We start from the raw sequence: 50781 nt of genomic DNA, 5'->3' as shown, positions 1-50781 counted from the left end.
AGTTCTCTCGGCCAACCATTGTGACCAATGGAACCTTGTTGCTATACATACTAGCGTTCCCTAAGGTTGCGGTTGAGAATTACCGCCTTATGCACCTGTACGCGACAATAGGCGAAGGGAAACAGATTATACTGGAACATCATAAGCTAGCCACAAGCTCGAGCGAAACCTATGCGGTCCTAGGAGATTGCCTTTCTATCGGCAATACCACTGTTTGCCGGGAAGAGGAACTGCAAAAACTGGAGGAGGCTAGCTGTATCCCTCGGCTACTGAAGGGCGGCCAGGCTAAATGCTCATATCAAAGAAGTAACCAACGAGTGGTTAAGCAAGTCGACGATGGAATGCTCCTCCTGACCAACTTCAACGGAACTCTGAGAACGGCCGCAAAAAACTACGACTTGATCGGCTCCTTTATCATCCAATTTGACAATGAGACGATAACGGTCAACGGCCAAAACTATTCCAGTTACTCGGTCAGTCATCTAATGGCGATGCCGGCCGTATTGAGCCACATAACGGCCAGCAACTTTCAACTTTCCCTGGAATACGTCCACGACGTGAGCATGAAGAATTTGGAGAAGATGTCCAACGTGGCGAGTGAGCTACTAGCCTCTTTTCTCACCGAGGCGGCACTCGCTATCTGCATACTCCTAGGCTTTTATTTCCTATGGAAGAAGCTAATGTCCACCAAAGGCATGCCCGATGTCCGCGGGATTGCCGCAAACTTGGAAGCATTGGGCCAATCCGAGCTGGGCAAGGCTCATTAATCTGCGGGACGCAGATCTTGAGGGGGGAGGAGTTATGAACCCTTTTCTTGCGCTCTTCGTCACACCCCCTCCCACCGGCCTGTCTCACACGCGCTTCCTCCGCTTACGCCACTTTACGGTCACTCAACCCCCACTTCACAACGCTGACTTCGTTCCCCGCCCTTACCCATCAATACAACAATGTACCCAACGACCCGCCGGCTGCGATGTGCCGCGTCTGCAGGCGACACTTAGTTGCAGCCTAACTGCTGCGCCCGCAAATAACATTGGGAACGCGATCACGCTGCCGACGAACTGCTGCGTCTGCAACTTACGCCTGTTGCTATGGTACAGCGGAGCCGCCGGACGTTGGATAAGCGACCGCCGACTTAGCACGGGTCATATTTCGGCGACTTGGCCGACTGCTATGCGGGGTCGCCCCTCACCCTGCCCCAGCAGCGAACGCTGTCGGCGATTCTGGAACCGTAGCTCTGATGGGAACCAGGCCCGGTCCCAGTCTTCAGTCTTCGATGGACACACAACTGAGGCGCTAGCTGATAACTAATCCAAATTAATCTTAAAGAATTTATAATAAAATCAATTACAAGCTGAACTCTGTCGACTAATACTCTGGAGAAACACAGCATGCTAGCTGTTACATCAAGGTGAGGTATTCGGCAACGAGAGCCGCAAGTATGACCTGCGTTAACTTATATATAATTCAAAATCGCTTTCTTATGTATTTTTTGCCAGCATTTTCCCAGAATTTCGTCGAGTGTAGTTCCCAATCATTGCCACAATTCATCAAGTATGCAAACACACGCGGCCGAATCAATCAATGGCGAGGAGTAGGAGTGCATGGAGAAGGAGGAGGATGAGGAGGAGTTGGTTGAGAGGTCATCGTTGCGATTCTGCGATTCAGCAGTTCCACAGAAGGTGTCGTAATCCTGGACGCAAGGGTGCACGGCCCAACTGGCAGGGGCAAGTGCGTCCTGTGCCACCAGATGACGCACGATGCGGCCGGAAAAACCCAAACCCAAAATCGAAAACCGAAAACCTGGTCAGAGTTTCCGAAAACCGAATAGCCAATATCGAATGCGGCACAATAACCCGATTGTCTGCGAATACCCACGATGATCTAGAATCGCACGGAGCACTCTCACGCATCCGTGGCCATATGGGTGCGGCCGGATCGGAAATTCCCAGGACAGGTAGAATTCATTGGATGGGATGTGGATTGGAATTGGGATTGGGATTGGGACTAGCACCAGGTCGCAACGCCCGCCAAGAAGCCAATTTAAATAAGCAGCATAAACAAAAGCGACAGCGTTTTATGATCCCCGCTCCTTATCCTTGCACAAGGATATCGCCATGGCCGCGCAGGTAGGAACAGCAGACATGGCGGCAATGATGCGCCAACCGCACTGCTTCGTCCTGGTCCTGGTCGGATGGGCTTTTCCCACGCAACCGCGACCTTATCTGCGCCCCTTTTATGAGGCTGCATCTGTTTTCGCACCTCGCTGCCGTTGGCATTATAGCCACATGTGTATGGTGGGAATTTCCGCTCGACCAGCCTACCTGTTCCGCTGAAACCCGTCGATCTCCCGATCCTGAGCTTCCACACACAGGTCAGTGGGCATCAATTGGCCGCCATAAACGTATAACAATCAATAGTGAATCCTTTATGGTCAACTGATGTCGTAGATACTTCAATACTTCGGTTAAATGATGGCTCAAATGAATAAAATGAGTTGCTAAAATCAAAAGTAGGTGAAAACTGGAAATCTTTTATGATTAGATGTTCTATATTATATATTATATATATTCTATATTAGATATTCTGGCATTTAAATTAAATAGTAATTCAATATACAAATAAGTTACTGAGTGAGTAACTTGTAGTTTTATAAAGGCATTTCTATTGAACCTCTAATAAATAACAATTCAAATATGTAATAATCGTAATTTCATTGGATGTGGTACTAAACTATATAGCTTTACCTGTATCTGATCGTTTGCTTTGACTGATCCCCCAGATCTGCGACATAATGCCAAACACAAGCAACTTGTTCGCCGGATCTTCGCAATCCCAGCCGGTTAACTACCCGATTTAATCGAGCACCGGCAAAACTCTTTGAACTGATTTGCTATATTTCCATGTCCATTTCCCATTTCCATAACCATGTCCGTGTCCATGTCCAAGTCGTTGTCCATTTCGATGTCAGTCATTCATTTTTGTGCTCGACTGCTAATGCCTTAAAGCCAAAATCCATTTGGTCGTTTGGCCATATAATCCAACATTATACATCAAATATGGCACTTGAAAGCACCGCGCGTCTGCATGCCAATTTCAAGGCATTTCATACCATCATATCCCACCGGAATTTTCCGATTTTCCCCCATTTTCCACCAGCACCATCCCACCTTGCTGCGATCGCACTTGTCGCTGGCGCCGGCGCCTTCAGGGTCGTCAATTTTTTGAGCGACATTTCGAACCGGTGGCTAAAATCACAAAAGCCAAAAAGCCAAATGAAAAAAAAAAGCAACTAAGCAACAAATGAAATTCGAAAACAAATAAGCGATTTTGTTTGTGGGGAAAATGATGATGATGATCGGCGCCAGACGGACATAAAAACGCCAAAACGAAACGGAAAGGAAGCCTGGGAAAGGCGCATTTCCACTTTGTTTATTCGGCGCCCTGAGCTCTTTTTTTTAATGGTTTTTTGGCCAAATGGCCAATTAATGCGATTTACTTGATACGCTTTTGCATTTTGTTCGCTGCGTTTACGACGGCGGATATTAATTAATTTGCCCGTCTCCGGGGAGCAATTCCCATTGTGCCCGTCAAGAGTCCACCTAGCATCCCAGTTCGCAGTCCAAACCTGAATCCCAATCCCCATAACCGAGTCAATGTCGTTAATGTGGCCATAAAGCAAATGCTTTAACTTCTATAATTTGTCTGCACTTGGCAACGACCCACGCATACTAAAACATACCATGCTATATACACCAACCCATCAGATCTCATCCAATTCAACTCAATCCCATCCGATCCCACCCACTCCTAGATCATCGCAGCGAATGATTCATTAAAGTGTAAAGTGCTAACTAATAGTCGAAAAATTCATTAAATTAACTCGCGCTATGCTCGTTTTTTATACATGCATACATGCGTATATTGTTGAATGTTTATAAAACAAAGATTTGCTTTCTTTCCGACTTTCGTGGCTGTTTTATCTGTTTTCGCAGGCGAACAAAGGAGCATCGATCGCTATGCACTTGATGGACTCGTTGATACCCTCTGGATTGAATATGGTTTTTATGTCATGCAATATATTTCCATAATATGTATATATGTTTTTGTGAAAGTATTATTTACATTGAGGCAGGCAACAGGAAATCAGTGGGGTATTGGTATGTATGAGTTACTGTGCGTTGGTGTGTGTGTGGCATCCAGCCATGTGAGGTGACTCCATCCAGGAATGTCTAGCTCTTCCAGCGATTGCCGCAATCATCGCACATGACGAAGGTGATGATCGGTTCGTCGCCATCCCGGATGTGCAATTGGGTGCAGTTGCGCTTTTGGCAGCGCTCACACTTGAACTGATTCGTCTTGGTGCCCTCCACGTTGCCCAACTGAGCCGCATTGATCGAGTCCTGGACGTACTGCTGGCGCATCTGCTTCAGATCATCGCTGGCCATCTCCTCGGGCGTCATGCGGGACAGCTCCTGGGGTGTTATTAGGCCAACAAGGAACTTCTCGCGCAGGCCAGGATTCTTCGGATCGCGCAAGTTGGCCAAACGCGAACGAATCCGATTCTTGTATTTGACCTGGCAGCTGGACAGCTCCCCGTAGATGGCATCCTCCAGTTGGGCGGCTTTGTCATGTGGATCGCCACATCCCGGCGGCATAGGGCCCGATTTCAAGGCGGCAGCCAACATTTCGCGGCACTTCATGCGAACTTCGAAGGACATGGCAGCAAAATCGAAAGAAAGTCAAGTGAATTTATTCAACGAAAACAGAAAGCACAATTGTTAGATTGTGATTGTTAGATTGTGATTCTTAGATTGTGATTGTTAGATTGTTGAGAGGAGAATGAGAGATGTCTAAGCTGACAGGAATGGCAAGGATAACGAAGTTTTTACTCGACATATCAGCTCTGAATAAGGATTTATTATGCAATATTTCTACTTAATCATTTCATAGCATTTACTATTAATTGAAATAGATAAATCTACCTATGTATAAATGTTAGATTTGGGAATCCCCGTCGTAATATATCACTATTCCATAACGCCCGAAATGTGCTAAAATTGAACACTGAAAGGAAAACCAAACACAAATGGAAATCGAAATCGAAATGGAAATGATATTTCCCATTTAGTCTATATGTTTGTGTTTGTCGTTCCGCTTTCTTTGTGCGCCGCTGGCTTTTGATTTCGCTAATCGTCTACAACAAACAGCGCGGAGATGATCTAATTATTGACGCACGAATCCCGCAGAAGCGCCAAAAACAAAAGGAAAATGAGTAATAAAAAAAGGAAAATGGGAAATGGAAAATGGTAAATTGAAAATTGAAATATTGAGAAGCCAAACAACAGCCGCAAAAGCGAGCGAATTTGAAAACAAAATCGAATTCATTATCCAAGTCATTAGCTCTTTAGCGAGTCGTTCTTTTTATTGTTGCCGGATATAAATCTGCTAATGTACTTAACCACACAAACACCCGCACCAACCACCCACCCACACCCCCACTCGCCCACTCGTCCCACTTGGCTTCGCTTTCGTCCCACTGTGCGTGCGCGTTTTTCTAGCGTTTTAAAACGCCTCCGCCGACCTTCAACTGTTAAACTTGACGACCTCAGCGAAACATAAACAGCCGCCACCGATTCGAAGCTACCCAAATACAAAGATACAAATGTATCTATCAATGGTCTGGGGAATTGGTTCACGGCCGTTAACTGACCTTGGCGGCCTTTTGTCTTTCGTCTTTCGGCCAACAAGGCATTTGACTTGGTAAACAAGCCCCAGAACAATGGGAAAACCTCCAACCTTTGTGGCCAAAAGAAATCAATTTTTCCTGATTGAAGAAAATGAAAAGAAAGTGTGGCATATATGAGGGGCAAACAAAGAAAATCAATGAAAATATCTCAAATAAGTTCCTGTTTCAAACTACTGTTTACAAAACTAGAGCTATTGCCATTCTTAGTAAATATTAAATAAAATCAAATTGAAGAAAAAATCTTTAAAAATAATAACTAACTAAACAATGTAGTTTAAGTATAATATATTACAAAATATTTGAATGATTACATGAAGATTGATGAAGATTTACCAATGACCAGAGCTGCAACTCCTGCAGAATAATCAATTATGTGTGAATAAAAACTTAAAAACTTAAAATTTCCCACTTAAATAGTTGAATCGCAGTATGCAGCAATTTTCCACTAATTTAGCTCGATCAATTTGCATTTTCCAACTTTTCTAAAGTCCAATTGTTGGCTTGGCTGGCTGACTGGATGGATGAATCGATGGCTGGATGGATGGACGTTTCCCATCGCCGGTGTGCAGTTACATTCGCTGCCTATTTGTCTCCCGTCGCAGCCAGCCCACTGCCACGCCCACCCGCCCGCTACGCCCCCGGCGTGGCCTTCTTTCACCTTGGCTACGTGATGCCATGGCGTGATCGTGTAACAATGCGAGTGATTAGTACGCGCCGGCGTTCAAAATGCGCAATCCGCCGATGGCAGCGAACTTGCCTTGTTTTTTTTTTTTTTTTACCCCTTTAACTTTTTTTTCAACGTCATCGTTTTTTTGTTGTTGTTGTTGTTGGAGTGTAGATGCAGTTTTTGGATGCCGCTTGGCCACAAGCGATTCATAAACGGGCTATATGCGATTTCCGGGTCATTATGGCAGTCGATTGGCATGCAAAAAGTGAAAAAAATGAAACAACAAAGCACAATATTCTATTAGATGATTTATTGTATTAATATTACTGCTTAATAATTTTATACAGCTTACGAAATATATTTCCACTTTTATGTTAAATATTTAATACTAGTACAAGTAGTCTGTTTAAGTTATATGAGAATAATGTTTAGTTTCATAAACATAATGCCTCGACTCCACTGGGTATTCGGAAGTTGTCACGCCCCTTTTTTTCCAAATCCCTCGCTGTTTTGTTTTGTTGTGTTTCGCAGCTTTTGCAGTGGCCTTTGTTACCGCTGACTGTCTGTCTGTCTGTGTGTTTGCAGCTCCTCTGGCCGCCGATCGACAGCCGCATCCACAGCCACATCCACTGGATGGCCGACTGGTCGACTGGATGCATTGCAGCATGCGCGCATGCGCCGTGCACTCCACTATGCGACTGGCGGTCGAGTGAAATGATTTAGTGTGATTTATCTGCGAATTCCTTCTTTCAATCTCTTCTCACGCCACAGATCGCTACGGAAAAGGGCCTCTGGCCCCAGGATTTGTGGATCGGAGCAGTGGAAGGCGGAGGCCAGGCTGGCACAATGCAACAGGGAACATGGAGCATGGAGCATGGAGCATGGATTATGGAGATGGCCATAGTCGGGTTAAGCCCTGCTAAATGGAAGGAACGGGCCACGCCCACACCGCGAAAGGAAGGTGTTATAAAAGCGATAATAAAAAATTATAAGCTATGCCCCATAAATTGGCATTTAATAGTTGAAATTTACACTGAATTGACAGTGGCTCGCAAAAGTCGGCGGCGGCGTGAGTGGGCATACTAAATTATCACAAGCTGTTCGTTCAGGTAGGTCCTCGTGTATAGCCCAGATCCACATCCATACATATGCACATCCACCCGCCGCTGAAATGCTGGCGAGGATCAGACGATCCCCATTTTGGTGGAGCCGCTGCCGAGGGCAATCGTCCGCGATTTATGATGCATCATTATAACAATTTTTATTATGGTTATATTTTGATACGCACGCCAGCGAAATCATGACCATTTATGAAAAAATACGCCAAGTACAGTGCGGGCAATTTTATAAGCTCATTTTCCAACTTCCTGCGCCTTTTCTCAGTTGCAAAGATTTCAACACTTGCCTTTTATGGCCGCCATTTATTGATTGATTTGCTGCAATAAAAGAATCTATAAATAATTTGAATTGGATATAGTAATGAGAACCTTCCCACACTTAATGGCTGCATTTATCTAATCTAATATTTAAAAATAAAATACACACCCTCAATGCAATGACATAATTTCATTATTGAGTAACGATTGTTTTATCGTCGGCGACAAGCTAAAATAAATAACGTACGCAACTGATTAATGAATTAATTAAATCATTACCATAAATCAAATCAATGCCCAGTTTTGTTTTGTTAAACGCTTTGTGGGCTGTTGATTGTTATTGTTTGTTGAAACTAACGCCAAATACGACCTTGAGTTTAATAAAAAAGACGCTGGTATAATTAACCATGTCCAAGCTTACACGCATTTCAACCAAAAATAACTTTCAAAGATTGTAGAATTAAAAAAGTAAAATACCCAGATCATTTCATGCGAAATTCCGCACTTAAAGCCCTACAGTTTCGTCACGCACCTTCCGTTTCGCTGTGGTATCGTCTTCGTTTTTGGGGGGAGATCTTATCAGACTTTTGGCCATTTTATCTGGCACACTCATACCATCCGATCATCGTAATCATCCTCATTACAGCTGATAGTGGCCAGAACAACTTTATCTGATTCGTGTTGCAATTCGCTGACCTCGTCTCGTCTCGCTGCTCCGCTCCACTTTGTCCCGAGATATATAAAAATATGTACCTTAATATATATAAATACATATATAAATACATATATATAGCTAGCTATAGTTACTTCTTTGGGCTGCAATGTGAAATTTCGGAGAAATATTTATCTGCTTTTATGACTGACCATCAAAGTCTTAACACATTTTCGAGTCTGTTTGTTCTTGATTCGTGTGTCTTATTTGCCTTCTTTTTCCTTTTATTATTTCTTATGTACATAATTTATTTATTTGTGTTTTTTTTTTTTTTTTGGTTTGTTATAGCTGCGTTTTTGTTGGAGTTTCGAGTGTCAATTAGCGCGGCATTCGCTAATAGAGTACTTAGGGCCGATTACCGGGGTGAATCGAATCGGTTAAGGCCCAGTTAATCGCAGTGACATGATCGGCGGTTCCTTTCCCTCCTCCCCCTCTGGCAGCATGCCCCCTCCGAATCACCCTTCTGTGCTGTGGCAGACAAGCAGGCACAGAAGCAATGGGGCACTCACACAAAGTGGAAGTGGAGTGCATGTTGTTCGATGTATTAAAATTCCAACAATTAGGGAACATTTCACATGCCTTTCTAATAGCCAACAACGTGCTTGGCAACCCAGAGGGATCCGTGCATCCATGGATCGCTGGCTTGGTGACTTGCTAGATCGCTGCTGGATGGATAGATGGCTGGATGGCTAGATGGCTAGATGGGTGGATGGGTGGTGTGGTGTGGCATGGAGTGCCATGGTGTTTTGTGCACTCAGATGCAACAAGTTGATAGCCGGAGCTAGTCAAACCGCTTTGCTGCTCACTCACTATGCAATTTCACAGCGGCGAAACATGGGCGGTGGTGGAAAAGCGGAGGAAAAGTGGTGGAAAAAGGAGCAACTGCGGCAACAAAGGAACAGCAAACTGGAAGCAGAACATCAGCATGTTGGCATGTCAATAATCTTGTACCAGTCGTGTTGGAGGAGTCCCACGTGCACTGGGAGAAAAGGCTTACTAGGAATATGATTGCTGATATGCTTTTTAGTTTCTGCAGTTTAATCATACACAATTTATCCTATCCTTATCCAAGAAATACTATTAGTTATGTATAAAAATTCCAAGTTTACATGTATTTTTCCAAGTGTAAATGGAGTTGGGGAAAGCAAGAGCAAAAGCAAAAGCAAAAGTGGCAACAAAAGCAAGACAAGTTGCAAGTCAGCCAGGCCGACGACTCACATCGATCGATGAGACTGCATCCAGATCCCTGTCGCAAAGTCCCCGACCGAGATATCGATCTCGTTCTCAGTTCCAATTCCAATTTCAATTCCTATTCCGAATCCGAATCATTCGCCATTGGACGTGACTTGCCACTTCCGTTTCCAGTTTGCCACGCACTGCATTCAATCGAATCGAATTGAGTTCAATTCGATTGAAAACGAAATCCGATTTGTGCCATTCGGTGCGTCGTCGATCCATCAATTATATTCGCACTTTCCCACCAAGATCTGGGAACTGCGGTTCCCTTTCCTCCCGCATCCCAGAACTCACATCCCAGTTCCCACATCTCGAGATTCTCCTTGTTGTGTCACGCTTTGGCCAGAGGAAACACCCTGCAGCGCGATCGCAACCAGGTACGCCCACCCATCGAAACGCAGATACGTGACCGGTACAGTGAGCACGCACCGAGTGACAACGGATGAGCTGGCGATCAATAGAGTCTTCTGCGGAGAAACACAGCCTGCTAAACAGGGTGTCTATTTGGAGTAAATCGTCATCTAACCAAATATTTAACTACAACTAGCATATATCTCATATAACTAACTCAAAAGTAATCTAAGCAAATATCTATAAACTTATTAAACATTTAAATGTTTTTGTACATTTTATTTGCTATTAAATTTTGTAAGAAATTACTCATGGCATTATATGTGGCATATAACATTATAATATATATAAATATCTGTAAATTATCTTTAAATATAAAATCTTATGTGAGTTCGGATGCTATTCTTTTATATTTTTAAGAACAACATGAATTGAAATGCAATTGATTTGCTGGCATTGAATCGCAGACCTTGTCGTGCTGTTATCACCACGATCCCTGGGATTCCGTGTCCCCATGCCTCCATGTTTTCCATTCCGTTTCCATGCTGCCGACGAGACATTTTGGGACGTGGCCAAGCGAAATGACGCGAAGGTGGCCAAAAACCAAAGCCACATTTAACAGCCAAATAGCAAAAATCAAAAGCAATAGCAAAGCCTCAGCACCGTGCCAAGCATCAGCCATCAGCCATCAACCACCAACCACCAAGCAGCGAGCAGCAACCACTGAGCATTCAGCACCACCACGTATATAGCGCATATAGCACATATGTGGCATATAGTATAGTATATGCTGTATGGCATATAGCAACCACCGACATCGACATCGACCCTCGCACGTTCCACGCTCCATTGACAGAAAACAAATTTGCATTTGCCAGCCAGTCATTCCGCAAAAAACAAAAGAACAGGGCACTCTGAAAAGAATCGAATTTGAAATGGGGAAGCACCGGGTTTATGACAATCTGCAGTAACTTTAGCTCAATTGAAACTACAATTAGTAGTTCTCAAAATAAGTGTTTTTATTAGTAATTTATTATATAAAAATATTATTAGTAATATTACAAAACTCTATGCTTTGCCAAAGAATGAAATATCTTAATCTGTTTTCACAACTTATTTCTTGCCTATTTCAGTGAAAAACTACAGGGTAGAATTCCAGTCCAGAGGGAATATTGCGAAAGCATTTCCCTGACTAATCATGGCCGAAGAATCCCATTAGCAAAGGTCCAAAATAATTCGCAAATTATTTGAGTTAAGCTGAAGATTATGTGCTAGAAATTAATAACGCGCTGAGTCAAGCATGAGAATGGCGACATAAATCTTGTGATGATTTTAAAAAGATTTGCATATAATTTCCTCGCTAGCCTGTTGCTCATATAAACATAACCATGTTCATGTTTTTTATTTTTTATTTATTTTTTTTAAATATTGCAATATGTTCTTTGATATTTAATTAGGAGCAGACAAGAATTCAGCACAGTTTAGAAACTATTTTCGTATTTTTTTTTTTGTCTTGCCTAATCATGTGTCAGATTTGGTTAAAAGTTTTTCGGGAAACTACGTAAATCGAATATTTGGCAAAAGCACAGAACTTGTTCCAACCAGAAATCATCTAACCGATGGGGATTTTTGGTAATCCTGAAATAGGGGCTTTCCTTACGGCGGCTTAAGCTAACCTACTGTCCACATTGCGTATACGCCATGTCGCACTCGAATGTTGCGCATACGCCGCGTATGCCCGATTAGCGAACTAGTATTTAAAATACATAAATAATTGGCCAACAATTTGCGCTGTCTGCGCACACTGATTTCACTGATTAGGCCATCCTCCTCCGCCTCCGCCTCCTCCTCAATCTCAACCTCCTCCACCTCGTCCCGTCCCCGTTTTTCTAGTTTTCTAGTTTTGGTTTTTGGTTCTGGTTCGGCATTGTTTTGTTTTTTTGCTTAATTTTTGAATTTTTTTTGTATTTGTTTTTAGCCCTGTTATCTCGACGATGTATCTGCGCTGGCCGGTGGTCGATGCTCGATGTTGTTCGATGTTCGGTTGTTTCTGGCTGAGATGCTCACTGTGCCGTCTGGCCATTGTGGCATTGTCTTAATTATCTGCGGATTTCGTACTCAGGCCGTGACTATCTATTGCCGCCGCCGTGGCTTGACTCATCGCCATCATCACCACCTCGATTCGCATCTAGCATCTAGTATCCTCCTCATCTTCGTCTGCATCCTCGTCCACATACACAACCACATCCACATCGTCGTCATGCCCATTCCTCGTTCGCATTCCCATTCCCAGTCTCATCATCATCGTCACACGGCAAGAATTTAGATGGTTTTGGAAAATGTGTTAATGGGCTTAAATGTAATTAGATGTTAAAACAGGAGAAATATAATACGGTAAATATATAAGATAATTTATAAACATTTTAAACAGCATTTCAATTAACTACAAATTGAAATTAATATTCATCTTTGTTTGCAATTATGAGTTAGGATAACGTTTCGTTTATAAATGTTTTATCATTCATATCATGTGCTGTAACCAGAATTAGCCATTGTTTGTTATTAACTACTATTGTTTTTTATTTTTTGAGCTGATTTTGAAGAAATGTTTGTCGTGCAGTGAAAAGAGCAGCGGCTACACAATCAACGTCACCGTCTTGCTTCTATTTTTCTCTGGCAAGATCACGCGCCTCTATGCGATCGCTGATAAAATTATATTTTTTTTTAGCCCGTCTGTGTTTTTTGTTCTTATTATATTCTTCACTTTTTTGCGGATTTATTGTGTTTATTTTGTTGTTGTTTTTTTTTTATATTATTTTGGACAGCATAGCCGCCGTACTGTGGCCATAAACATTTGCATTCGCTTGGATTGCATTTATTTATTGAATTTGCATCATGTGCTAGGTTCGATTTATAGGTAGCTATATATAGTAGGTAGTAATATATATAGATATATATATAAATATATATATCTGTATATAAGGATAAGCCCCCGCACGTGCCCCTGACTTTATGATCGCGTGCTGTTTGTTAGCCCGTCGCTCTTTGTTTGTTTCCTTCTCCGCCGGCTTGTTTGCTTACCTTGCCTTTGCTTTACCTTACCTTACCTTGTTTGCACCCCTTTTGTATTGCCCCCCTTTTGTATTGCCCCCCCTTTTGTATTTCCCCCGCCCCCTTCTATTGTGCCCCCCCCCCCCCCCCCCTTGGACCAACGCCCATGCCAAAAGGCACTAATTGCCGCCGCATTTGCAGCTGATTTGGCGCTAAGCGAATGCGAGCTGCCAGGCAAATATTTATGGGGTCATTCCCGTCTCGTGTCAGCCGCTGGCCAAAAAGCCAAAACAGCCAAACAGCTTCAATATCAGCTAGCTACTATGGCCCTGAAGATTCCAACCAAGTTGCTAATATAGTAAATAACAAATTTGATAACAGTGGGGAGCAACCTGGTTTATCTACTAATTCTTAATCAAGCTAAGTTGCAAATGTTTATTGCAAAAATTATATTACAACAATAAATGCCAACTTATGATAGTTGCGATAATTGAAAAAGGCTCCAAATCAATTTAATATGCCATTTGCTACTTATATGTGCACATCTTATGCTTATTATGTATGCTATGTATATATTATATGCCTGAAAATATTTGCATATGTAATTATTAAACATATATTTCTGAGCAGAATTATATCTGCAATGTCAAAAATATAATAATAATATTTAAGAAGAGTGTTTCAGAGTGTTTAGCTTCAAGTGCTATTTTGAATATTTTCAGCACAATCAATCAGTAGCTTATGACATATTTAATACACATATTTATACCACTTTCATATTTATGAATATATATTATTTATATTTATATATTTATTTCTATTCAATGCACTTTTGTGCCAGCGGAGCATTGCCCAATTTCCATCGAAATCGCAGCGATTTTCGCGCTTCTCGCCAATTTCCATCACGTCGCAGAATCGATAAGTCGGAAATTCAGAAACTCAGAAAAAACAGAAATTCAAAAAGTCGGGACTGTGACTTCGACGTTCGATCGTGACAGAATATGAATTGAAAGGGAAACCAGATTGCTGGCACTTGGACTATGGGTATGGAGATAGATGGCAGAGGTACTGGGCCTGTCCATAAGGTTGGATCCCATTGCGATGGTGTGTGTGTGTGTGTGTGTATTCATAGTTACACACATTCCCGAGCCGGTGAAAATGTTCTACACAACTTTGCTATGCGAGTGACTATTTTTAGACGTCCAGCACGAGCACTTGGCTGGCAAAAATGCAGTAACAAAAATAAATAACTTGGCCAACAGTTAGTTAGTTGTTGTGTGGCATTTGTTGTTTGCCTCGCCCCGCCGCACATTTTTTTTGATGGATCATCGCCGTCGTGACGTCAGCAAATGTTGTTTGTTCGCTGCAACGAAGGCGCAAAAATATTCGGCATATTTGTGTTGATCCCTAGGCGTCTCGAGTTTCAAAACCCTGAGAGCCCGAACGTCATGAAACGTAATGGATACAGCTCCTTCCGCCTGGCCACATCCACGGCACTGTGGGCTGTCCTAGGTTAGTTTTCACTGTACTCGAGTCGAGTGGGCGAGGCCAAACGCCTCACTAGCCGCCAACCAAAAGCTTCTGGCTTCCACGGGAAGACAGCGAAAGCCTCTGAAATGCCAAGCTGCACTGGAAAAAAAAAACAACTAAGTTAAGTAGTTGGTAACTTTTGTAAATATGTACATGCATTGGAAAGTAAGGAAAGTAAAATAAATTCTTAATATAACTAAATATGCTTACTTATGTAATAAAACCATTTAAGCTTAAAAGTGTTAAATCTTATGTTTGAAAAGAAGTTCTTAATTATTAGAAAACTCAAAAGTATTCATTCATATTCATTGCATTTTTATCCTGAAAAGTGGGAACGGAATTGCAAACTAAATGAATAGAATGAGATAATATGATAAATCACCGTTAGTTTCTAATAAAGCTACTAAGAAAGCGTTCTATAGATATCTCCAGGAACCAAATGTGTTCGAAACTCGTAATATCTTAGATCCTAACGTAATGCTCTTGGAAATGGCTTTCTGTGGCTACACATACACACACACATGGCTACACAGCGCAGATTTGTCGCCGCCGCGGAGAGGAGAGAAGAGGAGAGGAGAATCCACTTGGAGCCCGTCTATGTCTATTTTGCGAAGGGGAGATGGTGAGGTGAGCGATGCGGCGAGAGTGGGTGGCGACACTGGGAGCGGAGAGTGATGACACGAAAGAGAGAGAGAGAGAGCGAGAGATCGAGTGAGAGAGCGAACCGCTAGGTCTAGATCTAGGTCTATATGATTATATGCTGAAAACTTCAGTTTGTCAAAGATCGCGACGACCGAACGAACGACGCTAGAGAAACGCGCACCGAAATCGATGACCAATCCAAACGATAACGATTGCCAGGCCGCAGGAGTCATTTCGAAAATTGCGCGCGCGTTTTTGGCGACGTATTGCATATAAATCATATGTATATGTCCGCATATATGTATAAACGAAACGAACTTTTGGAACTCTTACCCATAATCTCGATATTCTATTTCATTGTTTCTTTTTTTTCCTGTGAAACGTATGTATGTGCGCGCGTCTGTGGAATGGTGCAATTACAGTCGTAGTTATTGGTTTTTAATGAACCTCTTAAATTGCCATTGAAGAACGTGAAAAGTGCCCGAAAGCGAAACGGAAATTATGCTTTACACTCATGATTATTAGTTGTGGAAATTGCAGCTTAAATCGCCATTAATCGACACACACATATGGGCGTGGGTGAATCGTTAAATAGTACTCATAGTGATTGCACTGCTACACTGCGTTTCGGCATGTTAAGGCTATAAGCTATAACCATTTAACAGAATTCTGCTATTGGAACATAAATAACTAAATAACACATAGCGACTTGGCAACGAAGTGCTAGCTCTTGAACAGATGAAGGTAATGATAAGATTGTCTTATGCGATACAATTCTGAAACGCACTGTACCTGCAGTACCTGAAAGCTCTTTCCCCTCTGGATTATAAGTCCGTCACTTTCGGTTTTAATGATCGCATTGAAATGGAATGTCATCGACCAATTTCAATTCCAATTCCAATTCCATTCCGATTCCGATTCCGATCCCGACCCAATATCGTCGAGATCGGGGCGACACACGCCCCAAAAACGAGACAATTACCCAGGAATGGGGCATGATTTCTTTTATTATTACTGTGTTTAGATCGAATCTGACGCCAAAAGGGCGACCAAAAAAAAAAAAACAAAACAAAAAACAAGACAAGAAAAAACGTAATCACAAAGAATGGGTAAAATCAATCGAACATCGATTCGATGCGGACCAGTTGCAGAACGGTAAAGGGGCAGATCGTTGGATAGCTGGGATAGATAGACAGATATATAGATATATAGATAGATAGATAGATAGATAGATCGATCGATCGATCGGGCGGTCGGGCGAATGATGAAATTTCCAGAGCGTTTCAATAGCAACCGGCAACGGAAAGAAAAAGCAACGGCGACCGACAACGAACCATTTACAATTCCAATCGAATGGCAATTGTTGTCGACTTGCAGCATGATTCAAATCGAGGGCGTGGCAGAGGAAATGGGGCGGGGGGTAAATACCTAGATTGCCGCGATACTCGATGACGCAGCCCAGGTACTCTCGATCGCTTGAAAGTCGCCAGATACTCGTAGTATCTAGCGACAGTGATGAAGAGTTTAACTGCGCTCGGGAAATCCATTATTATCATGCCACTGATATGATAACCAAGCATTGAAATGGCTAAACAACAATCTGTTAGTTAGATTGTGTGGTTTTATTTCTACCATTAAGCTAAGACTAAAACTTCCATCACTTAGTTCAAACTTCAGCTTGTCACAAGTCCCATTCCGACCATCAACTGATCAAACAATCGATCGACGGATCGTTTGAGATTGTTTGATCGTTCGATGATCGCGATAAGAGGAAGAAGAAGCAGCGGAAGACGAGCAAAACTTAACGATGTTGGCCAGTTGGCTAACTGCGGTTTTACTGCCACTTTACTTGCTGTTTTGTCTGGCAAACAAAACATTCGCACACACATGACACACACACGGCACACATGACGTATACGCGATATTTTTGGCCTGCTCTCGCACAGAAACAGCAAAACGTAGGGGTGCGAGCGGGACGGGTGGACTGGCGAAGGGAGACAGAGCTACACGAATCTCTGTTGCTAGGGTGGCACTTTGTATGTGGGGGGTTAGTCAGCTTATAAATAATGGAATTTCATCTAGGTGCCTTCTGAGGGCCGCAAACTATGGTGAACTTTCGTACGATGGAACCTCAGGAAAATTACTCAATCGAATCGCACAGCATTTCCCGGAAATCTCCCATTTCATTTGATGCCTTTTACGGGTCTGATCTCTTTAGATTTTTAACTAAGCACTTTGAACTTAGTACTTGGTCTCTTTTCCATCGGTTCGCTCTTAATTCGTCCACTGTTTCTAACTGGTCCACATAGATGTCTCAAATGATTGGACCTTCTGGCTTCGATGACCATCAAATCAATTGCATGTGACTGCAGTGAAATAGTACTCAACCACACACGCATAAGTGCATATTTATGTAGTACACTTGAACAAATTTTGTTGAACAAATAATTAAAAACGAAAAAATACTTTCGGCTGTACGATTTTGTGGAAAATACAAATGTTTGCAGATTGAAATACTTCAGTATATGATTTTGCCATATGTTTATTACCTTGACAAATATAATATAATATAATTTCCTTTAAATAAATTAAATTTCTCATAAATTTTTACAAGCTTTTGGCTGTTTAAACTATTGACACATCAATATTGATTCATCAACATCTCCGTACTGTTTGTTGAAGTCAAGTAAGTGCATTTTCTCTCAGTGTGCGCATACTTTCTGGGCTGTTATGCAGTCAAAAGCCGTCACTTTGCCGCTTCTGTTTCATTTGATGTCTTTCTGTGTGCGTTTGCCGTTCGCCATTTGCCATTTGCCATTTAAATGAATGCAGGCAATTTTGCGCTGGTGGCGATGTTGTTGCTGCTGTTGTGATTCGCTTTTGATTGGCATCCAATTTATGATTGACAGTTACATTAGAAACGTCTCGGAACAGCAAACAATCGGAATCGGGGGCCTACCGCAAGATCTCGCCAAGATCTCGCATCTCGAAAAAGCATCGCCAGCCGAAGCATCGAAGAGCAGAGACCTTATGGTCGGATATCGACTTAGCTCACGCTTGTCAATCAAGCTATTAAATAATTTACAAACAAACACACACGCACACACACACATAGATGAGCACACTGAGAATCGAATTTATGAACTAACGTCTTGATTTACGTAGTCTTCGCTGGCTGAATGCGGTTTGAAGCTTTGACACCTTGACGGGCATTGTCAAAGAGTTTCACACTCAGCGGCACTCGCACACACCGGCTACTGTTCTATCGGATTACGCGGCGTATGCGCAATGCGGCCCGCGCGAGAAGCGATCGAGTATCGAACTGCCAGCTAAGGCGGCAAGTGGAAAATGCAGTTTATCAGTTAAGTCACTAAGTCAGTTAGTCTAGTCAGTTAGCCAGTTTGTCAGTTGGTCAGTTAGTCGCTAAGTCGGCTAGTCAGCTAGTGTGTCTGTCAGTTAGTCAGTTAGTCAGTTAGTCACTTAGTCAGTAAGTCAGTTAGTCACTTAGTCAGTAAGCCAGTTTGTCAGTTAGTCAGTTGGTCAGTTAGTCGCTAAGTCGGCTAGTCAGTCTGTCAGTTAGTCAGTTAGTCAGCCCCCACAGAACAAAGTTGTCTGCCCGATATAGGCCACAATGTGGGGCTGTAAACAAAACTTGAACACTCGACGGAGCACTGACATAACCGCTCTGCAATCGACTGATAAGAAACTGCTATAAAATGTATATAGATACATATTTATATATATATATATATGTATGTATATATGGGCTTGCAATTGCCTGGTAGGTGGGTGCCGTAATATTAATTGCCAATGAACCGCGAATGGAAATGGGAAATGAATCTGGCCATGGAAATATTATTTTGATAAACTAGTAAGCAGTAATTAGTTGTAAATAATATTTATTTACCAATAGTAGTAAGTAAAGTAGTGAACCAATTGGAAGTTAATACTTACTTTCAATATAATTTTGCTGTTTTTATGTGCTTTATAATTCGATTTCCTAGTTCATCGTGACCTTCGGGCTCTCGCTTTTCTTTTGGGCCGTTCAAAGTACAACTTGGCCGGAAAACAAAAAGAACACACACTTTTCCCCAAAGGAAAATGCCCACCGAGCATTTCCACTGGCATACAAAGTGTATTTGCCATCGCTGAGTGCGCACAGATTGTTCAGATATACTGGGCGACTATATGGCAATATGGCTATATCTTTGCATGGACATACATAGATATAGCTATGCTGTGTGTGTCATGTTGCTGCTATGCTGGCGACGTTGACGCCGACGCTGGCGTCGACGTCGGCAGAGCTAGCTAAAACTACATAAATCAAAGGAAAAGCATTTTTCTGTTTTCTGATCGTCTAGCTGAAATTTGCTTTTGTTTTTTTTTTTTCGGTTCATTTATATTTCTCGCAGTCGTTTTTCTCTTTGCTTTTCTTGGCGATTGTTGATTGCTATCGTTGTTGCTATTGCAATGGCATTTTGTACGCATGTTTCAGACATTTAACATTTCGTTTTTTTTTTTTTTTTGTTTCTATATAGACAAGAGACAGATATCGTTCATATACATACATATAGAGGCAGGTTTTTTTTTTATTTGTTTGCGGCGGGGCCGTGAGGCCAAAACATTTATAGGAATATTTCAAATTGCAGACGACGACGCCTCAAATGAGGCTGACAAAAGGAAAAGCGACAAAAAAGCCAAACATAAATAAAGCTGAAGGGAAATATAAAATTGGAGGTAGAGCAGGCGAGATACCCTGTAATTTGGTGGCCATAATATCAGGGAAAATGCCCATTAAAATGGTGCTCAAGTGCAGCAAAGAAATTCATTAATTTATTAATTAATTTATGAAAATTATTGAAAAATGCATTATTTTCAGTCGAGTGCGTCGTTTTGAAGAAAAAGTCCTGCGGCATTACTCGCTTTTCTTTGATGTTCGCCAACGTGAAAACACATCACTATCAAAAATAAATATTCCTATACAATTAAATGGCAAAGCTACCTGAACTTTTTCCATATATTTAAATGTATTAAAAGTCGTGAAGATTATGCCATTACGATCTGGTTAAATATAGCAAGGCAGCCAATTTAGATGGTTTTTATCTTATTTTTATTATTTTTTTTTCTAATTGGAGATCAGCCGAGAGATTTAGGAAACCCTGGACCAGTGATGAGTATATCAAATATGAAATTAATGAAATTTGCGGCTAAAAGCCAAAGCGTGTTGTTTGCTTTTCCTTTGTTGATGCCGTCTATTTTGGTGCATATTATTTCATACGCCTTACATTCTTGGTGGCTTCGATTTGGTTGCTTTTAATAAACCGAAAAAAACTATTTTAATATGTTTTATTTATACTTAAAATGTGACACAAATGATTGTTAACGATATTGCGAGATGTTATGTGTGGCGGCATGATAATAAAAACGCAACTGAAGACCAAAATAAAGTAGAGAAACAAATCAAAATGAAATGGAAAGGAACCAGAAACCGAAAGCAAACCAATTAATTAGCGAAATCCCCTTGCAAAACCGCAGAAATTTTGTCACATACCATATAATACGTATATATATATGTATGTTTTGGATCGGCAGCTCCAATTCGAATATTTCAGCTTGTCATATTCGCGCGCATTATTTATTAGCAATACTTAATATATAGTTGACGATGGCTCATTTTTTTCGCCTCTTCTGCTTTTTAATTGCTCTCACACGTGCCGCCTGCTTTTTGTGTGAAGAACACTTATACCCATGATGATATCTGGTCTGGGCGATGATGATATGTGGAATGTTTCGGCCATAAAGGGACGCGCTGCGCCGTTTTAGCCAACTGATGAAGAAGTGCCTCCTTTCCTGGCGAAGATTCGCAGAATGGCAGGCAAATTCCTTTTCGTTTAATCAATCTTTTTGTTGCAGGCCGGTTTTGTTTCGTTGCGTTTAGTTAACTTTAGTTTTGGTTTTCACGATTCTGGGATTGTCGACTCTCCTGCGAATTTATCGCACTTGACACTTTTTCGTGGAATTTCACTATCTTTTTTTTTTTATTCAGGTACTAAAGTGTACCTTTGTTTGGATGGAAAACGGAGCAACTTTATGGGAATATTGGATTATTGCATTATGCATTGTAATTATTTGGTTTTTTCATTCAAACAAGCAAGCTGGAAAAACTATGTTTAGAATATATGTTGTGAAATTTAATCCATTTTTTTTGCAAGTGAAAATTTTATAGGATATACTTTTATTTTCAAATATTTTAAAAACTCTACTTTTTTGTTTACATGTTCAGATTGACAGCATTGCACGCTGAGCGGAGTTAGAAAAATACAAAAGTATTTGCAGACTTCGAAAATATTTCGAAAATACTTTCTAAGAAGGATTCAGACGCGAGGAGTTTCCATTTCGTGTTTCGGATTTGAAAAAATGGTTGAATGGTGCCCTTTTTGATTGGCCAAAAAGGCCGGTTGCGAAAGAGAGGGAAGAGCGCGAGAGGCAGAGGGAGATAGCTAGAGAGGCATTGCAAAAAAAAAAACTAAAGTAGCGAACCTAATGTAACTAAATAGTTACTTTCAATATAATTTATGTTTTTTTGTATGGGCTTGATAAACCTAATGTAAACATATTCTATAATTTTTATTCTTCTTCTCATTGATTACGTCTTGTTAAATTTTGAATAATAATATATAATATGAATATTAAATGGACATGCATAATTATTATTCATGTAATAATGTGATTTTAATTTTACACGATGTAATAAAATGTAAAAAATTGCAATCACGGCTTAGTGTACATGTTTACATGTATTATTATTATTATTATTATTTAAAGCAGCTGTTGAAATCATTAAAGAAAATTATTTAAGAGAAGAATCATAAAATCTAAATTGTTAAAATATTAAACAGTCTTATTTTTGCCTGCAACATGTTGCTGCCGATCGTTAGATGTTGCTGCTGCATGTTGACGCTGCATGTTGCCGCTGCATGTTGCCGTTGCATGTTGCCGCCGCTTGGCAACTTTATAAACACGGAGCGGATTCAGTCGTTCAGGTTCAGTCGCTCTTGAATTGCGTGGGATTGCACATCGGTTGTTCGGCTTTTTGGGTTCGGCATTTAGAGAGATACGATACGATACGATCCGATACGATCCGATCCGATCCGATACAAAATCAAATTCAAACCGCACACTCCCGATCCGGTCGCCATATACACGGCGGCTCGCACCGCCAGCTATCTAGTAGATAAAAAGTCGCCGAGAACGCAGAACGCATATAGCGAAACGCCAAAAAAGTCGCGTTGTCGTAATCCCTCATCCGAGATCGACTCTATTTTCCAGAGCAAGCAACGCACTAGTGCTAAACCATAACTGTATATCCTAACTAAGGAAAACTAAGTCTCGAAACTGAAAACGAAAAGCGCAAATTTATGCAGCCGCCAAATAAAAACAGTAACCAAAACACAAAATACAAAACAAAAACAGCGAATCAAATAGTATAAAAAAAAGGAAAATAAATGAGGAATACAAACAGGCAAATAGAATAAATCCAATAAATCGGCGCGCGAAACTCGCGTGTGTTATCTAATCTGCAAGAGAAGTACAAGAATCGGGTATAGAATCGGTTCTATACTATATCTATACACCTGATATATCTATATCCATTGTGTGTGCGCCAGTGTGTGCGTGGCGACCTTTGTTTTTATATATTTTTTGTTGTTGTTCATACTGTGAAACGTGCTTTTTACAAGCCGGTCGTTCAAAATACATACTACAAATCCAATCAAATCAAATCAAATCAAATCCAATCAAATCAAATCATATACACATACATATCAGTAATAACAAAAAAACACATAAACATGGCCAACAAGCTGAGGAAATCGAACGCCATCGAATGGGCCACGGCCACCGGCACAGTGCCGCTCCTGGAAAGGAGCTGCTGCCACAGCGCGGACGCGCCACTGGAGCCCCAAGCGAACAGAACCAGCCACAGAGAACAAGCCCCCATCCTGCGCCACCTGAGCCAACTGAGCCACCTGCTCATCATCGCCGGACTGCTGATCGTCTGCTTGGCGGGCGTGACGGAGGGCCGCCGGCATGCGCCGCTCATGTTCGAGGAGTCCGACACGGGCAGGCGGTCCAACCGACCAGCGGGTAAGTCACCTCCAACTATTCCCAACTACCATATCTCTATCGTATCATATGTCACCAGCACCCATTAGCCGGTGGGCAAACAGAAACAGCGCCGGGTCGCTCAAATAGTTTGGGATTCTGTTTATCAAAGGCGGGGCAATCACTAGTTATAATATTCCAAATCAGCAGCAGAGTTTTTAATAAGTTATAAAAGCATATTTTGAGTTAGGAACACTAATTTATTTATCAGTGCTTAATCTACTTTCAATCGCACAACCTTAAAACTAGTTAAAATCTTTAGTTAACTTAGTGATAGCCTGTTGCTTTCGACATTTCTACCTCCGCTGCGATTGCATAAGTTGCCAATGCCATTGCGCATACGCCGTGTCGTCTATATGGCTATATGGCTATATGGCCGTGTATGGTGCGGGGAAATCCCCGTGATCGCAGGTAGAATTCCAGCCGGTGCCGAGGCGGGACCTGCTCGCACCTCTAATCCCGCCAGGGTTTTCGGGACATGGGATATTCCCGACGGCACAGCATAGCCCACACTCCCTTTTCTTTTTTATTGTTGTGCCCAGTTTTAATCCGGAAAGCGGGAATTCCCTTCCGCTCGCTGCCTGCACTGCGCTGCGCAGACGCGTCGGCGTCCGTAAGCCGCTTACCAAAAAGATATGGGTATAACCAAATGGATGCCTATATAGACCATTGGACCACTTATGGACCAGGGACCATAAAGCGGCACCCAATTGCAATTTGTTGCAACTCACACGCTTGATTAGCTGCATTTCCTGTTTGGCCCCCAATACTCCCTACACACACATACCAATATGTTATATATGCATATATAATATGCATGTGTATATTGCATACTATTATGTTCCCAAGTTGCAGTTTTTTTTTTTCCTTTTTTTCCACTATTTCTTTCTTGGTTCGCTGCCGTTGTTGCATTTTCAATTAAAAACAGATTGCGGTTTACGCTGCAGCGACTTTGAAACGTTACTCGGCTTACACACAAAATGCAGCGCGAGTAGTAATGATGATTAACAGGTTGTGTTAGGGCTTAGTTGATTCGCCGTAGATCCCGGGATTTGTGCCGGAACCGGAACGAATATCGAATATGCAACAGGCATACTGCAAATCTTAAAGTTAATCGGGCAGATCTATAGCTAGACAATCACAACCCACTAAGATAACTTGCAAACTAAGCCAGCTAGATGGAAACACTCTTTTGCCAGCCTCATCTTCCAATCTCCGCTGTCGTTCATCAAAGTTTCGCCCAAATCGTTGGTCGTTTTCATAATGCAGAAACGGCGAAATGAGTTGAGCACGGTAATTGGTACGGGCCACGATCGTGGGCAATCGTAGATGGCACACTTTGACGCCCACGCGCAACTTGGCTTGCATCCTACCCAATTCGGCACCCACTTCCCGCGATCTCTGTTTATACAAAGTCTTAGCATAATTTAGTCGTTATATGGCCGCGAGCCCCCAGACCCCAACCACCAGCAGACACACTTATCCGCCGTCGTAGTCGCAGTCGTAGTCGTCTCTCGTTTTTATTTTTAAAGAATGAATGAATGAAAAGCCAACGCACGGGGCAGAGTAGCAACAACTACGCCAAAACAGTTCTTTTTTTGGGCGTTCGCTGTTTTTCTCCCATTCCCCTCCACCACCACTAGCTTTTTTTTTCGTATTATTATTATTTTTTTTTTGCTTTTGGATTCGGAACCCAACTGGTGGCTAATCAAACGTCAAAGACCACGCAGACAGAGCCAGCTAACTACCAGCCAATTCGTTTTGTTCATTTCGCATTTAATTTAACTGATTAACAAGCTGACCGACCCCTTCGCCATCCACCATCCACCGTGCTCCATCCACCGTGCTCCATCCATATCCAACCATACATATACCATTCCCATCAGCTACCCACGGTGCCGCCATTCGTCAGCATAATTCATTTATTCAACTGTCTGCCGCCCAGTTAGGTGTTAAAAAGTTGTTAACTTATTTTTAATGAATGCGTGTAAAAACACAACACTCACACAGCCAGGCAAAAAGCGAAAAAAAACGGAAAAAAACGAAAAAAGCGACCGACAAAAAATCCGAAAAAAGGCAACGAAAAAAAAAAAGATCAAGATGTGGTGGATGTGCCTACAACAAGCCGCCGGCAACGGCAAAAAAATCGTTCCGTTCATTTCGTTTCGTTTCGTTTTGGGATCTCGGCAAACATATCATGATCAGCGGCGGAAAACGAAACGAAACGCGAAGAAGATGGAAGAAGCGGGAGCTGCATGCCCAAAACCGAAGCTTCAGATACACTAACGCTCAGATACATTTCAGAATTCAGTAGGCACAAAACTTCAAAAGCAATACCATTTTCAGTTAGATACTTCGGTACTTAGATACTTCGATATTTCGATTAATTAACAATCGATTATTAATTATAGAGCTTGCTGATTATATTTTGAGAAATCTATAGCCACTTTCATTGGACTTTAAGCCAGGGTAGCCAAATGGTGGGGTCGGCACGAAACACGTTAAGAAAGAGCGATCCAGGGGCGTGTTCCAAGGGGGAGTCAAAGCCAAAGCCATAGCCAAAACCAAAGACTGTCTGACGTTTGTTTGGGGCCGTCTGCGACAGCCACCCGAAATGAGCCACCGTCGTCGTTGTCAGTCGCATGTCAGCTGGCCAAAGAGGGGGACTTGGGACTTGGCCCGGTCCGGAGGTGCCTCCAATGGCTGCGATGGCATCAATCCCTCTTATGCCCGATCCCCCGGATCCCCCAATACCAAGCCGCCACGAGGAGGCAACGGTGCCAGGCGAAATGCAACCAATTTGTTGCATTTGCCACACAGACGCGTCGCCGCAGCGTGTGGGCAGAGGAAGCACTTAATGCCCACAAGGTGTCAAATTGCAGAAAACTCCGCTTCGCCCACCCCGAAAAAAGCCAACTCATAGGAAAAACAAAAAGCAACCAACCAACCAAGAAAACAGAAAAAAAGGCAAATCAGCCTATGTGTCTGGCGTAAATTAATTTGGCCAAGAGCGTAGGCAAAATAGATACGATACGATCTCATTGAATCGAATCCGTAGGCTCCACGCCGTTTCCGTTCCAATGAATGAAGTTGCAATTTGATTGAGCCAGCAAAAAGAAAAAAAAAAGCAACGAAGATATAGAAATAAATGACAGGAAACCTAAAAAAGAGATAGGCATTGCCTTAGCCGAGAAAGAGACGGACGTATGGTGAAAAGTTGACAGCTAATAACAGATTTGCGCTGGGCTCCTTCTTTTTTTATGGGCGCCATCCATCTGCATCTCTCGGTGGCAGTGGCATTTGCCATGCCTTTCATTAGCACATGCCGCATTCTTGCCATGCATTAATTATCAAGGCGCAATCAGCGCCACATGCCCCCTCCATCGCCTAAAACCCCCCCTAAAAAGCCCCATCTCAAAGGAACCACCTTATCTCGGGCCTTTCTCTAAATGAGAGATGCATTCGCACGCATCATCTAAATTGCGGATCGCTGATAGGCGGACTCTGAGAAGCGCACTGAAGGTTCTATCAGTGGCCGAGCATCAATTTGCCATTTTTCTGTGTGTATTTTATGATGGGGAATTGTGGGGGGATTGGGGAATTAAATTCAATGGTTCAACAAGAATGGCGAATCAACTGGTTGATTTATTGAAAAAACCTCCACAAATAAGCAACAGCATTGTTGATTAAAAACAAGAAATCAACAACACTCGAAAATATCGCTTTGAATTCATCAACAACATTGTTGACTGTTTCAACAACTCAACAACACTCAACATTATACATGGGCTACCCAAAAACAGGCCTAAAATGCATTTAATTGAAACACAAAAAGCACTGCAACTCATATATATAGTCAAAATATCTCATAGATGTGCATCGCAACCCCTTTGATGAGCATTTCAATGGCCAAGGCAAAAAAATATAATGAGTAGGCTGCATATTATTCGAATCGAAATTTTTTGGCCAACACTAAATATTTCGTATGAAAATTGCTGGCAATTTTTGCCGCCAAACCGAACCATTGGCAATTGGGCATGCAATTGCATAGCTCGACAATTAAATCTACCCTTTAATAGTCGCACATGGGGCAAATCTTTTGGTTAGCATCTAGTTCTCATTTGATTTTATGTCTTTTTTTTGCCTTTTTTCGATCTTTGCGCTGAAAACGCCCACCAAAACAAGAAGAAAACCCAAAAATCGCCCGCAAATCGCGTGTCGCGTGACGCGTTTTTGCCGGTTGTTGTTGTTGTTGTTCTTGTTGCTTGCTGCCCATTCATTGCAACCCCAAAAAAAGTACGAAATACAGAAATAAAAATAAAGTAAATTTAAAATACAAATAAAATAAAAAAGAATACATCCTCAGCATATTTGTGCAACTTATCAGCGCATTTAAAATTAGCTAGCAACAAGAACAACAATAACGAACACCGCCAACCTATTCGGTTGTTGTTGTACTTGTTGGTGTAGTTGTTGTAGTTGTTGGTGTAGCTGTTGTTGGTTTAGACATCTGTGCGGGGCAAGTCGCAGTCGCGTGATTTGGTTTGTAAATGGGAAGGAAGGCGAACACGAATACGAATGGCAGTGGGGTATACTTGCGTACATACGTATGTGCAATATACGTATACGTTATATGTCCATGGTGGCGGGGTGCGGCGAGGGGTTTGTATGAAAAATGCAAAAACTAAAACCAAAAATAAAAATAGTCATTGAAAATGTTTACGGCCAGGACGGGTCCTCATTGTTGTTGTTGTTGCTTGCCGCCAGTTCCAAAATAGCAAAAAGTTGAGAAAAGAACAAAAAAAGAAGGCAGAAAAGCAAACAAACTCGCACGCAACAAAAGCGAAAAAATAGGAAGATACAAATGTACATACGTATGTACATAAGCTGCAACACAGATACTATGTATGCATGTATGTCGTACATAAACGATCCATAGATCGTTTCGTATTCACCGACGGCAACCGAGTTGCAGTCATATCCCATAGACTTTAAGATCCAGCGATTTATGGCCCAGTCCGAAATTGAGTTTATCGGGGATTATACCAATTTAATTGCCAAGACAGCTTGGCTCACCCATGCTGTTAACTCTGAATTATTGAATGGCTGCGACTTCTTTCGCTTATCCAACGAAATGCCCTTCCTTTACATAAGCCAAAATGCAGCGTAGGGAAAAATGCTTTCTTTCTTTCGCTTTTTTGTGTTAGCAATTCTTGGCTGCAAACCCAGAAGAAACGCAAGTGAAAAGAAAGGCAAGCAAATGAAAAGAAAAGAAAAGAAAAGAAAAGAAAAGAGAGAGGAGAAACCGCAGCAAGCACAAGAACTGAACGAGCCCCCCTTTTTTTTTGATCTTATGGCTTTTTGGGGCGTTTCGCAGCGGCTTTTTCACTTTTGAACTTTGTTTTTTCTCCTTCCCTTGGAGCAATCGGTGGTGTGGGGGGAGGGGTGTGTGGAGGTGGGTGGTTGTCACACCTGGGTGGTTGGGTGGTAGGGGGGGTGTTGTGTGATGGTCATGTTTGCTCATCGGTTTGGTTTTGTTATTGTTTGCTTTGTTGCCACCGCCATACGATGTTTGTTTGCCCTCTCTCTTTCTCTCTCTCTCGGCGGCTGTCATAAATTATCAGCGACCACAAGCAATGACGCCCCCACCCCCCTGCCCCGCCCACTCGGACTACACTTGGGAAAAATGAGCTGCAGTTTGACATATATGTGTGCCCATTAAAAAATAGCTAAGACTACAAACTTTATTCTAGCTTCCAAATATTAAAGTGTCTATAAACATAAGCAAATCTGATAAGCCCACCCTCGTTTCTCTCAGTGCATCGTCTGCGAGCGACGCACTTAATCAACCATTAGAAATCTTCATTAGAACTGGCGTGTCCCCAAAAAAAAGAAAAAAAAAAATTCAAAAAAAGAGAGTACAGCAAAGGCATTTTGACTCTGTTTGCTTAGCACTTAAATAATTTAATTGCTTATAAAACAAACAAGTCGCGCTGGCGAACCATTTGAACAAATATTTCATTTAGTTTTATCGCCCCGTTTTTGTTGTTCGCCGCCTCTAACTCATTCCAATCATGCCGACCGACCGGCTGATTGATTGATTGATTGACCAATGGACTGATTGACAGTTCAACACTCGTAGCTGTCAAATTTGAAGAGCTCGAAAGAAGCAATCATCAGTTTTCCAAAAACCGCATCCTTTTCCCTGCCAAAAGAAAAAGAGAAAATTATATCAACATTTACTTAATGTGCTGGCCGCTTTTCATTGAATTTTATGATGGCCAGCGTTGAGCTTTAACATTTGCGCTAATTATTTTGCCACAATTAATTAAGGCGCAAAATAAAAATAACATTAAACAAGAGCAGAAAATAGCGCGGGGAGGGGGGGTGTGTAGCAGATAAATAAATAAATATACATATGTGTAGCAACAAACATACATATATGCGTGCTATAGATAAATGAAAACAGATTCGGCCTGGTCTATATATCGCGCCAAAAGCTATATGCACCGATCTGTGCTGATCTTTTAACTCAATTAAAAGCGCGTACGAGCGCCAAAATTTTCAAAGGCACTTCGCTCTGTCCCTGTATATACCCAGCTATATGTACATAAGGCATACATATGTATATATATATATATATATATATAAATATTCAGATGTGTGTGTGTCTACAAAAAATAGCCGACAATTCGACGCCGCTGGTTCTGCGTCATGTGAGTCAGCGGCGTCGACTGCAACGCATTTGGCAACAGGCGAAAATCTTCTGGTCCATTTTCCTTTTGGCCACCAAAAAGGCGACTGCACAGCTGCCCCCTCACAGCCACGCCCCCTTGCATTGTTAGGCCTTTTTCGTTGGTCCTGTTTTCTTTCGACTGTAATTAGCACATTGCAGAACCATTAGTTTGTTGTCTTAATGCCGCAAGATGCAATGGCGCACCACACAAATTGGTCAAAAAAGGAAGCTACAATTATAGTATATATTTAATTAATTAATTAAGATAATTAGGGTTGCAACAGCATATTAGTTAGCAACTGCCATATTTTCCACTCTTCATTTCTTACCAATTTGAATTTTAACAAATTTATTGTCGCCTGGCAACTGCAAGTGCTGCCAGCGAGAATGTCTTTAGTATTTTTAACATTTGTTTGCTAATGACTCGTATGCCACAAATGTTTGCCCAGACACTTTCGAGTTGCGTTGCCTTTTTGCCGTTCGTGCAGCATAATTTGTTGCACATCTCGCTGTGAGTGCATTGCACTGCGAGAAAATGGGCAATAATCGCGTGGACAGACGTGGCGAGGAGCGCGTACAAGTATGAAAATTTATTTCTAGACATTTCGTCTTAAATCAAACTTAAAAATAAAGCTTGTGGAATGCTCGTGCTGCTGTTTGTTGTTTCGCCCACGCTGCAATTTCACAAACATTTTTGCACAGAATATTTACACGGATATATGGTGTATATATGGCACGAAAATTTCGATGTTATTCCCAATCAGCTTGTCAATCAAATGGAAACGATCGGAAATTAATTCGTCCATAGCCGAAAATCGAATTCGTTTGGCTGTTAAGTGCATGGGCAAACAAACAAGTAGCGCAATTTTGCACAAAAACAGAAATTGGGCAATATTTTTATATTTTTTTTTTATATTTTTTTTATATTTTTTTTTAATATTTTTTTCTATATATATTTTTTTTTGTTATTATTTCGCGGTCATACATCAAATGTCTAGACAAATTGTGGCAACACACACACACACACACAATGGCCATATTGGCAAATGGCAAAAACAACAGCTGAGCCGAAAAAAAAACAGGAAGTGGAGTGTCAGTCAGTAGAGCGAGATAGCGCCAAAGATGGGCCCACAAAAAATTGGGCCAACTTTTCCACTTTTTACCAATTACGCTGTTTGATCCGCAAACAGTCGTAATCACAATTTTCTTAGGCCCAATTGTCATTTGGGCCCTATTTGTTTGGCCCTCTTTTTTTGTTAGCAACTTATCATATCGCGGGTAGCTCAAGTTCGAATTTGTTTGCTCACAATTAAATGAAATTTCGATTTAATTAATTTGATTGTTATGCGAGACACTTTCTGTGAAATGTGCGACAGGGCGAGATCAAGACTTGCAGTTCGATTAATGGATTTGCCTCGGGATTATCGCCTTCTATATGCTATACTTAAACCTATACTATAATTATAAATCTATTGCGCTCGTTGCTTATTTTCATTGTTTCGCCGATGCGTTCTTGTTGTATTTAAATTGTTTCGCACGCAAATAAAACTGGCGCCAATGACAAGGGGCAGCAACAACAACAACAAAATTGATAAACGTCGCGCGTCGTTAGCGCCACTTATCACGTATACGCCATGGCGCCCTCGCCAGATTCGGTGGTTTTTCGCCGCTTTTCGGTTTCGCTGCTTCTTCGCTTAGCTACTCTCAGTGGTTCAGGTGTTTCAGGTGGCTCAGGTGGTTCTACTGGTGCAGCAAAAACAAAATTTAAAGATACCCCAGCTATCACGTGTATTTGGCTAATTAGTTTATTGTCGCTCCCCCATTTTTTTCGCTGTCTATTTAGTTTTTACTACTCTTTTGGCGAGCAAATGCGAAAAAGCCAAAGGAGCTGGCCGATTATCGGGGCAGCAGCATATGGCAGAGATATGGAATCGTGTGTGAATGATGTGTGCGATAACCGCGGGGGAGCCGCAGGTGTCAAGCGGCGGTGAATGAATACACACAGAGAAATAAGCAACTTAAATTTATAATTTATATAGATATACTTAAAAAATATTCCATTTCGTATGCTACGCACTTGCACAACCTAAAAAAAAACTATTAACTTGCAAAGTTCGTAAAAATACATTTTAATATGCTAGCGTTTTCGGCGCGTTTTCAGCGCGACTTTGGCGCGTTTCTGTCGCGACCTTTTGTTTTAATTTAATTAATTTTCCACACACACCAAAAACTCATTGCCATGCGACTACGAAAGTTACCGATTTTGGTTCGTTTGTGGCGTTTTTTATTTTTTATCGGCGGCTTTTTCCTTTTGTTTCGTTTACATTTTTTATGAGTGGCGCCAAAAGTTTTAGCATAATTTTGCCGCGACACCGGCGAAGGTACATATATTAATAATATAACGCGTCGCGTTTTCGATTTGCATACGATTTGTGGCATTTTGTGCAAAGTTTTGCCGCTCGCACGCAGCCAATTAACAAAAAGAAAAAAAACAAAAAAAATAAAAATAAAAAACGTAATCCCAAAAATGTTTGCTAATGAAATTGAGACTATCAAAGTGGATGGATGCTGATGAAGCTCCTCGTGGTCGTATTTTTCACTATTTTTTCGATCTAATCCCACAATTTGACACTTGTTGGCGCCCCAGAGAGAGAGACGCCGCTTCTTCTTAATCCACTTAGCTACACTGCAATTAATTCGATGTTAGTTTTATAATTAAACTGGCTAAAATGATATTTTACCTAAAGAAAGCATAGTTTATAAAACTAGTTATCTCTTAGTACTTTTGCTCTCCTAAACCGCTTTTTTCCCATAGTAAACAGCCTGAAATATTTCTCAGTGTATTGGCTTGCATTTGTAATTGAAAACGCTGCCGGAAGCGACTCAACGCCTCTCAGCGAATGTGGCGCCAGTTTTTTTTTTTCATTTACTTATTTTTTTTTTCAATTCGCCGCTTTTCGCTGAAAACGTTCTGCAATTCTGATTGCATCGGTCTGCCCACCCGAATTGGATCTTTGTATCTTTGTATCTTAGTATCTGAGTATCTGGGTAACGCAAGGAAGCGGCATGGAAAACCTGAACCTGAACCGAAAACCAAATGTGTACGAGGATGGGCTTCCAGCTGCGAGGAGCTCGATTGAAGTTAATTAGTTGCTGATCGATTGGCAATCCCCCCATTGGAATTCATCCTCTTTGTGGGCGTCTGTCATTAGAATTTTATAATTATTAGAACCGCTTTGCATCATCGCCGGCTGATGATAAATAGGCATCGGCTGTTCATATATGTAGACTCGCTTACAAATCTATATAGAGTCAATTGCAATTGCAATTGCAATTGCACTGGCGCCAGCAACCTGAAAAAATAGTAAACATATAGATACGTACAATCCCATAGATCTTAAATGGCAATTGAGGAAACCGAACGGAATGAGATATTTATTTTTTGCTTATTTTTTTCAGTCACCGAATGCCAGTTTGGCAAAGTTTTGCGCGAATTGGGATCCACCTGGTATGCGGATTTGGGTCCACCCTTCGGAGTTATGTACTGCATCAAGTGTGAATGTGTGGCGGTAAGTGAAGACTTCATTAAATATTAGCATATATTCTTAATATTAAGTAGTGCTTAAAAACAGTTTGGAAAATGAAAATTAAAATGCCGTGTGATCTCGCTGAGAAAATTGACTAATGATCGTCGACATTCGCTACAAGCTGCGGAAAATCGCTGGGAAAAGTGGCACTAAAAATGCGAAATGAAAATGATTGTGTTGCTCGCCTAATTTATGGCATTTCCACGCATGATTAATATCGATTTTAGAGCTCTTTACGCGATCTGTTACGAATCGCAGGCAAATATTCAACGGATTCGACGGACCTTTGCCAAATTGAAAAACAAATTCAGCATTTTCGTGGATGTTCGATTGAATTACGCAAAAATGCCGAACAAAATGTTGCACTACCAAGAAAAAAAAGGGGGAACGAGGGCAATACTGGGCAATTTTCCCAAGCGACACATAAAAATGTCACACTCGTGTCCTCGCCGAGTAAAAAACATGAGGTCCCATATAGATATAAATATATAGATACAGATACATTTACAGATACAGATACAAATACAGATACAGATGCGTATTCGTGGTCGGGAGACGAAAATTAATTGACGCCACCGGGCGGGCGTGACTTGTTGTTGCTAGTCTGCGATGGACCAGACGGGCCAGATATATATATATACTACTATATATATATATATTATATATGCAGATATGTACTATATGGATAAATGGTCTGCTCGCAAGCTGCGATTTCTCCAGTGCGCATATACTGGCAAATCGAAATGTGTTTCGTCTTTGGTTAACTTTTTAATGTGCATTGCATAAAAGTCAGCTTTGAAATTAATTAATTATAATTTATGTTGGCTGCAAGCGTCGCAAATGAGCACATCATAAAATTATTTAAAACATGTTGCTGCTGTTGAACTTTAAGCACGGCGGCTACATCATCATCATCAGCAGAAGCAGCAGCAGCAGCACTGGCGACTAATAAAAATTAATAATAAAAACAAAACACAAAAAACACTGAAAACTGAAAAGCGATGGGGGAACATCAAAAAGACAAACAGCAGCAGCCAGCAAAGAGCGCTGGCGAATTCATAAAAATATAATTATAAAAAAGGCTATATCTACAATATTTTCGATTTTGGTCGAGATCTTAGCTTGATTCGGCTGCGATTTAGACCAGATTCGCATAAATCAGTGTGGCAGCTGACAGGCCTGGGAATCTGCACCACTAATGCCAATTAGTTGTTATATTTTTTTATTATCGCTCCCATCTCATTATGTTTTTTATTTATTTTTTAATTTCAGATACCCAAGAAGCGGCGCATCGTTGCACGCGTCCAGTGTCGCAATATCAAAAACGAGTGTCCGCCGGCCAAATGCGATGATCCCATCTCGCTGCCCGGAAAATGCTGCAAGACCTGTCCCGGCGATCGGAACGGTAAGTCTATAACATATCCATTCCATATCGATACCAACAAATGCAACCAACAATACAGTACATATATATCCCTACAAGATCTGATAGATATATAGCCATTTCGCAGCTAATGTTTCAATATTTTGACAGCGACAACGAACGTTCTGTTTGATAACATAAATCGGGATTAGCTCACATCTGAGCAGATAGATCGGCCATATAGATCGCCGCTATATCTGTTTGCCCCATGAATAATTATGCGTAGCGTCCACGGCAGCTGCCACACCAAACAAGATGTTGTGATGCCCCCAAACACCTCGCTATATAGCCGCCATATATACTCGCATATATTCTCATATATATATATATAGATATATAGACTGAAACGCGTAAATTGTTTATGAAAAATTACTTGGCCCGAAATGAAGGTCAGCGCTACGCAATTTATATTTCGTTTTTATGTCTGTCGCCGCCGATGATTCCCATTGCTATTCCTATTCCGAATCCAAATCGGATTCCTATTCCTTGGTCCACTACTTCGGATAATGGCCGCATTCTTGTCCTTTTTATTTATTTAATTTTTTTTTATTTCGTTGACTTTTGCATTTATTTATTTGCGTGCCATGCTTTTTTCGTGTAGTTCGCTCGCTTTGTTTTTTTTTTTTAATTTTATTTTCAATCTATTTTATATCGCCCGAACGGCGCCTGAAGTTGTTGCTATTGCCGTTCTTGTTTCTGGGTTTATAATATTATCGTGGCGGATCCGCCGGGCGGTACAATGTATTTCAAGTATTTATTCGAGCACTTTGAAGGGGTCCCATTGGGGGCGCACGTGCCGCATTCGCAACGCCTTAATAGACCAATTACCGGGATAAGTTATAAAGTCGAAAACTTAAAGAACCGAAAGACTCACAACCTGAACAACAATCGCTTTCTTTCGCCATTTTCTTCGGCACGATTGTTAGCCGTGTGCTCTGCATAATTTATGTTCGCAGTGATTTGGCCAATTTAACGCCTGAATTGAAAATCAAAATGGTTTAGTTTTTTTTTTTTGTTATTATTTCGAGGCAATGTGACGAACTCTGTGGCTATTTTCTCGGTGACATTTTTCACATAATCAGGCGAGTGCTGTCTGAATTCCAGTTGCTGCTGCTGCTGCATGCTGCATGCTGCATGTTGCATGTTGCTGCTGCCTTGTTGCCAGTTGCTAGTTGCCGGCTGCCAGTTGCTGGTTGCCAGTTGCTGGTTTACTGGAAGTTGCTGTGTGGCATGGGGCAAACTGGTTGCCACCGAACGGGAATGGGGTTAAGAGACGGGGCCGGGGCGGTGGGCGGGCGGAATGCGGCACGGCGGTGCGGTTGTGGGGTTAAGGCGGTCGCTGCATCACATCATTAGTTTCCGTTTTGCGGCAATTTTTCATTTGGCTTATGCAAAGAGCCGTTGACCCGCGGACCTTCCAACCCGAAAACAATTTCACTTTTCCAACGCTGCTCATGGCTTTTCTTTTCTCGTTTTTCCTTTACTTTACTTGGCAATTTGTTGGTTATTTTTTGCTTTATTTTTTTTTTTTGCTTTGCACCGCTTCCAAAAAGAAAACTCCCAACGCAACTCGTTTGCCATAAATAGTTAGAAGGCACGGGCGCGGCTTTTCCAGCGAGACTCTTTGGCTCTCACGCAGTCACCGGCTGACTAGTCAGCCATCTAGCCAGCCATCTATCCAGCAGCATCTAGCATCTAGCCACTAGCTAGCCAGCTAGCCATCTAGCCATCTAGTATGGCCTGGGCTATTGTACAAATATTTTGCGGCAACAACAGCAGCAACAATGCGAGTACAGCAGCCTGGCTCGCAACGATCGCTTCCAAAGTTATTTTTTGCCTAACTTGGTTTTTTGCCCCATACTCCGCATATTATAGATGCACTCAAAAAAAAAAATTGGTCATAGAAATTTTGAGTAAGTCCAAGCAACTATTTTGGCCACTTAAAAATCACGCTCAGTCTGCAAACCGAGCTGATTTGCGTTTAGAAAACATTAGAAATCCCTTTTTGGTTTCATGAAACAGAAATTGAAAACTAAAACCTTACATTCAAATGAGCGTTTGTGAGCGCGAAGCTTCACTGTAGCTGCTGCTCGTCCTGGGCAAGTTGTCAGGCCCGAAGAGCCGATGCCTGGAGCTTGAAGCTCATGACATGGCCATATAATCAACATCAACAATTGCCTACCTTCGTTAAATGTCCATTTTTGGGCTCGAATCTTTTGGCTCTACTCCTTGCGCCCCGCCAACTCCGCCAGCTCCCCCGGCTCCTCCATCTCCTCCTGCTCCTCGGAATCCCCCAAGATGCCGCGATCTGACCGCGAAGAGCAAGCGGCATTAATTTATGCCTGGCATTTTTTGTTCGTTCATTTTTATAATGACATAACTCGGGCATTTTAACGCTTATTAAATTATCTCATTTGCCGCCACAAACGGCGGGCGGTCCCCGATTGAGAGAAATGTGGAAAGAGATGGCCGATCGGGGCCATATCCCCAGGTAGACAATAAAAGTTAATGCTTTTCGATTCCATCGACTCGCATCGAATCGAATCGATCCCATTAGGCGGAGTCGCCAGAGTTGACAATTCAACTTGATGACATCTTTTGTGGTCGTGGTCGGTCCATCCCTTTTCCCTCGCCCATGTCCACACAGATGGCAAGATTCAAAGATCCGAAGATCGGAATCCAGATCGAAGATCGGCGATCGGCGATCCCAACTCCCAGCCCAGCAACAGCAGCAACTTTGTTGTGCCACAAAAGGATCGGCGGGCCAAATTCATTTTTATGGCCGGGCGTGAGGTGCGCCATCGAAACAATAAAATCCTCAACTTTATCTTTATCTGTATCTGTACCGTATCTGTATCTGTATCTTTATCGGCTCTGCATCGGCAGCGGCGAACGGAACTGTCTATTATATTCCCACTCTCCGGCCTTTGAATTTTCGTTGCCCGAGCGAAGATTGTGGATCGCGATAAGGCCGAGAAATAGAGCTAACAAGGCGTCGTCGGTTTGGGTTCCGAAAACCTATCTGAATCGAATGATCTAAACCGGAGATTATAATGGGATTTTATACTTCTCGAGCGGCGGACGAGGGGCGAAAGAGTTGGGTATCGTTTATAATGAACTTGATGATTTCCTAATGGTTTCGCCCCACAAAACTGACCAGAACCTGTGGTCTTCGTTGCCCATCTCTTACCATTTTTACTATTTAATTCGTGCAATAACTGTTTAGCATAATTCCTGGCACATCCACACCCACTCCACTGGTCCATTTTATGAGTGCTCATGGTGTTGATCCCGCACCTGGTAATATGACATGAAATCCGAGACTGATTTATCAAATCATTCTCACGTGCTCGGGATTTCCGTGGAAACCGTATATCTCCAAATGCCGCACATTTGGGAAACACTTTCAAACGATTCTATTTTCTGTTTCTGTTATATATTTTTTGGTTTTTTTTCTCGGTTTTTGGTTTTTTGTTTACCCCATTCCAATTCTTCAGTTTTGTTAATGAGCTGCCGCCGAGATTCTTTTGGGGCCGGCCCCACATACCAAAGCGTTGAGTCAATGCCGAGGTGTCGTTTGTCTTTCGGTCGCGGCTTTGTCGGCTCATGCCCCCCTTCATCTGTCCCGCTGTCCGTTTGTCCGCCAGTTCGTTTGTCCGCTCAAGGGGTAACCCCATCCATTGCGCACTGCTCGACGTGTCGTCGTCTTTGTGCGCACCAAAACTCATTTATCTTGGCTTACAGCAAAGACCTACGAAATGGAAAAAAAGAACGAAAATTTCATTCATCTGCAAGCGCGATTCAAGGGCAGAGATGCCTGCGACGCCGTGGAGAAGACACCACCAATAAGCCCCAAGAATGTAGAGCCACAAATTGAAAAGCAAAGGCGAGAAGTTGGGGGCAGGGAAAAAAGCCCAGTCTAAAGCCAAAACTGGCTGGCTGGCTGGCTGGATGGCTAGCTGGCTGGCGAAGTGGCTCGTATTAAGATCAGGCGATAAGATCGGACGGCAGAAGCCGCCGAGGAGGAGAAGCAGCAGCAGCAGCAGACGACAAGGGGCAAGACTAAGAGGATGTGGAAGAGGAAGAGGAGGAAGAGACCCTGGTGCGGCGGGGCTCTCAATAAAATGCTATACAAGGTGTCAGATTTGTCGCCCTTCATTATGCGATGCCGGGCCGAAGTTCTCTTTCAGTTCATTCCCTTTTTCCTTGATTTTTTTTTCGTATATATCTTTTTCTTTATTTCTCCTTATTTTTTATTTTATTTTTTTTTTTTGCGGCTTAAAGGCCGGGGATTTGAGTTGAAGAAGAAGGAGCAGCATAAAATAATCGAAATGCCAATGCGGCATCATCGACAGCGCGAAGAATCAGAGGTCCAGTCTTCAGCTTCGGAGCCGCAGTCTGCCTCCCCAGCTTCTCCATCTTTAATCAGCTTTTGTCGCTGAACTGCCACTTCTAACGAACTGACTGAGATTCTTCGATTCGGATTCGGATTCGGATTTCGATTCCGATTCCAAATCCGATGCTGATTTTGATTCGATGATGGTGATTTATGCGCAGACTCTGCCGGCGGTGTCAATCAGCGGGACAGCGGAAATGTGTCCACCCACTTTCACGCCAAATGAGCGTGTCATGTGGATTCCGGGAATCCAGATACCCAGAGTCGCACATCCTCAAATACAAAGCACTTCCCTAGTTAGATGTAGGTTAGACTTCCCGTTCGAGAAACTCTACCTTCTACCTGCCCTCAATTTATGCACGATTAATGAATGCCACCTGGGTGGAAGCGAGAGGTGGAAATGGAAGGTCTTAGTTCGGAGGTGGGATCTCTACCTGGTTGCATTGCCATTCATGATGATCCCCTGGCATTCGTCCATCCGTCCATTCAGCCATTCACCATTCACCCATTCAACTGGAATTTTGGTTGAATGCCGGAATTGTGTCCACAAATTGTGGATGGATGGATGGTTGGCTGGCTGGCTGGAAGGATGGATGGTGAATGGCTGGCGGTTCGGTTGCTTTGAAGCATTTGTTGCTATCTAAATTCCATTTAAGGTCGTACCTTATCGCCCAGCATCATCTCATTCTCTATTTGTATTCCCTCCATCTTTCAGATACGGATGTAGCCTTGGATGTGCCCGTGCCCAATGAAGAGGAAGAGCGCAACATGAAACGTAAGTACAAAAGTCCCGGACACCCACCCAGATCCCAATAGAATCCGCCAAATCCTGCGGCAAATTGTAATCCCATTCTCCATACTCCCACATTTAATAAGCAGGAAAACCATTTATCTAACACCTGGATTATCTCCACTTTCCATTCGATCCCTATTTGTAGATTACGCTGCGTTGCTAACGGGCCGCACCTCCTATTTCCTCAAGGGTGAGGAAATGAAGTCCATGTACACCACCTACAATCCGCAGAATGTGGTGGCCACCGCCCGTTTCCTGTTCCACAAGAAGAACCTCTACTACTCCTTCTACACCTCATCGCGAATCGGTCGTCCGCGTGCAATTCAATTCGTTGATGATGCGGGTGTAATCCTGGAGGAGCATCAACTGGAGACCACCTTGGCGGGCACTCTCAGTGTCTATCAGAATGCCACGGGCAAGATCTGCGGTGTCTGGCGACGAGTTCCACGTGATTACAAGCGCATCCTGCGCGACGATCGTCTCCATGTGGTCCTCCTCTGGGGCAACAAACAGCAGGCCGAGTTGGCTCTGGCCGGAAAGGTGGCCAAATACACGGCCCTGCAGACGGAGTTGTTCAGTTCGCTGCTGGAGGCACCACTTCCCGATGGCAAAACAGATCCCCAGCTGGCCGGAGCCGGTGGCACAGCGATCGTGTCCACCAGCAGCGGTGCCGCCTCATCGATGCATCTCACCCTGGTCTTCAATGGCGTCTTTGGTGCCGAGGAGTACGCCGATGCCGCGCTGAGTGTGAAAATTGAGCTGGCGGAACGGAAGGAGGTGATCTTCGATGAGATTCCACGTGTGCGCAAGCCATCTGCTGAGATCAATGTCCTGGAGCTGTCGTCGCCCATTTCCATACAGAATCTTCGACTGATGTCGCGTGGCAAACTCCTGCTGACCGTGGAGTCCAAGAAGTACCCACATCTGCGCATCCAGGGACACATCGTGACCCGAGCCAGCTGCGAGATCTTCCAGACCCTGCTGGCGCCGCACAGTGCCGAATCCTCGACCAAGAGCAGCGGTTTGGCGTGGGTCTACTTGAACACCGATGGATCCCTGGCCTACAACATCGAAACGGAGCACGTGAACACCCGGGACAGGCCGAACATCAGTCTGATTGAGGAGCAGGGCAAGCGCAAGGCCAAGCTGGAGGATCTGACGCCGAGCTTCAACTTCAACCAGGCCATCGGTAGTGTGGAGAAGTTGGGTCCCAAGGTCCTCGAGTCGCTGTATGCCGGCGAACTGGGCGTGAATGTGGCCACCGAGCATGAGACGAGCCTGATCCGTGGCCGCCTGGTTCCACGACCAGTGGCCGATGCTCGGGACTCGGCGGAGCCCATTCTGCTGAAGCGACAGGAGCACTCGGATGCACAGAATCCACATGCCGTCGGCATGGCCTGGATGTCCATTGACAACGAGTGCAATCTGCACTACGAGGTGACGCTCAACGGTGTGCCCGCCCAGGATCTGCAGCTGTATCTGGAGGAGAAGCCCATCGAGGCGATTGGAGCGCCGGTGACGAGGAAACTGCTCGAGGAATTCAACGGCTCCTATCTGGAAGGCTTCTTCCTCAGCATGCCATCCGCCGAACTGATCAAGCTGGAGATGAGCGTCTGCTATCTGGAGGTCCACTCCAAGCACTCCAAACAGCTCCTGCTGCGCGGCAAACTGAAGAGCACCAAGGTGCCGGGTCACTGCTTCCCCGTCTACACGGACAACAATGTTCCCGTGCCTGGTGACCACAACGATAACCATTTGGTGAACGGAGAGACCAAGTGCTTCCACTCCGGACGCTTCTACAATGAATCGGAGCAGTGGCGCAGCGCCCAGGATTCCTGTCAGATGTGCGCCTGTTTGCGTGGCCAATCCAGTTGCGAGGTGATCAAGTGTCCGGCTCTCAAGTGCAAGTCCACGGAGCAGCTGCTCCAGCGTGAGGGTGAATGCTGTCCCAGCTGTGTGCCCAAGAAGGAGGCTGCCGACTATTCAGCGCAATCCTCGCCAGCCACCAACGCCACCGATTTGCTGCAACAGCGACGCGGCTGCCGCCTGGGCGAGCAGTTCCATCCCGCCGGTGCCAGTTGGCATCCATTCCTGCCGCCCAACGGCTTCGATACCTGCACCACCTGCAGCTGCGATCCCCTGACCCTCGAGATCCGCTGTCCCCGGCTCGTCTGCCCGCCGTTGCAGTGCAGCGAGAAGTTGGCCTATCGCCCAGACAAGAAGGCATGCTGCAAGATCTGTCCGGAGGGCAAGCAGAGCAGTTCCAATGGACACAAGACGGCGCCGAACAACCCCAATGTGCTGCAGGATCAGGCCATGCAGCGATCGCCGAGCCACAGTGCCGAGGAGGTCCTGGCCAACGGCGGCTGCAAGGTGGTCAACAAGGTGTACGAGAACGGCCAGGAGTGGCATCCCATCCTCATGTCCCACGGCGAGCAGAAGTGCATCAAGTGCCGCTGCAAGGTGAGTTTCAACAATCTTAATTACCTTCTAATTCATTGATTTGGCTCAAGTGCAATGCACTAGCATCATCCTCTTTTTTTAAATTTGTTAACTAATTGATTTACTCCTTTCGTTTTAATTGCAGGACTCCAAGGTGAACTGCGATCGCAAGCGCTGCTCCCGCTCCACGTGCCAGCAGCAGACCCGCGTGACCAGCAAGCGGCGTCTGTTCGAGAAACCGGACGCAGCTGCTCCGGCCATCGACGAGTGCTGCTCCACCCAGTGCCGGAGATCGAGGCGCCACCACAAGAGGCAGCCGCACCACCAGCAGCGATCCTCCAGCTGAGCGGCTCCACGTGGCGGATGGGATCCCAATCCAGTATCAGATCCTTGGTGGCAGGGGAGCGAACCAACCACTCACTCACTCACCACCACTCAGTGCACTCGGTGTGCACCACCCAACCACACACAACACTCACACCCACATCTACACACACACACAACACTCACACCCACATCTACACACACACACACACACACAGCCACAAAAGCGAGCACATACACAGAATTGTGCAAGGAGTTGCATAGATCGTTGTTGCCATCATGTGGCTGCAATGAGAACTTGTATTATATATATGAAAACGGAGGAGAAAACGCAGGAGAGAAATCTCACAAAAAATATATATCTTATGGAGGAAAACGGAGTAATAGAGAGAGGAAGGGAGAGAGCTAATGATATCCTTGGAAAAGGACATTAAAACCAGTGCAGTTTGCTTTAAATTCTCCAGCGCAGAATTTTCTATTGAAAGCATTTTCTGAATTTCTTTTCGCAACCCGCCACCCATGTAACCCAATCCCCTCCCCTCCCCATCCCACAAACACCCAAAAAAACAAAAAAAAACATTAAAATACAATTTTAATTTATTACAAAACATAAAACAAAAAAATACCATGAGAAACCACAACCAAAAACAAAAAGAATTCGAAATTGAAACTGTACTGAGTTTTGAAAACACACACACACACACATATTTGACTTATTGAAATACTTAAACCTTTTCAATTCATTTAAATTGAATTTTAAATTGAAATTGAAAGCGAATCGATGGCGCAGCAGTTGTCGTGGGAATATTAACTTAAATCTAATTATTCTGATTATACATATATACAATATTTTTTATATATACATATATATATATACATATATATCTATATAATTTATGAGAAACAAAAAAACAGTGGGAAACGCATTATGTGGTTAAGTCGACATTTGTATCGATGGATATATTTTAGCAACCCGAAAGTTTCAACTGATTGACTGAATGGCAAAAATAAAATTAGCTTTAAATATGTTTTTCGCAAGCAAGAAAATGAAGGAAATTGAAAACGCAGCTTTTCAATGTGAAATTATTTTGTACTAATTGTTACTCACACCAACACAGACACACACACACACACATTTAGAATCGACATGCACACACATACACATTGAAATGTTTGTATTTCTTTTTAGGAGTATACTTTAAATTAAAATACATTTTTTGGAAAATTTTCATTAATTATGTACAAAATTTGTTAAAAAAACGAAAACTATTTCAAAAAATGCCATGTACACATATTTATACACAAACGCACACATACACACACATGAAAAGAAAAAGAACAAAACGAAAAAGAAACAAAAAGAGGAGAAAATCAACCGCATACACAGACAGAAATTGTATTAATTTTTTATTCTATTAAATTATTCTTATTATTATTTTATGTTTATTATTATTGTAATGATTTTTTTTTTGTAGCTTGTATAAAAATATATATATATACATACTCTATATTTAATAACTGATTGATTAATTTTAAATAATTAATCAATGGCGAGCAAACATATTTAATTCAATGGAGAGCTAAACAAACTTATACTAATAACTTAAATTTAGTGTTTACGAATTAAACAAAAATTGAGAATCAAAAAACCAACAACAAAACACACACACGGAGAATAAACAAAAACTACAAAATCATAAAGCCTTTATTTTTTTATTAATTACGACGATCGCGATGAGTTGATGAATTTATTCGATTTTTGTTAAATGCGCAAAAGCTATAACAACGAAACAAATCAAACCCGAACTATGAAAAAAAAATGGAACAAAAATGCAAATGCATAGGAGTAAATTGAAATATAGACAAAATATATTCGAAATATACTCAGATATATATATACATATTTATATATATATACACAATAACAATCAAATTCTGCTCGTTTTACTGATCTGTGGGCCAACGTTCTTCTCTCATCGACCATTTTTATTAGCCAACTCAATTTTCGAAATGGCATTTCGCCGCAGACAGTCAGACAATTAAGCCCATAAATTAAATTATGGAGCAATTATATCTCGCTTTTTATAACCGACACACCAAATTATCCAAATGACTCTAATGGCCCAAAAAGCTGATTGTCAAATGCCTTATTTCGCAGATCTTTCAGATATTTTTTTGGGGTTCTTTACACTTCCGGCCAAACTTTTGATTAGATTGTATGTTTTGCATAGAGAAATATATCAAACTGTTGTTTATAAATCTAAAAATGTTATAGTGAGTGCTCAAAAGCAGCCAAGTTGGATTCAAGATCCTTGTTCTTGGGATTTGCAATCCTTACCTTTAATCTACAACTATTCTGCTATAATAACTATATACATAGACCTACTGAGTACCTATGCGCTATCAAAATGCTTTCGAAATTTGAAATCCCGCCAGATTAGCGAAGTGAAATCAGTTAGCCTGATCGAATACCAAGTTGTTGGCACTGCCGCTGATGTTGTTGCCGTTGAATGAAATCGAATAATTAAATATTGGCATAGTCACACCTTGTTGACAATTATTGACAGGCTGATTGGCAAACAAATGAATATACTTTACCCATTGCCGTTTTTGAACTGTCGAGGGGCGCGGCCAGTGGCACGACAATTGGCCCTGTGACTCTGGCTTTGTGGCACTGAAAGAAATGTTTCAGTTTGATCTTATCAACACTGAAATGTGGACTCATTGAAATGTAAAAGTTTGTCCTTCTGCGCATTTTCACTGCAGTTATAAATAAATATAGTATAAGATAATAGAAAGTATCTTCATAACTCAATTTATTCGAGTGCCAAAAATGCCCTTGCAATACTCTTTTTTCTCGCCGTGTAGCGTGTGTGGGTGGGTGGTGGTGGGAGGTGATAGGTGGTGGCTGTGGGTGTGGCGGCTACCGAAAGACGCCCAGCTCGACGGAGATCCGAATCCGCAGCATCCGTCATCGTCATGGGACGCAGATTAGATCCAAGCATTGAGCTCTGCCATTGCCATTGGCGTTGGCGTTGGCGTTCCACGATTCGTGTTGACACTATCTCTCGAAAATCGATCGCTGGAACATCTGGGAGCTGGCATTTGGATTTGCATTTGTGGCGCTATCAGCCGATTGAGTTGGCCGGGCCAAACCCTTCGGATCCGGCGATTGGACCCCAGCCACACCATACGTATCCATAATAGCCATAAAATCCAACGCAGAGATGGTATCTGCCACTCGCTTATTTATGTGTCACACCGAACACGCTCACGACATTTAAGCAGCACTCAGTGGCGTACTACTCGTATTCATACTCAAACTCATACTCGCACTCGCACTCATACCCGCACTCACAGCCACACTCATAATCATCAATTATCCGACGCTGTCTGATTTTTTCATTCGCAGTCGCGCGGGTAATTGCCGCAAATATGCAAAGCATGTGTAAAACTTTATTGATATACAATGTGAATAAACGTTTGCCTAACTTTGTTTTGATTGCAGCTGTCACTGCACCGCACTCACTGAAATCAATTCACCTCTCGATTGCTCGGCCACGACTTTGCGATACACTTTTATTGGCGATCGCTGGCGATTTCACGCTCAAATAGATCATGAAACGGATGCACTGAAAGAACAGAAATCAAATCAGGAATATCTTCTATAGAGTACATATTCTACATATTCTACATATTTGATAGAATATGTAAGCATTTTCTTGGATGTTCATTAACATATTCATTGAAGAAAGCGATGCTAGTTGAGGGCACATATACTTCTCTTATCTTATCTTATTTATCACATATAGTTCCTAGAACTTTTTCTCAGTGCACCACCCGATTGGCCCATTCACGAAACAGTTTATCGAATCCAACTCTCGGACAACACAAGATCACGCGAGGCTGGTAGGTCTTTTTCGATACGGTTGAGCTGAATGTCGAGCCTGGGCTAAAGCTAAATCGCAAGTGTACGTATCTGTCAGATACGAGCGCACTTGTTCGGCGGACAGATAGAGGAAACGATATAGAGAAATCGCCGCTAAGACAGGCGATGACTTCATCTATCAGCACTGCAATTGCTCCCCAAGCCGATCCATATATCAGGCAATGCGAGATCATTAAAACGGAATTAACTGAAATGGAAATGGCAACAAATCGAACGCCATTATAATCGGTATATCAAATGGATGCAACTTATGGAGTTGCATTTGAAGAAACATGCCAACTGGTTTCCGCTAACTCGCTTATCAATAATCAATATCAGTCCGCATTTCTGCCGCCTCTCCTTTTGCGAATTCCGCCCACTCGAATTTATTGGTGTCACTCCCGCAATCAGTGAACTTGCAGCGCGAATGTATCTCGTATCCCGCGGATCGCCTGGCAGCCTGATTGTTAACTGATTGCATACAAATGTGCACCAAGGAGGTCAAATCATGTTGACACTCGTGTCGCCGACTAATTGCAGCAACAAGCTCAGCAGACCAGATCAGCTCGGGTTATTTGGGTTATTCCGGGTAGGGTATTGATCAGCATTAGTTAACTCAGTGGAGAAATGATTAAACATAAGCTGCAGGCGTTATTTTGGCCAAGTAAAAGAAATGAGCAAACTCAAAACAAAATGTGGGCAGGACAAGTTGGGCAGTGGAAACACATCTGATATCACCACAAATTGGATCTCTCAAATGAACAGATTCGCATCGGAAATAAACAGAATAGCGATATGTATGGCTGAAGAATTGTGGAACCGATTCGATTAGCATGCCGGAGATTTCTGCGTAAAATTAACACGAAACCCGAAATTCTCCAAATGCCACGCTCCAATTCGAATCATCCGTCGAATGTTTGAAATGTTGATTGTTTCCCTGGCCACGCGATCTGACATAATAATAATAATGAACATAAAGCCTGAGGAAATTTCAATTTCAATTTCGATTTTATACATATTTTGCTTATTGTTTTGTTTCGATTTTATGAATTAAAAACCAATTTGGACGTGGGGACCTGGACATGGCCAAAAAAGGGGCCAAAACAAATCATGGCGTCGACAAATTTGGAACTAATTATAAATGCAGGCGGCTCGGCCAAAAGTGGAGCGCTCCGTTCCAGTTTCAGTTTTCGGATTTCAGTGTTTAGTGTTCGTTTCCAACTCTGAAATTGAAAAGAAATGCACTGAGAAAAGTGAAGTGAACTTCAGTTAGCTATGTACATACGTGCAAACTAAGTTTTCCAATTGGCGACAAAAAGCATTGCATACTTAATGGGATAGTATGGTTTTGCAGGCGTAAAAGAATATTGAAATGCAAAGCACCATTTTTTTTCTCAGTGTAGCGGCTAAGCAATGGCAGTGGGCGGACAGTTAAAAGCGGAATGAAATGAACCATACTGAAGCGAACCGGCATGGAGTAGTCATGAATGAATACCCCGGATTGGATGCCCAGATGGACGTGGATGTGGATGCGGGAATGGTTTGGAAATGGATGGAAACGGGTGGGCGGCTTCGCTCGGGGCGTTGGCGGTTCGCCGGCAAAGTGTGAAACTAATTTGTCAGCATGACAATAACAGCCAAAAGCCATAAACATCATAATAATATTCAATAAACATCAGCGAAATGCGCCAATTAACCGCCACCGATTTGGCTGCGGAACAAGCGAACTTAATGCCATCGAAAATACGGAAAGCGAATAGACACGCCGCCGAATGGAAATTGTGCAAGTATTTCACATTAATTGAATTATAAACGCTGCCGGCTAATAAAATCGATGATGTAAATTGCACTCGCTGGCATTTAACACCTTCGCCGCTGGAATTTCATCTATTTGGATGCACTCCCGCTGTTCGGATCACCGCGGGGCATATGCACTTCCATTCCATGCCAGGAATTCTGTTTCCCAATCTCGATCAGTTGGACGATATATGCAACTTCCATGATGAATGATGATCTCCGTTTGGTTTTGGCTAACAAAAGGAAAGTGCACGCATTTGGCATTACCTTAGGTATGCAATCCATTAACAATTGCCATCATAATATATATACAAATTATTGTAATAGTTACAGTTTTGAAACAGCAAGCTCAAGTCAGATTAGTCAGTTGAGAAAGTATCTTGAATGCTTAAGTAATTGTATCTTATGGATACTGCGTGGAGTGTGCTCACAACTTCGGCTTGAGTTTGGCGTACGATTTTGATACTTGATTTATTTATGATACCAGCAGCTAGTACCGTACCGTCCCCACCCTCGCACCATCAACCCCCCTCCTCTCCCCCCCCCCCCCCCCCGCAAAAAGGGGAACATGTTTCAGTGCCAATTGCATGCAAATCGCATGCGATTGCAGCCGCTTTGAGCTACAGCCAAAGCCATAGACAAAGCCTCCGATCGGGTATTGGGTCCGATCTGGTCGGACTGGATAGCTATATGTCTCTGCTTCTGTGCCGATCTCCCCCCTCCACCTCCTAACCCTTTTGGAGCCCCTCGTTGAGTGGGGAAGTTGCGAGCCGCCGATTGCCGCGGGGCTGTGTAATTGTAACGCAACAATCAAAATCAATTGCTATGTAAATAAAATTGCAAATTAAATTACAAATTGATTACCTCACTGAGTCATTAATTAAAGAAAATGCTCTACGTTGAATGGAACCAAGATATTTAAGCCAGACCTGCCATTATGCTCGCTGTGGACCAGCGGCTCCAAATTGGAAACATTCTTCATCAGGCTATCTGGGTTTTTGGTTAATAACGTAAATTGGTGGCTTGAAATCTAAAAAGACTCCAGCATTTAGGAATTTTCATTAGAAGTTCGCTATAAAAACTTAGAGATTAATTTTTGCCAAAATTTTCGCATTTCGCATTTTTTGTAAGGGGTAACATCATCCAAATTTGCAAAAAATGGCAAAAAAAATTGAATATAAATTTTTGAACACAGTTCGATCAGAAATTTAATTACGAGCTCAACAAGGCATAACATTCAATATTTGGATTATTATTTCAAAAGTTATGATCAAAAACTTGTGTTTTTTTTTTTGCAGAAAATCAAGGGAATAATTTTTGGAAAAATGCAATTTTTACGATTTGTTTTTTCTGTATAACTTGGCTAAAAATGGCCAGGCAGTTAAAAGAATTACCTTATTTTACTCCTAATTACCAATACTAACTATAAATATTACTTTTTGACGGACTTAGGAAAACTTAATTATTGTCAAAATTTTCGCATTTTTTGTAAGGGGTAACATCATCGAAATTTGCAAAAAATGGCGAAAAAATTGAATTTTAATTTTTGAATACAGTTCGTTTAGGAATTAAATTACGAGCTCAACAAGGCATAACACTCAATATTTGGATCATTATTTCAAAAGTTATGATCAAAAACTTGTGTTTTTTTTTCAGAAAATCAAGGGAATAATTTTTGGAAAAATGCAATTTTTACGATTTGTTTTTTCTGTATAACTTGGCTAAAAATGGCCAGGCAGTTAAAAGAATTACCTTATTTTACTCCTAATTACCAATACTAACTATAAATATTACTTTTTGACGGACTTAGGAAAACTTAATTATTGTCAAAATTTTCGCATTTTTTGTAAGGGGTAACATCATCGAAATTTGCAAAAA

The 50781-nt window shown here is 42.4% G+C and overlaps 2 protein-coding genes across 3 annotated transcripts; one reads left to right on the top strand and one right to left on the bottom strand.

The window, feature by feature from the left end:
• Nucleotides 1–3976: 3976 nt before the first annotated feature.
• Nucleotides 3977–4848, bottom strand: LOC6726042 (transcription elongation factor S-II). The gene has a single exon (XM_039297438.2). It carries the CDS (start codon nt 4719–4721, stop codon nt 4233–4235), a length of 489 nt encoding a protein of 162 aa, XP_039153372.1. The 5' UTR covers nt 4722–4848; the 3' UTR covers nt 3977–4232.
• Nucleotides 4849–15435: 10587 nt separating this feature from the next.
• LOC6726041 (dorsal-ventral patterning protein Sog) lies at nt 15436–43488 on the top strand. Of its 2 annotated transcripts, none has more exons than XM_016172543.3 (7): nt 15436–15696; nt 22644–23459; nt 33673–33782; nt 35073–35205; nt 40335–40394; nt 40558–42875; nt 43000–43488. In XM_016172543.3, exons 2-7 carry the CDS (start codon nt 23165–23167, stop codon nt 43198–43200), a joined length of 3117 nt encoding a protein of 1038 aa, XP_016039423.1. In that variant the 5' UTR covers nt 15436–15696; nt 22644–23164; the 3' UTR covers nt 43201–43488. The 2 variants fall into 2 exon arrangements, with proteins under 2 accessions (XP_016039423.1, XP_016039421.1); XM_016172541.3 differs by lacking the exon at nt 15436–15696 and adding an exon at nt 15941–16058.
• Nucleotides 43489–50781: the final 7293 nt, after the last annotated feature.

The sequence above is a fragment of the Drosophila simulans genome, chromosome X, assembly GCF_016746395.2.
Source record: "Drosophila simulans strain w501 chromosome X, Prin_Dsim_3.1, whole genome shotgun sequence".
Lineage (NCBI taxonomy): Eukaryota > Metazoa > Arthropoda > Insecta > Diptera > Drosophilidae > Drosophila > Drosophila simulans.
The sequence above is the reverse complement of the archived record's forward strand: the minus strand, read 5'-3'. Positions and strand labels throughout refer to the sequence as shown.

Bases quoted from the DNA above. Each gene is read 5' to 3' on its own strand.
- LOC6726042 (XM_039297438.2), bottom strand. From the start codon at position 4,721: ATGTCCTTCGAAGTTCGCATGAAGTGCCGCGAAATGTTGGCTGCCGCC.
- LOC6726041 (XM_016172543.3), top strand. From the start codon at position 23,165: ATGGCCAACAAGCTGAGGAAATCGAACGCCATCGAATGGGCCACGGCC. The intron at 33,783-35,072 runs GTAAGTGAAGAC...TTTTAATTTCAG, and splicing joins TCAAGTGTGAATGTGTGGCG to ATACCCAAGAAGCGGCGCAT. The intron at 35,206-40,334 runs GTAAGTCTATAA...TCCATCTTTCAG, and splicing joins CTGTCCCGGCGATCGGAACG to ATACGGATGTAGCCTTGGAT.